Source organism: Capsicum annuum, chromosome 2, assembly GCF_002878395.1.
Source record: "Capsicum annuum cultivar UCD-10X-F1 chromosome 2, UCD10Xv1.1, whole genome shotgun sequence".
NCBI classification, from domain to species: Eukaryota; Viridiplantae; Streptophyta; class Magnoliopsida; order Solanales; family Solanaceae; genus Capsicum; species Capsicum annuum.
The window spans coordinates 93,290,854-93,362,942 of record NC_061112.1 but is presented as its reverse complement, the minus strand read 5'-3'; the positions used below and the strand labels follow the sequence as shown (position 1 = coordinate 93,362,942).

Here is a 72,089-nt window from a genome sequence, read left to right as displayed (position 1 = left end):
GAGAGATAAATAAATTCAAAGCCCAGCTCAGTAAGGAGTTTAATATGAAGGATCTAGGAGCAGCAAAGAAGATTCTTGACATGGAGATTCTGAGGAATAGAAAGAATTATAAGTTATACTTGAGTCAGAAAAGATATATTGAAAAAGTGTTTCATGGGTTCAATATGCAAAATGCCAAGCCTGTTAGTACTCCATTGGCAACTCACTTCAAACTCTCAGCCACTTTATCTCCAAAGACAAATGATGAGAATGACTATATGTCTCGAGTTCCATACTCTAGTGCCGTTGGGTCTCTTATGTATGGGATGGTGTGTTCCCGACCAGATTTATCTTATGCTGTTAGTACAGTTAGCAGATACATGGAAAATCCTGGCAAATTACATTGGAAAGCAGTTCAGTGGATTTTCAGATACTTGCATGGATCTGCTGATATTTGTTTACAGTTTGGGTGAAATAGAGATGGAGTAATAGGGTATGCTGATTCTGATTTTGTAGGAGATCATATGATAAAAGGAGATCCCTTACAGGCTATGTTTTCACCATTGGTGGTTGTGCTATTAGTTGGAAAGCTACCTTATAGACTATGGTTGCTTTGTCAACTACTGAGGCAGAGTATATGGCTATTGCAGAGGCTTTCAAGGAAGCAATTTGGTTGAAGGGTCTGTTCGGTGAACTTAGCAAAGAATTACAAATTACTAAAATTTTTTGCGACATTCAGAGTACTATCTTCCTTACGAAAGATCAGATTTTTCACGAGAGGACAAAGCACATCGATGTTGGATATTATTTTGTGTGTGAAATTATTGCTCGTGGTGATATTATGGTGAGCAAGATTAGTACTCATGAAAATCCTGCTGATATGATGACCAAGACACTATCAAGTGCCAATTTTAAGCATTGCTTGGACATGGTTAGTGTTAGCTGTTAAGATGTGCCCTTAGGGTCTTTTGTAGAAGAGGTAGAGAGTTTGTCTTAAAATGGATTTGAGTTATTAATTAGAATTCATGTCAAGGTGGAGATTGTTAGAGTTGAGACCCTAATTTTGTTGATCCAGCCCAGAAAGTTTCGCGGTGCGACCCATGTTGGTAATTTTCAATGGGGTATGTGGTGGTATGGTGTAATACCCCATACTTTTTCTTAGATAATTTTATCTCAAGAATGTCTAGTATTAGCTTCTAAATTGAATTATGGTTATTCCATGAGGAATTCTCAAGATTTCTTTTTTTCGTGTGGGAAATTCAATAAGATTTCCATCGATATAAGATTCGCCCAAATCCGATAACCGGGTCAGAAGTTACGACTATTTTAAGTTCCCGTCGTAAAATAGCGCCATATTAGTTAGTGGAACGCTGCGCCACGAGAGGAAATGGCATTTGGCAAATTCTAGTAGGGGTCCGCGATTATGGAGCGTCGCGCCAGGGCCCAAATTCAGAATTGTCCATTTTCCAGTGTCTTAGCGTGATTTCCCCTGTGTCGCGCCAAAGTTCAAGGTCACAAAGGAAGTGGCAACGCGATGGCTCCGCGTCGCGCCATCCCTCAGTTTCCCAATTGTCAAATTCCAGTGACACAGCGGGATAGTTCCGCGTCGAGCTAGGGGTTCAGTTCGGGAAAATTTTACTGAAATTAAATAACGCATTCAGGGTTAAAAGGGTCAACTTCCCACCCCTATTTAAGCCCTTTAACACGTGATTCAGCCATTTTTCACCCAAAATACACTCTTTTCTCTCAAAAACCTCTCAAGAACAAGCTAGGGTTTTCATAGAAAATCCAATTCCAAGAAAATTTCTCCGTCAATCTTCATGAAATCACGAACGAAGGTATGCATAGTGTTCATTCATGGACTCCTTTAGTTCATGAAGCCCAAGAATCCCTTTTCTAAATTCAAGTTTATGGATTTTCTTATGAATTTCATGATTGGGCTGCTCTTGTTCATGTGGATAATAAGAAATTAAATTCTACTCCATGTTGGGTGATAAATTCTTTGTGGGTTAAATTATTATAGATATAGATTCATGCAAACCTATGATTAAACCCTTGAATGATGAAATTAGAATTGAACCATGATGCTTAATTATTGTACAATGATGTTTACATGTACCATGCCTATAATATGTTTGATTAAATGCCTAGATGAAGGAGAAGTGCCTAACTAGCATGATACCATGAAATCCCCATGTATGTACAAGTTATGCCTATCACATGTTTTGATGAAATGCTTTTATAAATGTATTATGGATTATGATGTCAGTTATATGTTCAAGTAAGTTATGCTTGGTCAGTTTTCTTCCATCGAGTCTTGGGGGTACTCATACCCGAAACATTAGTTGTGTGCCTAGAGCCATGTCATGTTTTCACGGTACTCTCACTCAAGCTATGATCTTTAGACTTCAGACAGTCTTATGACTCAGAAAATCTCTATGGTCTCATGAACTCAGTCAGTTGTCAAATATCAGTAGTATTCCGTCAGTCAACGGAATTCAGTAACTCAGCCCATGTTCAGTTCAGTAAATCATGTTCAGAGTTTATTCAGATGGGAGTAGGAATTAACACCGAGTGAACCCAAGAATGGGAACACACACTATCAGTTGAGGGTGTGATTCTTAGAAGTCATCCTTGTGTTCCAGAACTATGTAGCCAGCATAGGTTGAGACATAAATACTGTTCGATGAGGGTTGATGAGGCGAATAAGCACTGTCAGATTAGGGCCCTACCGTTCTCATATAGGGGACACTATCAGATGAGGGTCGTCCATAGCTTGTCCTTACCGGTGGCGCAGTATTAACACCCTTCCAATTGGGGTTACATATTGGACCCCAACTCAGCCATAATAGCGTATCAAGGGCATGTCGGTTAGATAACTACTTCCCACAGTTTTATGTTACAGAATCAGGACTGTCAGATATAGTTAATCAGTTTTAATAATAGAATTCAGATAGTTCTTCAGATTTCAGAACTGTCAGATACAGTCAACTTAAATACAGTACAGAACTCAGATAGTTTCATCAGATTTAGGACTGTCAGATACAGTCACTCATGTTATCAGTTATATTCAGATTCAGAAATCATGTTATCATAGTATTAGTGTTAGTTGTTATGTCTCATGCATGTATTCTCACGCTCATGATAGTTAGCCATTTATTATTATTGTTTATGCATTGAACCCCATGCATTCAGCCTACCTCACATGCATACCAGTACATTCAAAGTACTGATGCATTTGCACTGTGGTGTCTTATACCATAGGTTTGGAGACACGAGCTCCAGAGCAACAGTAGTTTCCAGATATCTGTAGATAGAGTTAGAAGTGAGTCCTCATATTTTTAGGATATGATTATTTCACTATTATCTCATTAATCAGTTTATTAGTTGGAGTTAGTTAGGGACATGTCCCATCAACTCCTTACTCAGATAGTTCAGTCAGTTAGAGGCTTTCTAGACTATCATGTTTCGGACTTCCGTATGTTCAGTTTTGTTTTGGGTATTCTATTACCCCACACAGATGTTATATCATTCAGATCATATTCAGTATTGAACCTTATGGACTTTTAGTTTATGTATCCACATTATAAAGTATTTTATGCAGTATAGAGGTACAAATATCAGTCATGGGCTAGCTTGTGGTCCTTCAAGGTCATGAGCATCGTGTAGCACTTCGGGTATTAGATTTGGGGCATTAAGAACTTGGTATCAGAGCCTAAGGTTAATAGAGTCCTAGGAAGTCTGAAAGCCGCATCTAGTAGAGTCTTGTACATGGGTGTGTTGCGCGCCACATTTATGTGCAGGAGGCTATAACATATTTTAGGAAAAGTTCCCTTCTTTCAGTATTCATATTGTGACAGTGAGCATAATATCAAGTAAATCTCTCAGTCTAATCCGTTTTCTCTTTTCTTCTACAGAACATGCCTCCTAAAAGAAGAAACGAAAACCAGTCAGCCCCCCAACCCGAAGATTCTTTGGGTGATCATGTTTCTCATGCAGAGTTCAGGGCCGCATTCACTACTCTTGCTCAGTCAGTTGCCACTCAAAATGAGCGGCCAGCAGTTATTTCGACCAACCTAGTGGCCAACTCAGCCGCAGCTAGGATTTGGGACTTCACCCGAATGAATCTTTCGTCCTTCCTTGGGTCTAAGGTAGATGAGAACCCTTGGGAATTTATTGATCAGGTTCAGAAGGTGATTGATATCATGGGGGTAACTACTGTTGAGAGTGCTGAGCTAGATGCATATCAGTTGCAGGATGTGGCTCATACTTGGTTCAAACAGTAAAAGTCAGAGAGGTCAGATGATGCAGTTCTTATAAAGTAAGAGGAGTTTGTCACTGCATTCTTAGACAGATTTTTTTTCCAAAAGCTTAGAGAGGCTAAGGTGATAGAATTCATCAACCTCAGGCAGGGCAATATCTCAATTAGCCAGATATGCCCCTCATGTGGTTGCAGATAGCAGAGCCAAGATGAGTAAGTTCACTTCAGGGGTAAATAATAGCATTGTAAATGAGTGCAGATCTTCCATACTGAATAGTGACATGACTTTAGCCAGGCTTATAACTCATGCTCAGCAGATAGAGGAGTAGAAGATTAAGCAGAGGGAGAAGCAGAATAAGAGAGTGAAGACAGGTAGTTTCAACTTTGCTCAGCCTAAATCAGAAGGAGAAAATTATTCCCAGTTTCATCCTAAGTCATCAGTTCCATACCCTTCTTCAACCACTGCTCCAGTTCCTAAGTTCAGGGAGGGTAACAGAGATAGAGAGCCAGGCTCTAGATCTCAGGGTAGTGTTAAAAATGCTCGAACTATCCTCTTTGTCAGACTTGTGGTAAAATCCACAAGGGTGCTTACAGAGCTGGTAGCGATATCTGTTCCATGTTGGTAAGCCAGGCCACAGAGTCAGACACTGCCCTCAGTCAGGTTATCAGAGTTATCTCCGCTCCTCAGCTCAATCCGGTCGCCCGAATCAGCTGGGTGCCGCCATTAGTGCTACTAGTGGGCAGTGCCCAAATCGTCTCTATGCTCTTCAGTCCCGACAGGATCAGGAAAATTCTCCTGATGTAGTTACTGGTATGTTACAGATCTTTCATATGCATGTTTACGCTTTTCTAGATCCAGGAGCTTCTTTGTCTTTTGTACTCCCTATATAGCAGGCGATTTTGGAATCAGTCTCGAAATCCTAGCAGAGCCCTTTCCAGTCTCTACCCCAGTTGGTAAAACCATCATAGTCTGGTGGGTATACAGGAACTTTTTCGTTATGATATTTTACAAAGTCACTTCAGCAAACTTAGTTGAATTAAAGATGACTAATTTTGATGTCATTCTCGGCATGGATTGGCTTCATTCCTGCTATGCCACAGTCGACTGCAGAAACAAAATAGTCTAGTTTCAGTTTTCGAATGACCCCGTCCTTGAGTGGAAGGGTAGTACTCCAGCGTTCAGAGGTTAGCTTGTTTCCTACCTTCAGGCACGAAAAATGATATCTAAAGGATGTGTCTATCATCTTGTTCAAGTTAAGGACACTAGTTCTGAAACTCCCAGCCTTGAATCGATTCCAATTGTAGGTGAATATTCAGATGTCTTTCTCGAAGATCTTTCAGGAATTCCTCCCGAAAGGGAAATAGACTTCGGTATTAATCTTTTTTTAGATACTCAGCCTATATCTTTTCCGCCATACAGAATGGTACCAGCAAAACTCAGAGAACTAAAAGAACAATTGAAGGATCTCTTAGATAAGGGATTTATCAGGCCTAGCATTTCCCCGTGAGGTGCTTCAGTAATATTCGTACATAAGAAAGATAATTATCTTAGGATGTGTGTAGACTACCGTCAACTCAATAAGGTCATGATCAAGAACAAGTATCCTCTTTCCAGAATCAATGACTTGTCTGACCAACTTCAGGGTGCCAGTTATTTCTCTAAGATAGACCTCAGATCCGACTATCATCAGCTCAGAGTTAGAGAATGTGACATTCTGAAAATAGCTTTTCGTACTCGGTATGGTCACTTTGAATTCCTAGTCATGTCATTTGGTCTTACTAATGCCCCAGCCACTTTTATGGACTTGATGAACCATGTGTTTAAGCAATACTTGGACATATTCATCATAGTCTTCATAGATGATATCCTAGTCTATTCCCGCAGTGAGCGTGATCATGCAGACCATCTCAGAATAGTACTTCAGACTCTCAAAAATCATCAGTTGTTTGCCAAATTCAGTAAGTGCGAATTTTGGCTAAGGTCAGTAGCATTTCCTGGTCATATCATTTCCGGTGATGGCAGTAGAGTAGATCTTGAAAAGATTGAAGCAGTAAGAAACTGGCCTCGCCATGTCTTTCCATCAGATATTAGGAGTTTCTTGGATTTAGATAGCTATTGCAGACAGTTTTTTAAGGGATTTTCTTCTATTTCAACCCCTATGTCTAAATTAGCTCAGAAGAAAGTCAAGTTTCAGTGGTTAGATCCTTGCGAGAAGAGTTTTCAGGAGTTGAAAACTCAACTTATCTCAACTTCAGTCTTAGCTCTCCCAGATGGTTCAGATGGTTTCATAGTGTATTGTGATGCATCCAGAGTGGGTCTAGGTTGCGTCCTCATGCAACATAGTAAGGTCATAGTCTACGCCTCCAGATAGCTTAAACCCCATGAGAGGAATTATCCTACTCATGATCTTGAGTTAGCAGTCGTAGTCTTTGCCTTGAAGATTTGGAGGCATTATCTCTACGGAGTTCATGTAGATGTCTTCACAGATCATAAGAGTCTTCAGTATGTTTTTTCTCAGAAAGATCTCAATCTTCATCAGAGAAGGTGGATAGAGCTCTTGAAAAATTATGACATGAGTGTCCTTTATCATCCGGGCAAGGCCAACGTAGTGGGCAACGCTCTCAGTATACTATCCATGGGTAGTGTTTCTCATATTGAGGACAGTAAGAAGAAGTTAGCTCAGGAAGTACATCAGCTTGCTAGACTAGACGTTCGCTTAGTCGATATAGATGAAGGTGATATATAGGTTCAGAGTAGTTTAGAATCATCTCTAGTTTCTGAGGTAAAAGAAAAGAAAGATAGAGATCGCAACCTTGTCAAGTTGAAAGAGTCAGTCAAGGATCAGAAAATAGAGGTTTTCTCCCAAGGGAAGATAGTGTTCTTTATTGTCAGGGTCGTCTCTGTGTTCCAGGTGTAGGTGACATAAGGCAGCAAATTCTTGTAAAAATGCATGGTGTGCGCTACTTGTAGGAAATCTATTGGTAGAGTGGTATGAAGAGAGACATTGCAGATTTTGTGGCTAAGTACTCCACATATCAGCAGGTTAAGATAGAGCATCAGAAGCCTAGTGGGTCCATGCAGGAATTCAGTATTCCTACTTGAAAGTGAGAAGTTGTGAACATGGACTTCGTCATGGGTTTGCCTTGAACTCGTTATTAGCATGATTCAGTCTGGGTTATTGTAGACAGAATGACCAAATCAGGTCATTTTCTTCCAGTTAATACCTTTTATTTAGCCGAGGATTACGCTAAACTCTACATCAAAGAGTTGGTCAGATTGCACAGTATTCCCTTGTCCATTATCTCAGACAAAGGTACCTAGTTCACCTCTCATTTCTGGAAAGCATTCCAAAAGAGTCTTGGTACCTAATTTCATATTAGTACAACCTTTCATCCTCAGACAGATGGTCAAGCATAAAGGACCATTCAGACGTTAGAATATATGCTAAGGGAGTGTGCAATCAATTTCAAGGGAAGTTGGGATGACCACTTACCTTTGATTGAGTTTGCATACAACAACAACTATCATTCCAGTATTCAGATGGCTTCACTCGAAGCTCTCTATGGTAGGAGATGTAGATCTCAAATTGGTTGGTTTAAAGTTAGTGAGGCCTCAGTTATAGGTCCTGACTTTGTATTCGACACCTTAGAAAAAGTCCAGTAAATTAGAGAAAAGACTCTGGGCTGCTCAGAGCCGACAGAAGTCTTATGTAGATATTCGTAGAAAAACTCTCGAGTTTGAGATTGGTAACTATATCTATCTAATGATATCTCCCATGAAGGGAGTGAAGCAGTTTGGAAATAGAGGGAAACTCAGTCCCCGATATATCGGTCCCTTCAAGATTCTCAGTCGATTCGGCAAGGTAGCTTATGAGCTCGAATTGACTTCAGATCTAGCCTCAGTTCATCTAGTCTTTCATGTCTCTTTGCTCAAGAAGTGCATAGGTGATCCATCAGTTGTAGTCCCTATTCAGAGCATTGATGTTCAGAACACTCTATCTTATGAAGAGATTCCAGTTGAAATCTTAAACTATCAGACTCATAGATTGAGGAACAAAGAAGTCCCTCTAGTTAAGGTTCTTTGGAGAAATCAGTCAGACAAGGGAGCTACTTGGGAAACAGAGGCAGACATGCGTACCAAGTATCCTTATCTCTTTTTTGCCAACTCAGGTCAAGCTCAAGGAACAGTTCTCCTTAAGCTTTTTCAATTTCCTGTTCAGTGTTTATCACAAACTTTGTATGCAGTTTCATACTCATGTTCCCATTATAAACTTGGTATCAGTATCATTGCATATTCAGCCATGCACTCATGTATCAGTTCAGTTATGTAATTATACATCAGATATGCATTCTCACTGTGAGAAACTTAGTTCTTCAGAACACTCAGTCATGCATTCATGAATCAGTCACATATGCATCAGATATACATGTTCAGTATTACATCAGTCATGTCAGTTATGAGATCATGTTCCATTTATTCATGTTCAGTATGTACGTTAGTTGTTTTTTCTCCCCTCTTAGTCTGTCTCATTCAAGGATGAATGTTCTCAAGGGGGAGATATTGTAATATCCCGTACTTTTTCATAGCTAATTTTATCTCAAGAATATCTAGTATTAGCTTTTAAATTGAATGGTGGTTATTCCATGAGGAATTCTCAAGATTTCCCCTTTTTGTCGTGTGAAAAATTCAATAAGTTTTCCATTGATATAAGATTCGCCCTAATCTAATAACCGGGTCAGAAGTTATGACTATTTTAAGTTCCCATCGTAAAACAACACCATATTAGTCAGTGGCGCGCCGCGCCACAAGAGGAAATGACATTTGGCAAATTCCAGTAGGAGCCTGCGATTATGGCGGGTCGTGCTAGGGCCCAAATTCAGAATTGTCCATTTTCTAGTGTCTCAGTGCGATTTCTCCCACGTCGCGCCAAAGTTCCAAGTCACAAAGGAAGTGGCAACACGATGGCTCCATGTTGCACCATCCCTCAGTTTCCCAATTGTCAAATTTCAATGATATAACGCGATAGCACCGCGTCACGCCAGGGGTTCAGTTCGGAAAAATTTTACTGAAATTAAATGACGCGTCCAGGGTTAAAAGGGTCAATATTTCACCCCTATTTAAGCTCTTTAACACGTGATTTAGCCATTTTTCACCCTAAATACACTCTCTTCTCTCAAAAAACTCTCAAGAACAAGCCAGGGTTTTCATAGAAGATTCAATTCCAAGAAAGTTTCTTTGTCAATCTTCACGAAATCATGAACTAAGGTATGCATAGTGTTCATTCATGGATTCCTTTCGTCCATGAGAATCCCTTTTCTAAATTCAAGTCTATGGATTTTCTTATGAATTTCATGATTGGGCTACTCTTGTTCATGTGGATAGTGAGAAATTGAATTTTACTCCATGTTGGGTGATAAATTCTATGTGGATTAAATTATTATAGATATAGATTCATGCAAACCTATGATTAAACCCTTGAATGATGAAATTAGAATTGAAACATGATGTTTAATTATTGTACAATGATGTTTACATGCACCATGCTTATAATATGTTTGATTAAATGCCTAGATGAAGGAAAAATGACTAACTAGCATGATACCATAAAATCCCCATGTATGTACAAGTTATGCCTATCACATATTTTGATGAAATGCTTCTATAAATGTATTATGGATTATGATGTTAGTTATACGTTCAAGTAAGTTATGCTTGGTAAGTTTCCTTCTATAGAGTCTTGGGGATACTCGTACCCGAAACATTAGCTGTGGGCTAAGAGTTATGTCATGTTTTCATGATACTCTCAGTTAAGCTATGATTCTTAGACTTCAGATAGTTTTATGACTCAGGAAATCTCCATGATCTCATGAACTCAATCAGTTGTTAGATATCAGTAGTATTCCATTAGTTAACAGAATTCAGTAACTCAGCCCATGTTCAGTTCAGTAAATCATATTCAGAGTCTATTCAGATGGGAGTAGGAATTAGCATCGAGTGAATTCGAGGATGGGAACGCATACTATCAGATGAGGGTGTGATTCTTAGAAGTCATCCTTGCATTCTAGAACTATGTAGCCAACATAGATTGAGACATCAACACTGTCCGATGAAGGTTGATGAGGTGGATAAGCACTGTCAGATAAGGCCCCCACCATTCTCGTATATGGGACACTATAAGATGAGGGTCGCCCACGGTTTTTCCTTATTGATGGCATAGTATTGACACCCTTTCAGTTGGGGTTACAGATTGGACCCCAACTCAGTCATAATGGCGTATCAGGGACATGTCGGTTAGATAACTGCTTTTCATAGTTTTATGTTACAGAATCAGGACTGTCAGATATAGTCAATCAGTCTCAATAATAGAACTCAGATAGTTCTTCAGATTTCAGGACTGTCAGATACAGTCAACTCAGATACAGTACAAAACTCAGATAGTTCCATTAGATTCAGGGCGATCAAATACAGTCACTCATGTTATCAGTTATATTTAGATTCAGTAATCATGTTATCACAGTATTAATGTCAGTTGTTATGTCTCATGTATGTATTCTCAAGCTCATGATAGTTAGCCAGTTATTATTATTGTTCATGCATATGAACCCTATGTATTCAGCCTACCTCTCATGCATACCAGTATACTCAAAGTACTGACGTATTTGTGCTATAGTGTCTTATACCATAGGTTCAGAGACACGGGCGCCAGAGCAACAGTAGATTCCAGATATCCGCAGATAGAGTTAAAAGTGAGTCCTCATCTTTAGAGGACATGATTATTTCCCTATTATCTCATTAATCAGTTTATTAGTTGGAGTTAGTTGGGGACATGTCCCATCAAGTCCTTACTCAAACTGTTCAGTCAGTTAGAGGCTTTCTAGACTATCATGTTTCAGACTTCAGTATGTTCAGTTTTGTTTTGGGTATTCTATTATCCCACACAAATATTATACCATTCAAATCATGTTCAGTATTGAACCTTATGGTCTTTCAGTTCATGTTTCCGCATTATAAAGTGTTTTATGCAGTATAGAGGTACAGATATCAGTCATGGGTTAGCTTGTGGTCCTTCGAGGTCATGAGCACCGTGTAGCATTTTGGGTATCAGATTTGTGGCGTTACATAAGGACCTTTATGTTTTTGGGCCTAGGACTTATTTGCATGCACATATTATATAAGTGCATTTAGTGGGTTATTTTGGAGATGTAAGAAAATTCAGTCTTCTCCATATTTTACTCTCTCTCCATATAGTGAAACCTCCTTTGCCACTGCCCATGATTTTTTCCACAAGGATTTCCATATAAATCTATGTGTTTTTCTTTTTTTTCTTTTACTTGTGGTTTGCTTATTCTGTCCGAATCATAACAGTTTCCACTAAAAATGAGAAATTTCCCTTACATACCTATTTATATTAGATCCAAAAAAATACATCATCAATATAAATAAAAAAAAGTTTGGACCAAATAAGAAAATACAGATGAAACATTTTTATTTGATTTTTGAGCATGTTGTCAAAGGTACGATTGATCAAGCCACTCGTACCCTTGAATACGAGTTGTAACCACTTTCTCCTCCCCTCTTGTATCATAAGCAGCCTAGGAAGATGGCATTCTATCCTCTATATGAATGGACCTCCCCTCAATCATATCCTAAGTATATGAGTCGTACCAAATGAGTCGTATGGGCCTAGATTTGAACCATGGAGTGGACTATTTTGTATACGAGTGGTGCATACTGTTAGGGCATGAGTCGTATCCTTTGGATATGACTCAAGGGTGTCCACTCGTATCCTAACCAATGTAGAAGGCATAGGAGGAGCCTAGGGTGCGAGTTAGGGTACCACTCGTACTCTAGGGTACGATTGCTTAAGGAGTCTAATGGATATAAATAATTCATATAATTGAGTATATAAAAATTATATTTTTACATAAAATATGAATAATTATATTCTATCCTCGCATATTTTCTAACGAATTCTACAAGAAAAAGAGTACAAGAGAAGACTAAAAGAAGAAATAAATTATTTGAATAAATAAAAAAATTCTACGGGTGTCACCACAATTTCATAGCCACAACCGTGGAACTTTTTGAAAGAAGTAATAAAGTTCATGGATGATGATCTTCACTTCAAAGCTTACTTACACTCGTCAAGTGAAGGAGTGAAACAAGTGAAGGTTTGAAGAAGAGTTACAAGTTGACGGTTACAACCACCACTTCAAAGAATGCATTCGTTGGCTCAACATTATATTTTTCTATAAATAGAGGCATTTATTTGATTATTAATCATCCAACAATGAGCAAAAATAAAGTGTTGGTCTCTTGTAATAAAAATATTTCTTCAAGTCTTTTCTATATATCTAGTTTCTTAAATTTAAGTTTTTTTCTACTTACATAATGGAATGATCTCTTTGTGTTGGGAGCGTTAAAGAAACTTGGTATAATATTATAATATCAATCTTATTTTAGTTCTTTCAAGACTTGATTTTATTTAAAAGCTAAATACTTCATGTTGGAAGCTGGATTTTTCTGGTCAATAATTTTTAAGGATGCTCAAGCATATGTCGCAAAGTGTGATCAATGTCAGAAAGCAGCTAATATCACAAAGAGAGATGGGATGTCATTACAATCAATACAGGTATGTGAAATTTTTTATGTTTGGGGAATAGATTTTGTGGGTCCTTTTCTTTTTTCTCATTCTTATACATACATTCTCGTGGCAGTGGATTATGTATCAAGGTGGGTAGAAGCAATTCTCACACAAAAGAATGATGCTCGTATAGTGTGTGATTTTCTCAGAAAAATATTTTTACCAGATTTGGCGCACCACGAGTCGTCATTACCGATCAAGGGACTCATTTCATTAATAAACAATTTTCTTCTTTACTATCAAAATATGGTGTTTCTCACAAAATAGGAACATCGTATCATGCTCAAAATCAAGGACAAGTAGAAGTTATCAATCGTGAAATAAAAAGAATACTAGAAAAGACGATTGAAATTTTGAGAAAAGATTGGGTCTTAAAATTAGATGATGCTTTATGGGCATATCGAACGACCTTTAAAACACCAATTGACATATTTCCATATAAATTAGTCTTTGAAAAAGCTTGTCATTTACCTGTTGAATTAGAACGCAAAGCTTTTTGGGCGTTGAAAACGCTGAATTTGAATTAACCTCTGCTGGAAAAAATAGATTTCCTCTGCTGGAAAAAATAGATTTCTCCAAGTCTATGAATTAGAAGAATTGAGGTTAGAAGCCTATAAAAATACCCGAATATTTAAAGAAAAAAAATGGCATGACAATTTGATTCGACCAAAGAGTTTTAAGATTGGAGACTGGGTACTTAATTACAGTAGCAAGCTTAGATTATTTTCTGGAAAACTCAAATCCAGATGGACAGGTCCCTACAGTGTTACAAATATCACTTCTTATGGAGCTATTGAAATACAACATATCAAAAGTGGAGATAAGTTTAAGGTAAATGTTCATAGGCTAAAATTATATTTTGAAGGATGGTTTGATGAACAACCATCAGTGACACTTATTGAATAATGAATCAAACAATCAATAAGTCGAGCTGATGACATTAAACTCAAAACTACTATTTCTACCCGTAGCCATTGAGGGTGAAGCAATAGAGCCTAATAAGTCCAGTATAAATTCACGTCAATTAATTGCTCAATCAATTGACTTGGTTATATCCAGGTTATTGTACAACCAGAATATCTCATAAAGACGTCTACAAAAACAGAGTCACCTACATAGGAATTCCATGGTGATCGGTATGCCTAAGTAACTAGTTGATTAACCAATTAATTATGCATGATAACTATTGGATCAGATAACTTTTTGGTTTATATTAAATCAAGGAGAAATAATTATTTATTTCTAGTATTATTATTCATATAAACTTGTATCTGATATGTCAGTACAGAATCAAGGAATCAAAACTAAATTGAAAAGTTATTTTTCCTCGAGAGCAATATACATCCTTAAAATCACAACCTATTAAATCTTTATTTAGCATTACTTATTATTATTATTCTAATCATTTTTACTCATATAATCATATTTCCATTGTAGAAGGACACATTGAAGCTCCATAGAAGCAGCAATCACATCGACGCTGAGGAATATAATCTATATATACATATATATTTACTTATAATAAATATAAGGTGTATAACTGCAGTTTCTTTCAAGCTTTCTCCTGCAGTTGTAAATTTGAAAGCCAAAAATATTTTATATATTTCTCTTTAAACATGATTGCATTGTATGTTTTAAATTAGCAAAATAATTTTTTTACATTATAGTCAGGATTATTTCTTCTATTTTCACCATATGATTTTCATAAATTTTTATTTTTGATTTTGTGAACGAAAAAACAAACATCTTCAACTCAGAAATCTTGTGAATTGAGAAGAGTTATGATCACTAAATAGGAGGAATCAACAAATTTGGATAGAACTTGCTCTTAATGTTTCTCAAGGCGAAATAATAGATGATACTTATTTCTGAAAAATGATATTAGGACTTCTTTGATATCAGATTTTAACCTCTATTTCTATCCACACCCGCATATTTTCCTTCTTAGAACCCTTATTTGAGCCCTTATTTTTTTCCTAACACTCAAATTCTCAGAAAATATATGTAAGTTCAATATACACATATATTCTCTTCAACTATAAATGGACAGTATTCAATAGATGAAAAAAAAGAAAAAAAAATTAAAATGTAATTTTCTTTGAGAAATGGCAAAAGAAAGAGAAATAAAAATAAAAAAAATAGTTCATCTCTTTTTTAAAAAAAAGGGAAAAAAAGAAATAAAAAAAAGGAATAAAGAATCAAAGAAAGGAGTTGTTCCAAGCGGGAAAAAATAAGTCACTATTAAAATATCCTTATCCTACCAGCCTGAAGCCTAACATTACAAGCCTATAAAGTTCTAAAATAATTTCAGAAAATAGTGTTGAATCTATATTAGTGGAGACAAACATATGGATCAAGCCCATGGACAAAACTGTGATACTCACTAAATAAGTAATCATAAACCTATCAATTCTGAAGGATTGAAGAGAAGAAGAAAGCAAGTTCTTTCTAATCAGAGCAAAATTCAAAATAAGATAAACAATTGGTGAATTTAAAAAGATTAATTAAATTTAGCATTATGAAAGAAATTTATTCTGCATAAATTTTCTACCCTACAAAAATCATGAATTTTTAAAATATTTAAAAATCTTCTTTTTCCTCGAGGACGAGCAAAAGTTCAAGTAGGGGGGAATTTGATGGATATAAATTATTCATATAATTTAGTATATAAAAATTATATTTTAAAATAAAATATGAATAATTATATTCTATCCTCGCATATTTTCTGATGAATTCTACAGGAAAAAGAGGACAAGAGAAGCCTAAAAGAAATAAAAGAATTCCACGGGTGTAACTACAATTTCATAGCCACAAACGTGAAACTTTTTGGAAGAAGTAGGAAATCTCATGGGTGATGATCTTCACTTCAAAGCTTACTTACACCCGTCAAGTGAAGGAATGAAATAAATGAAGGTTTGAAGAATAAGTTACAAGTTGACGGTTACAATCACCACTTCAAAGAATGCATTCATTGGTTCAACATTATAATTTTCTATAAATAAAGGTATATTTTTTTATTATTAATCATTCAATAATTAGCAAAAACAAAGTGTTGGTCTCTTGTAATAAAAATATTTCTTCAAGTCTTTTCTATATATCTAGTTTCTTAAATTTAAATTTTTTTCTACTTACATAATGAAGTGATCTCTTTGCATTGGGAGTGTTGAAGAAACTTGGTATAATATTATAGTATCAATCTTATTTTAATTCTTTCAAAACTTGATTTTATTTAAAAGCTAAATACTTCGTGTTGAAATACTTTTATTAGAAATTAGCGTTACTTGATATTTTATATCATAGTTATAGTTATATTAAGTTGTACTTCCCACAAGGAAGAAAACTAAATATACTATAAGTATTTCATAAAATATAAGTAATAATAATTTTTAGTCACTTGTTATTTCAAATCTTTAAAATTGCTTCTTTTAATCCTTATCCTCACGGAAGGATTATTTTAAACTATTTCTTCGATTTAAATAATCTATGCCTTATTTGATTCAATTCGTATCTTCGCGGAGGGATTGACTAAGCTAAGATTGTTTATTTGAGGGGTCTTTATCTTATTTCTTTTAATTTGTATCCTCATGGAGAAATTGTCTCAAATAAGTTTATTGATTTAAAGATTACTCACAAGGGGTCTTTATTCCTCATAAACACATAAATCAAATCTAGAAAGTTATTCTATAATTTTGAAGAAATTACTAAAATAATGATTTTATTATAATAAACATACCAAGTGAATTCAACAACCCCCAACTTCCTCTCCATGATAATCTTTTAAACACTATTTCTTTACATAGTTTTTTAAAACTTTAGAAATTACTCTCATTTCATCAATTTGATCTCAAATAGTAGTCAAAATACCATAAGTTTGTAGCATAGATTTTTCAATCTCTGTGGGACAATATCTTAAACTATACTAGATTTGACAGAGCACGAGCAACAGAATCTTATATAATTTGGACTCGTCAGAGTCATATGGGGGAGTCGTACCCCTAAACAGGGTCACTTTTCATCTTTTAACTTAGGGCCTTGTGGTCATTTACATTGCCTAAAACTCTAATCTCCCTCATTATATAAGACATTGTAGCCTCTTAAGCCTCATTTTACATGACTCAAACATTACAAAACACTCTCAAAGTTCTTGGAGTAAGATTGGAGGTTAGGGTTTGGAGGATGTGCATCTAGAGGCAAAAAGAGTCAAGTTATCTTGGTGGATCATCTTGTTTAAGGCATGTAACTCTTCTCCTTATTAAAAAACTCTAAACTCATGTATTTCACACTTGAATTAGTAAGTGTACATGATAATTTTGGAATCAATTGAAAAGGGTTTTGTTTCTTAATGATGGATAATGATGATTCTTATCTAGACGTGTTTATACATGTTATTGATGATGAATTGTACTTGTGGATGCTTGTTGTATATGGTTCAACATGAGAGTCTTGATTAATCGAAATCTTGATAATTTCTACCATGAAAATGGCCTTGTTAAAGGTATGTACATAAGGTGTGTATGAAAATATCTAAATGAATTATCTAGTCTCATGTTTGTGATGTTTGAAACTAGGGCAATGGACCAATAAGCACGAACGATTGATGAATGATAGTGTAAAGGTATTGTGAACCATGTATAGTGAAATTGATGATATTTTTGGATTAATGACTAATAAGGAGTTGAAGCCCCTAAACATAAAAATAAACTTGACATGTGTGTTGAGCCTAAATGTGTGAGAATATGGAGTAAGATTGATAATGATATATGAATAATTGCGTGGATCTTGATGACCGTAAATGTACTTAATGATGAGCAAAACTAAGACATTTAGTTTATTGAAGTGATTAGTGGTTAAATGGTGTTATGAAGGTCAAATATTTGTCTGTGGAACCGGTCTAGTGAACATGAACGGGTCATAACAATGACTAGATGAATGTGAATACTTGTGGATGGTTGGTAAGGACCTTGTTAGCCATGTATTGAATCATAGTGATTGTAAATGCTTGGTAAATGGTTGATAAGAACCTTGTTAATCATGTAATTAATTAGCTTATGGTTTTAAATGGGGTGATGACCCTATAAGTGTAAATGATTGATAATTGGTAATGTGTAGATGTTGCTTTCCATGTAATTTGTTAAGCTAGGTCCATGTTGGTTTGATGGCCAGTAAAATAGGTTCAATTCCCTAAGCTTAAACTTGAAATTGTGTGAGGAACTAAAGTGTGGCATAGAAATGTTAATGAAGAATGAATGAGTTAGTAAGGGTCTTAATGATCGCCGATTGAATTGAATGATGACTTGGATTGTCGTGTTGGCCTAATAAAGTGTTTAATCGATAAATATTTCCATGAAGACCTTATGGTCCCGTGTGGATCTTGATGACCATGAATTAAATTGTATGATGAAATATGTTAAGGCATCGGCCTACTAAAATAGTTGAGCAATGAAGGCTCCCATAAGGATCATGTGGTCATGTATCGTGTTGAATTGGCTAAATGAGCTAGAGTCCTTAACTGTGAAATGAATTGGATGAGTGTATATGCATGAACTAATGGGTCAATAGTTCAAATGATGACTAATAATAACGGGCGATTCTAGTTCCTCATCTAATGATATGATTAGTGATTCGAGTTCTTAGTCCCATGAAATGACGGGTGATTCGAGTTCCTCGTTTAATGACATGGCTAGTGATTCGAGTTCCTAGACCGGTTATATGACATTTGAGTTTCTAGTTTGAAGAGATTTCTTGAGGTTAAAATACCTCGTCAAATATAATGGCTACTGATTCGAGTTCCTAGACCGGTGAAATGACTATCGATTCGAGTTCCTAGTCCAATGAAACAATGAGTGATTCGAGTTCCTCATCTAATAAAACAGCTAGTGATTCAAGTTCCTAGTCTGATGAGACGGCTAGTGATTTGTGTTCCTAGTCCGATGAGATGGCTAGTGATTCAAGCTCATAGTCTAAAGAGATGGCTTGTGTCCTGTGATTTCCCTGCCTAATGAAATTAGTTGAATTGGTTAACTTGGTTGACTCGGTCAAAAGTAGTGTGTTGGTTGAGTTGGTTTGGGGTTTGGATCCCCTTTGACTACTATAACGAAAGTTTAAGGTTATAAAGTTGGTAAGGTAGAAGATTAGAAGTTCTTCACTTCATGTCTCATGAATGAATGAATTGAGAATACATGCTAAGTCTTGATTTTCCTTTGGAAGCATAATATGAACATGTCGTGTGAGCATGTGTTTAAGAATATGATTAAAGTTCTATGCCTAGTAAGAACGGTTTGAACCTAAGTGTGGAATATTGGAGTCCTCTACTTTATGTCTCATTGTTGAAGAGTTCGAGAATGTTGTCAAGTATTGATATCTCATTGGCATGTGATATGTATCTATATGTAAGTATAAGTGTATGAATGTGATTGAATATGATATATCGACTTGTTGTTGAATGGTGGTGTTATTTTATCCTTATCCTTGAGTTACATGCTAGCGCTCCAACCCCTAACCATCTCAGGACGTTATATCCCTACGCGACATAGAGGTCGGAGCATCTTCTTCTTCTATGCAGTGAACAGGTGTTCTAGCGAATTCGTACATTAACCTTGAAATAGTGAACTTCCATACTCCAAAAGACCTACCTCTCATAGTTATGTTACTCTATGTCATAGACTTGTATATATTTGGTACTTGGCTATTGTCAGGGGCTTGTCCCGATATATTATTGATTTTGGTTCATTAGAGGTTCTGTGGATGATAGTGGACTTGGGTATTTTGGCTAGACCATTGGCATTAATGAAATGTTAGTTATTGTCTAAGTGTTGTATATTAGCCTTATATTTTTGCTATCTTATTATAAGGTCGGGATTCACTCGACCCTCGTGGTTGTTGTGATGATGATTAGGTTAGGTTAACGGGGCGACCTCCAATTTATGTGAGATTGAGGTGCCCATATGATATGTCCCAATTTCAAAGCGTGTCAACAGACTAGCCTACTCTACTAGTTGCTACATTGGGTCTAGGTATACGGTTATATTCAACAACCCCCAAGTTGGAGGGTAACAAAACACTTAACTTTCCAAGATGAAAATGATGTGTTGCCCCAGGTAACACCTTAGTAAATATATCATCCAACTGCGAAGCACTCAGAGTATGATGCAAGATAATCAAACCATCACCCAGTTTGGTGTGAACAAAATGACAATCTAATTCAATATGCTTAGTGCATTCATGGAAAACAGGGTTCTTCACAATATGAATTGTAGACTGATTATCACAAAAAATAGGGATAGGCAAAGTAGAAGAGAAACTAAATCAGAAAGTAACTGATGCAACCAAGTAATTTTACCCGTAGCTTTGCACAAGGAACGACATTTAGATTCAGCTGAAGATGGGGAGACAATAGGCTGCTTTTTAGACTTCCAACTAATCAAACTACCACCAAGCAAGATACAAAAGCCAGTGATAGAACGCCTACTGTCAGGGCATGATGCCCAATCACTATCATAGAAGACCTGCAGAGACATATTAGGTGAGTTATTAAAAAATAAGCCAAGGCTAGAAGTGACCTTCAAGTAGCGTAGGAGGTTCAATGCAACTTTCACATGGGAGGCACAAAAGTGTTGCATAAATTGGCTCAAGTACTGAACTGCAAACAAAAGATCAGGTCTAGTATGAGTGAGAAAATTCAGTTTGCCAATTAAACTCTTGTAGACCTCGGGTTGAGATAAAGGTTCGTCCATGTTAGCAAATAATTTTTCATGAAGCTCAAGGGAGCAGGTAAATGAGAAGAAATATCACAATTGTAATATTTAAGTAAATCATGGACGAACTTGCTTTGATGCTACAGAATGCAAGATGAGGAATATAACACTTCAATACTAAAAAATAATGCAGCAACCCTAAGTCCTTAATCTTAAACTGATCGTGAAAGATCATTTTAAGAGCAAAAATTTCATCAAGATCAGTCCAGTCAAAACTATGTCATCAACATAAACAACCAGGATAACCAGAGAAGAACCAGAACCCCATGTGAATAAAGAATAATCATTCAAGGAGTGATGATAACCCTTAGAATGAAGGGCTTAAGACTGCTTGGCATATCACTACCTGGAAGCCTATCTAAGACCATAAGGGAACTTGTACAACTTACAAACCATAGGAACAAAAGCAAAAACAGTAAGACCAAGAGGGAGCTTCATATACACCTCCTCATCCAAATCACCATGAATAAAGTCATTATTGACATCAAGCTGAAAAAGAAACCAATGATGCTTAACAACAACAACAATAAGGGTCTTAATAGTAGACATTTTAGCAATAGAGGAAAAGGTCTCATGAAAATCAGTGCCTGCAATCTGAGTGTCTCCCTGAACCACTAATCGAGTTTTATACTGTTTCAGGGAACCATCGGCTCTATAATTGATTTTGTAAATCCACTTGAAACTAATAGATTTCTTGCTAAAAGAAAGAGGAACAATAAACCAAGTATTATTAGTCTCCAAAGCAGTAAATTCCTGTCTCATAGCAGCTTGCCATTAAGGAAAGACAACATATTGAGAGTAAAAGTGAGGCTCAAATAGGGGTGGTGATTGTTGACCAAATATAGAAGTATAAGAAGGAACAGACCTGGAGCTGGAATTATGCAAGAAAGAAGTGTGACAAACCTAATCTTAAAGGTAAGGTGGAGGATTGAAGGTTCTAGAGGATTTCTGTGAAGGGAGAGGAGTGGTTCAGAAAGAAGCTAAAGAGAAAATCTAGAAGGAACCTGGATCTGATATCATATTAAATCCACAGAAATGTCATAAACGAGAGACATTCTTTAATGAAGAAAGAAGCTTCTAGAGAGAAAAATGAAAAATATTTGATGTTTCCACTAAAAATGAGAAGACTCCCTTACATAAAATGGGCCTGGGTCTATTTATATTAGACCCGAAAAATACATCGGCAATATAAATGAAAAAGAGTTTTAGCCAAATAAAAATATATAGACTAGCCCACTCCACCAGTTGCTACATTGGGTCCAGGTACAGGATTATACTCAACACAACTTCCACAACTTTTATCAAAATTTAGTTTTCCTAGTTTTATGTTAGATTAAGTGATTATCTCATACCACTCGTAGTTCTAAAGGAATATTGCATTCAGGGTGTAGGTTCAGAGAGCGACGGTGAAAGAGTATTTAATTTTTGTGTGCGGAGAGAAAAGAAAATTATATTGATGTGTTCTGTGGAAGAAGGTAGATGAAAATTGGGTGTTAATGGCACGGAGAGGCAAGTTTTGAAAATTATGTGGTGGTGTGTTTTTGTGAGTGGAAGGGTCATATAGTGTGATGGATTGTATAGTATGTAGGTTTTTTTTAGTAGGGGACAAGAAATAAATAAAAGTATAATAATATCCTAAATTATTTTTAATGAAACTATTTAATTCCAAAAAATAGGGTAAAAAAAGTTCAAATTACGTGTCTATAATAATGAAGTCATTAAATGTTAATAGACTTTCTTAATAAAATTGAAGTGTGCAAATGACTTTTCCTAACATTCCAAAGAAGAATTTATGTTTAGTTTAAATTCATACGTTTTTACTAGTCATGTCTATTCATGTGGATCTTATTATAGCTCATACAAGAGCATATTGAACTCATTGAATTACATGAAAATAACAAAAACTTAATTGTGTTATTGAAGTATGCAATGATTTCATATAGAAAAGTTTAAAAATCTATTTTATTATATATGTTTCAACATAATTAGTCTTTTACGTGTGAGTATTTTAGTTCTTTTTTCATGAGTCAAGCACGTGAATTTTTTTTATTTTTTTGACTGATTGCGATTTAAATATAGGACTTGAGCTTCTTGTTCTGATGTCATATTTAAGTGTATGACTATCTTATTTAAAAATTCTGACGAAATGGTCTAGTGAATCTTTATATTTGTCCGAATTTATAAAGTGAACACCTCTACTTAGCATTTTATCATCTGATTCCCTCAACTCATCAAAACACAATATTTTAAACTCTATTTTGGTGTGTATAATACAACCGTCTTCCATGTCATTCTCACGTTATTTTTAAATATTGTGTTAAATTTTATGTCATTTTTAAATGTCACATAATAAATTAATAATTAAAATAAATTTAATTAAATAAACAACTTTTATAATTTGTAGAAAAATTTCAATAATCACGTTCTTGATGTTTGCTCACAAATTGTACATCAAATTCATTCCAAATAGTTGAAATCCTCTCCAATTAATTTAAATTTTCACCTATAATTTCATATACACAAACACAATGAATTTTTAATTTTTAATATCTTTAACAAATCTGTAAAAATTATTTATTGCTCTTCAAACTTAAATGTCAAGCTTATCCATGGAGCTCATTAATTTTTGAACATTCACTTATCACTCACTTTCAATTCAAGTTCAAATTTTAATCCTAAAAAGCATGAAAAGTTTGAATTGAAAAGTGAATTAAAAAATAATAAAAAAGTGAATCTCGAACAAAGGGGAGGAGGTTGACAAGAAAAAGAAAAGAAAAAAAATTGGAGGGTGGGGAAGGGCGTTAGGGAGCTGTAATGATGTGAAAGTAAGAAGATAGGTTTGGGGGATGGGGGTGGGGCTGTAATAATGGTGCTTTAGAGGGGGGAGGGGGCACTATGATGGTGCAAAGGAAGGAAAAAAGAGAAGTTTTGGTGGTGGTGGTTTATTTTTTTAAAATTATTTTAACATAAAAAACAACGCACACTCGCACCCACACGCGGTTATTGTGTGTAACTCAGCCATTTTAATGCCATATAAGTTTGGTCAACGATTAAAAATATCTAAAATGTTGTGTTTTGACGAGTTGATGGGTTCAGATGATAAAATGTTAATTAGAGGTGTTCATCTTACAAAATCGAACAATACAGAGATCCACTAGACCATTTCGTCAAAAATCTAAGCTATAAGAGGTCATTTGGTAGAGTATATAAGAATAATGCAAAGTATGGTGCATTAATACTGCTTGTATTAGCATTGCTTGTGTTAGTTATGCTTGCATTAGTTATGTTTATATTTTTCTTATGCAGTGTTTGGTTCGATGTGTTAAAAATAAAATGAATTACATAATTTATATTTTTTTTTTACATAATACCCTCAATATATATGTTAAAAATGATGCAATTTTTTTATTGAGAGATAATAGTGTCTTTAAGCATGTTAATGCATGCATTTGATCAATTGACAACCAATGTCATGTATTTTGAGGTATTAGTAATACACACCTCACTACACAATAGAGTAAAAAGTTATACATAAGATATAAAGATATACCAAATAAGGTACTACTAATACACGCTAATGCATGCATTAACTTTTTAATACACTCTACCAATTGACCCAAAGATATAACACATTTAGCTAGTCAATGCAATAGGAGCGACTCAAGTACTTTAATTGCTTAAAGCCAAAAATAAATGGGAGGCGTTATATTTTTGAATAATAATAATGTTTTTTTTTTTAAACTTTAAAGTCTATTTTTTTCAAAAAAAATTTAAGATGTAAAGTGTGTTAATAAATTTCTTAAAAAATTTTGAGATGCAGGGTGTGTTTGGTATGATGGAAAATATTTTCCAGAAAATGTTTTTCGGTTTTCCCTTGTTTGGTTGCAACAAAAGTTTAGGAAAATATTTTTCAAGACAACTTATTTTCCACCATTTGATGAAAAATGACTTCACTCATGGGCCAAGGGAAGTCATTTTTCAGAAAATGACAAATGTGACTTATGACCTCACCCTCGCCCCTCTTCCCACCCCAACAACACTTATATTTACATGACTCAAAAAATTTACATTTCTCAAAAATTTATATTACTCGAAAATATTTTTCACTGTGCTTTGCTTCAATTTTTCATTGTTTGAAATAAAAAATAATGAAGCCCGAATTTTTTCTATTTTCAATTCGTTGAATATATTGTTATTTTCATATGCATAAAGTAAGACTTACTTATGTTACTTTTGTTAATTGCATATTTCATTTTATTATCGATGTAACTTTTTTCACGAGATTAAATAAGTTTGTCGTTCTGTTATATTTCTATTAATTGTAGTATCTTGAGATTGTCCTAACAAAATATTGAAAAGTGTCACCTATATTTGTTAATTAATAGTTGATTAAATTTAGTGATTGTAATATTTTAGTATTCGATATTGATATTATTTATTATACTTAAATTAGTTCTTACAAATTATTGAGTTGCTAGAGGCACTGATATACTAGTTAACAGATACTAGTATTTTCTAAAAAATATTTTTTCACTCATCAATCGAACACTAGAAAATATTTTTCTAAGAAATATTCTCTACTTACCAACCAAACACCATAAAATATTTTTCATTTACCAACCAAATATAAAAAAATAAGTAGAAAACTAACTTATTTTTTAGGAAAACATTTTTCATGAAAAACATTTTCCTCGTACCAAACACTCCCGCAAAGTGTTTTCTTTCTATGGAAAATTACTTTTTCCCCACAAACGACATCCCCTTCATTTTCATTTTAATAAAAATTAAAAGGGCCTGTACTATTTTCTATTTTTTATTATTTATTAATTTTAAAAAATACTTACAACAATCTTATTATTACTAAAAATAAAATAAAAAAAAATATGGGGCTTACGAGGTAAGTGCCTTATTTTGCACATGGACTTAGCTAAATTTGTGTCCCAGATCAGAAGAATATGAAATGGAGAGAAAGGGGGATTCATTATTCCTTTGCTTATAACAAAATCCCATTTCCAATTTTATTCAAATATTCCCTATTTGCTTTGATTTATTCATTATTCGTTATGAAATAGATATTTTTATATATATTTTTTGTTATTTACGTAGAAAGTTGTAGACGTTTCAATTTTTAGCTCAATTTTGGGGGTTTGGGTGGTGTTGAGAAAGAAAACCCATTTGCATTGGTCTTAAAAGAGACCATTAACGTTAAGATCCTAAAGAAATATTCTGTTTTGGTGGATCTGATTGTTGAAAATTGCAAATTTGGACTGTTTAAGCATTACCCAGGTTGCGAAAATCGTTAAATTGGTATTTGTGGTGGATCTGATGGTGAAAAAGAGCATTTCTTGATTGTTTAACAATTGCCCAGAAGAAGAATCAAGGGAGACATAGTGAGTATTGTTCTTGTTTATATTGTTGTTTCAATTATTAATTAAATGCTATTTGTGTTGAGTGTCTATTGGAAACACTCTCTCTAGCTTTGAGGTAGAGGTAAGGTCTCCAGACCCACTTTGTGGAACTACATTAGCTTGGGCCTACGGGTTTAGGCGAACCCCCTTTTGGAGGAAAATTATATACTATTTATACATAGTTAAAATTATCCTTTTTTATGTATATATTGTAGATGTTGAACCCCCTTTTGCTAGTTTGTGCGTTTACTTTTTCGTATTTTGAACCTTGTTAATGAAAATCCTGGCTCTGCCATTGTACACGGGGTATGTTGTTGTTGTTGTTGCTATTCATCGAGTTGAATTCAGAGTGCAACTTGCTTTCTTTTCAGGTGGTTTTTTGTTAGGGCTATTTAGCTTCTTTTGGAGTTGTGGTGAATTGGGATAGGGGTGGTGATTGGAGTAGAGAAATTAGTTGTGGTGGAGAAGGGAGGAAGATGCAGCTGCACTTCTCTCCTAGCATGAGAAGTATAACAATATCAAACAGCAATGGAGGGGTAGGTGATTTGATGAAGATCAAAGTTGCGTCTCGCCAATTCTCTTACCGAACACTCTTTCACACTATACTTATCCTAGCTTTCTTGCTGCCGTTTATCTTCATTCTCACTGCTCTTGTTACCCTTGAAGGTGTCAACAAGTGCTCCTCATTTGGTACTTCAATCTATTTCCCTACATTTTCCTTTGTTGTATTGATAGCTGGATCCTTTATATTTTTCTCTGTTTTGTGTTCCTTTATTGTAATGTCAATTAGATACTTTCACCTCTCTCTGAGTATTGTTTACTGTCCATGGTAATAGCTTCCTTGATCATGTTCTGCTTCTCCATTGTTGAAAATTGTTTCTTGAGCTGGAAACTTTCGTGTTTCTTTTCCCAAATTAGTCGTATTAGGTAGCTTTTTATGTGTAGACTTCTAAATGCACCAGTTGAGCAACACTATGGTCATAAAGGGACCAGAAGGGACAAGATAGACCTAAGATCACATGAAGGGTAGTTGCCCGAGAAAAGCTATAATCTCTAGTAACCAATGCAGAAGTAGCTAAAAGAATATAATGGAACTATGGAAGCAAATGATCCATATGGGTGATACCAATTAGTTGGGATTACAGTTTAGTTGCACTTACATTAGGTTACGGTAGGAATAAATGTGGGATTTAGAGAACCCATGATTTTCCTTAGACAAATTACTTCCCAATATTTGATTAAATGAGACACGGATATTCGCAATAGATAGAACCCCTCTTTTCCTTGATCCGAATTAGCTTGGGATTGAGGTATAGTTGAGTGGTCAGACCGATAAAAAAGAAAGGTGTAGTGGACTGATCAGTTGATTATTAGGTTGCCTGGATTTTTGTCACAACAGAGCTAGTAGCATAATGTTATTTCGTTCTTAGTTTTTTGAGTGTTGTCTGATTTGCTATAGTGGTGTTGATTATGCATATCATTACCCTATCCAAGTATTTCAGTTTGATAACAAATACTCCACCCGTTTAAAAAAGAATGACCTAGTTTGACTTCACACGGAGTTTAAGAAAGTAGAGAAGACTTTTGAATCTTTTGGTCCTAAATTAAAGTTATGTCAAATGTACCAAAATAGTCTTAAACATGCCATGTGGAAAGTTGAAATTAAAGTATTGCCAAAAAAAGGAAAGGGATCATTCTGTTTGAAACGGATTAAAAAGGAAAGTAAGTCATTCTTTTTGATACGGAGGGAGTAACCCTTATAAAAGAATTAGTCGAGGTGCACGCAAGCTGGCCCCAGGACACCACGTTATAAAAACAAAGTTAAACAATTTGAAATAAGTTTTTGCAATCCTTAATTCGTTTATTTTTTGTTCTAGTAATAATTACCATTTCAAATAGGAAATTATCTACTGTTCATATTTTTGTTAGCTATGTGGGTTGAAGTACTGAATATCTGTGTGCATTTGGGTGGGGGTTTAGGGCTTAGTGCTGTTTCAGATATTTTATTCTAATGCTATCAAGTAAGCGCGATTTTAGGTATTGCTTACTTGCACGTGTGACAAATTTTCCTCTGTATATATCTTCAGTAAATATTGTTTGTTATCTAAGTGTTTGCGCTATTTTGAACCACAAGTTTTGTTAACTCACAATTTCATATCACATCATTCAGTTGCTTTGGCATACTTTTAAATGCTGTTTCTCTGTTACAAAGAAATGATATAAGAAGCTTTTGCTGGACAGACTCTTTTGGGTTTTGGGACCCCAGTTGTGTGTCTACAAGTCCTTTTTGAATTTGGTCTCGTTGTTGGATCTAGTTATGATGCTTGTATTTGCTGCTCCTTTCTCATCCAGATATTGTCTGTTAAGGGTGCTAGTTTCCATTTTCCTTGTGATTGTCCTTGAGAAACCATAATTTCATTTCCTTCACATTGATCTTCAGATTGTTTAGGCAGAAGATTGGGACCAAAGCTCCTTGGGCGATCTGATGGTTCAGGGGTAAATAAACTTCCATCTACATTTTTACTTACTGGTTTCATGTCATCGTTTTCCAATTTTCTGTTGAGTGTTTAAGTTGAATGCCTTTCCCCCACTTTTTTTTTCGAGAAGTTTAAGTGGGATACCTTTCCTTAGCCCAAGCCTTTGACATTTTTTCTGTTTCAGCAGAAGCTTGTTAAGGATTTTGTTAAGATCCTCAATCAAGTGAACTCTGAGGAAGTGCCTGCTGGCTTGAAGCTCCCAGAGTCATATAGTCAACTGGTTTCTGAAATAAAAAACAATAAGCACAGCACAAAAGAATTTGCTTTTATGTTGAAGGGAATGGTATGTGCATGTAATCGATCTCTCTCTTTATTTGTGTACTATTTATTTCTAGCTGCATTGATTCTGCATTTCCATTTTGCTTTATTGTTACTCTTGCCTTTTGTGTTGGGTATCATGCACACTCATGGGGGTTGGTTGAGTTACTTCTTTTCCCCACTTTGCTTTGGGCAGGGAAAAATCTGCCCAAAAATACAGAAAGTTATGAATAGCAGAATGAAAGTGCATGAGATTGAGTCATTAATGGCAAAGAACCCTTCCTCCTGTCTACATAGCCTGTTTGTTTGAGGATATCAATACTTTTTCTTCTCTGAATGTTGTCCTACTGTTGTATATTTTGCTGCATGTTTTCATTGTGATGTTTGCTATGCAATGAACTAGATGTTGCTACCGTAATTTATCAAAGACCCAAGAAAAAGAAGTTTGGTATAAGTTCCTTGGACTCGGGTGAGTGTGTCCAATACAGATGGAGGTCTAGAGGTCGGATCCTATGTGATCTAAGATTTAAGATGCAGTGTACGGATACGGGTGCTGGGATTCAGCTGAAAATAATTCAAATATCTAAAAATAGAGTTATATGTTATGAGACATCGTGTGGAAAACTTACAAGGTATTTCAGGGAGAAAAGATTGATCAACAGGAGAATCCTAAAAGGAAATGGACTGACATAGAAATTTATATAAACAACAACAACAACAACAAACCTAGTGTATTCCCACAAAGTGGGGTCTGGGGAGGGTAAAATGTACGCAGTCCATACCGCTACCTCCAAAGAAGTGGAGAGGCTGTTTCCGATAGACCCCCGGCTCAAGTAGAAATTATATATACAAGATTTGTTATTTTCTTCAGGTTCACCTTAGCTTTTGTTTTGATTACAAAAATCATTATACCCGTCTCGAATTTCTCTTTTGATTTTGGTCAAAGTATCTAAGATTGGTTGACTAACCAGTATGGATCCCGCACTCACGTCGTGTGGACACGGTGCGGCACCGAAAATGAAGAGACTGAACAATTTAGTGATATATTATTTACCACATAGTTGTGGTTCCTTTGATGCCTATGCATGCATTCAGATTCTGTGATGATCTGTATATAGCCCTCATTAAACTTCCCTTTTACATTTTTCTTTTTCATATGAAGAATTCACTATTTTACAGATGGAGAGATCTGAAAGGGAGATCAGGGAGGCAAAATTTGCAGAGTTGACAAATAAACATTTTGCTGCAAGTGCAGTTCCAAAAGGCATTCACTGTCTTTCACTACGATTGACAGATGAATACTCGAGCAATGCTCATGCACGCAAACAGCTGCCTTCACCAGAACTACTCCCTTTGCTTTCCGACAACTCATTGCACCATTTTGTACTATCGACTGATAACATCCTAGCTGCATCAGTTGTCGTCAATTCTGCCGTGCAGTCATCTCTGAAGCCTGAAAAGATTGTTTTCCATGTCATCACTGATAAGAAAACATATGCAGGCATGCATTCATGGTTTGCACTGAATCCCGTCTCTCCTGCTATTGTGGAAGTTAAAGGTATTCATCAGTTTGACTGGTTGACAAGAGAAAATGTTCCAGTGCTTGAAGCAGTTGAGAGCCATTATGGGATTCGAAAATATTACCATGGAAATCATATTGCAGGTGCCAATCTCAGTGATATTACTCCACGCTCTTTTGCCTCAAAATTGCAGGCTAGAAGTCCAAAATACATATCCTTGCTAAATCATATCCGCATATATTTGCCAGAGGTAACACTTTCTCATATGGCATAAATTGTCTTCTGTTGCTCTAAGTTATAATTTGTAAGGATGACATTGTCTGGTCAAAAAGGCTTGACAAAAGAGGGATAACCTAGTATGGACAAGGTTGGGTATTCAAGTCAATAATGGAGCAAAAGTGGGAACGGCTGATGTTGAGCTCCTGCATAGGGGTACGGTACAGAGGGGAGGTTTTTCTTTTACCATATCAAAACAAAAAACAACAAAATAAAAAACAAAAATTAAACTGTCAAGTGTATAAGGCTTACCTTTTATCCCTCTCTCTGTGTCATATGCATCTATCCTGCAGCCTATTGGATGGATGCCACTGGTTTTAAATTCTTAATCATAACCCCTCAGGAATACAATTTCAGGATAAATATAGAGACAAATGATAGTTTTAATTATGCAAAATTATTGCTTAACCAAACTGCCTACTGTAGAATTGCTTCATCAATCTCAACCTAAATTTCAGTCAATTGTTGAGACTTCCTCTGTAGGATTTAGTATTTATACATTAGCAGTATGTAAACATTATCAACTTATTTAGTATATACACGTAAGTATATACACGTAAGCAGAGGCCATATGGTTTTCCACTCCTTACCCAAATTGTATGTTTGCATATTGCTAAAAGTAACAGATTATTCTGCTCCACAATCGTTTTCCATTTACTTGCCAATAGAATGGAATAGCAAAGTCTTATGTTGCACTTCTCATAGCATATCTGCTCACAATAACTTCCAGTCCGTATAAACAAAACCATTGCATCCCTTACTGTGCATCAGTGTTTGTTAAAATACTTAAATTAGACCATGAAGAGCATATGTTAGCATTTATTCGTTCCTCATTTTCTTTTTCTTGTTCCGTCAGTTAGAAAATGTCCCATAAAGACTGCAACTGTGTAGCCCCAAGCGCTTTTCAATCCCGCATTATACAGAATATTTCTTCTGTTTTATTTTCTTCTCCTTCTTGCTTTTGGTTAGCTTTCAAATTTAGATTTCCCTATTTTGGCTCTTTATTTTTTCACATTTTTGCATCTCAACTTTCACATGGTAGATGTGTATGCTCTCTTGCCAGTACAAGCTTGAGATTTTTGTGTTGTATTTTGCAGCTCTTTCCAAACCTTGATAAAATGGTTTTCTTAGACGACGATGTTGTCATTCAGCGTGACCTATCACCCTTGTGGGACATAGACCTGAATGGTAAGGTGAATGGAGCTGTTGAGACCTGCAAAGGTGAAGATAAGTGGGTGATGTCTAAGCGATTCAGAAATTACTTCAATTTTTCTCATCCTCTGATAGCAAAGAATTTGAACCCCGACGAGTGTGCATGGGCTTATGGGATGAATATCTTTGATTTGCGTGCATGGAGAAAGACAAATATAAGAGATAGTTATCATGCATGGCTTAAAGAGGTAATCAGATCTTCATGATTTCTTAACCTAATCTTTAAATATGTTAATTTTCTAAATTCCATGAGATTATTATTTTATCTTTCAAGAGCTGGAGATTACTTTTTGTTTGATCTTTCAAAAGCTGCAGTTATTCCTGGATTCCTGCCTATGTCTTCGTATAACTTGTCTTCTTTTGTGGCTCATTTAACTTTTTTTCTAATGACATGTTCATCTAGGAGACACAAGTACACCTTATTTCAGCATTTTCCCTTGTTATATGAGATAAGCTTTACTGTCTTGGTTTTAATGATTCGATACATCACAGATATTGTGATTAAGAAGTCTTTATTGTCTAATTTTTGTCCATTGTTATATCGACAAGGTATAGCGTGGCATGGAATCTTTGCTTTACCTATTTTTGATTAATGGGATTGGTGTAGATTAGATGTTGGGTGACTAAATTGTGTTTTATTATGCCACTCAAGGATTTATCTATTATTTCAATTCTGAAAACGTTTGAATAATTTGAACTACTTATAGTTGCAATTCAACTTGAAATCATGTAATCTAGTCCTCAGCGTTTCCTCAGTTTTATGGTGAACAGAAATAAATATGCTTTTGGTTTTAATTCTGAATCTTTTTGATCATTGTAGAATCTGAAGTCAAACTTGACAATGTGGAAACTTGGAACACTGCCTCCTGCTTTGATTGCATTCAAAGGTCATGTTCATCCTATTGACTCATCATGGCACATGCTTGGCTTGGGCTATCAGAATAAGACCAAAGTTGAGAATGTGAAGAAGGCTGCTGTAATTCATTACAATGGACAATCAAAGCCTTGGCTTGAAATAGGCTTTGAGCATCTCCGTCCTTTTTGGACCAAGTATGTTAACAACACCAATGATTTTGTTAGGAATTGCCACATATTGGAGTAGTTAATGTGTTATGCAGCAAGGAAAACAGAGAAATCCAAATGGTACAGGCTTTGCTGAATATTTGCGGGGGAACTTAAAATCAATTTGAGAAGGAGATTCTAATACTCAGCAGAATTGGTTGGATTCAGATATGGGATGTGCTGGTTTGACTCACTTCTATGAAGAGCACCTGCAACACTAGCATGGATATGAGATTCATTCTTCGCATCTGTAAAATAAAAATTCGTCTCCTAGTTTGTTGATGTCACCAAGTACATTATATTTGCACTTTAGCTGGATGTAGCATTGATTAGGAGGCAATATTGGGGCATGTCATAAAATGTGCACCGTACTATCATCAGTGATACAAATTGGGACATCTGAGAAGAAAAAAACTAGGTTGGTGGCGCTTTTGGCTACTCCTTTAGCCCCATTAGAGGTTGAGATGATTCTTTTAACTTATTTCATTTTTCCCTTGACAGTTTTATTGCCATCACCTTTTTTTTCTTGATTAAATCAATGTCTTGTCATTTTAGACTCTAGATTATAGAAGATTTTTAAGTCCCTAGTTGATGAACTGTGTAGGTTATACATAACGGTACTTTTTGTATGATTGAGACTTGAGAGAGATTATAGACAAGATCAGAAAATTCTTTTTATCAAGTTCTCCACTCACAGATGTTTGCTATATGTTCCATGTATTTACTGTAAACTGGGGATCTGATTTTCAGAGACATAAGTTGTTTCAACGTTTTCTGGTACTACAGCTTTTGCGCTCTCTACGCCATGTTCTTTTAGAGTCAGTTTTACTTTTCAAATTGTGGAATTTACTTTGGATTATTATTCTTTGGTTCTCATGTTCTCTCAAGTCCTAATCAATAGTTAGTGATGACATGGGAATATAGATTGATTGATTGGAATCAGTAGTTTCATATGATTGGTTTTGGTGTTTACCTGGGAGATTTCCCTTCATAAAAATCGAGAATTTTTGTTATAATATAATATAAGAAAAAGGCAAAATGGCTCAGGATCATTGTACTATGTCCGTTTTGGATACTCCTACTTACATGTTTGTTATCTGAACCCTTGAACCCATTAAAACTCAACATTTTAAACCCCTTGACCGTTGACCAAGCTTATGTGGCACAAAAGAGTTGGATGAAATGCGTTATTACACGCGCAGAGGTGGATCCAGGATTTTGAGGTATCGGGTGCCATGCCGTCCAAGTAGGATTTGCGGGTTGATTCTTTTAATTTTGGGTTACAATTTGAGTTATTTATCATTTTTTTATGTTATAAGCAAATCGATCAAAGACGTCTAGTGAGTTTTCTTTTTTTAGATATTCTGAGATAAAAAACTTCTAAGTAGTTTAATTTTTTTTTCGATATAAGAGGTCTTATTCTTCAAAACTTTGAGAGAGAAAAAGATATTGTTCATGTTAAAAATTTAAATTTATATAAACCATATGATACAGTTATCTTAATATATTCATATTTCATTACCTTTATATGTTGAGAGTGTTGTTGCAGATATATAATTTGAAAGAATTAAAAATTATAGCTTCAACTTAATCATCTTCACTTAGTTCAAACGATTGAAAATTTTAAATTTTAATATCTCTAACATAATAATATCCATAATTTTATAGACTTGAACTTTTTTAAAAAATTTAATATGTTCTTAATAATATTTATGTGACGTTTAAGATTTAATACTCATTAATTCACACAAATACACACAAAACACTAGTATCAAGAGAAAGTTTTAGAAAAACAGGAATTAATCAAAGAAAAATAACTCATTTAAATTAATAAAAAATAGCAAGTAAATGAAATTAATGAAAAAATCTAAAAAGGAAAATAAAAAGACAACTAAGCCCTTGACACACATCTAATAAAGATACAAAAATGAAGTGGAGTTGGCTGAAGTGCTGAGCAGCTTCCCTTTGTGCAAGTAAGGGAAGGAGGCAAAAATTACAATGCTTATATATATTGGCAGGGATTCGATCCCTGATCTACAGGGTGGTATTCTCTGTCTATTGTCAATGGCAATAACTTTCACTTTGTACATGGGGTGGCAAGTATATTATATATATTTAATTCTTCTACATTATATGCATATATATACAGTGTCTCAACAGAGATCAGTGGTTGTCGTGCCACCTCCACGAGTACACATAGATCCGTCCCTATACACGCGCATCCATGCGCGTGAGGGACATTTTTTGATCAATTCTGTATTAAAACAATTAAAAAAAGAAGAAGATTATAATAGATAAATTAATTATGAAAAAGGAACAACAAATTTAAAACAAAATTTTCAAAGCTCTCTCTTCTTCATCTACCCCTCCCTCTCTCCACATCATCCCTCCCCCACCTAGTACAAAACATCCTGCCATCCCCGTCCCCACCCCCTACGCTGCACAACCACCACCACATCCAGCCACCCCCTCCCCGTCCCCCCTCCCCACCCACCATCACCACCACCACAAACATTAACCAACCATTCCCACCTTTGTCCTCCACCCGCACCACCATTCCACATTATTTGTACCAAGTAAATCATCAAATGTACATAAATTTTTCAAGTATTCGAATTTGATGAACTTAATTTGAAGAGAAATTCATGCTCGTTGTAGGAATTCAAGATTTGAGTATAAGCAATTGAAGTGTAAGTTGGGTGATTCGAAGAGAAATTCATATTTTTTTTTTGTAGGAATTCAAGATTTAGGTATAAGCAATTGAAAGGTAAATTGGATTATTCAACTCAAGAAATGGGTAATTTTTTTTTGTTTTTTTTAAAATGAGTGTTAACATCAAGAAAATATTTTGGTGTGGTGGAGCTGATTTCGTTGGAACTTCACACAATGGTGCAATTGTAGTGGCGGTAATTAACTGATTGTTTTGCTTTGTTTTGCTTGTGACTTGCGAGGAGTAAAATGAAATGGTACCCTACAAGTTCACAAAATTATTCCTTGAATTTCATTGATAATTTTTTATTTTTTTCTTTTAAACTTTGTGAGTATTCTTTTGATCAAAGCAAAATCTTTTCTTGACAAAAATCGTGTGTATTAGAAGATCAAAAACCAAAGGGCAGAAGCAAAGTTAAAAATTATAGTCTAAGAAGCAGCAAAGGAAAGAGCCCCACCATTTTACTTTTACTTCTTTTTTTCAATTCTCAATTTAATTTTTTTTATTCTTTTAATATTTAATTTTTTATGTGACATTTTAAAAATGACATGAAATTTAATGTAATACTTAAAAATGACGTGACAGCTGTCGTGAGGCGAGTGTGTTACACACACTGAAATAGTGTTTAAAATATTGTATTTTAGTGGATTTAAGGGTTCAGATGACAAACATGTAAATAGGAGTATCCACATTACAAAACAGACATAGTGCAGGGTCCATCAAACCATTTTGCCTAAGAAAAAATGACTACAAAATAGAGACACTACTTGTGAAGAAGTTTGAGAACTTTATGGTATTTAGAAATTGAATACTACTTACTATGGTGAAGATTTGTGACACAAAGTCAAGAATGCATCCTCCATATTTTTTTATTTTACATGTAAATCTCTAAATCCTTCTTACTAAATTCTTTAGCATCATCGATAGAGATAGTTTATGAATGTTACAACAACGACATACTCAATAATATTAATATTGAACCCGTTAATTTTTTCGTGTCGATCTCTGTACATTAATGTTCAATAGTTTTAAAAATTCAAGTCATAGCTAACAAATGCATCACAGTAACCAATTTCATGAAAATCAGAGGAGATCAAACCTCAAAACATCAAAACGATATCCATTATTTTAAGAAAATTTAAAACTCACCAATAAAATTTGCAAAGAACGTCAATAGATTGACAAGAACAAATTAAAAACCAAAAAATAAGTACAAAAAAATGAAGAGGAAGAGAAGAGACCACAAAATCAGAAGATTGAAAAACACTGAGAAAAAGACTGACAGATGCAGTATTAAAAATTTGACTATAAAAGAAGACTGAACAATGCAAAAATCAGCTGAAAAAAGACACGTAAATTGTTGTACATGTTACACCTACACCTGAAAAGTCAATTTAAACATTAAGCTCAAATATTCAATGACAAGCTTATCATTCATCCTAAAAAAAGCTTCACTTATTATTAAGTGTAATGTATAATAAACTCTTCGTTTGTAAGGCACTATGTGCCAGTAGCTTCTAATAGGTTTGATATGTGCAATGCTAATATGTGCTCTAGATGTATTACTACTAGCCTAGACAATGACCCGCCAGGGTCCTATCGGCAGCTCTGTACTACTTATGATGCATATTAAGTAATGAATAAAATCTCCTTTTAATAAAAAAAAAAGTATAATGTATAATATAATATAATTTTTAATCTTAGGCTAATGTCTATGATATTCTCAAATATGGATGACAATGGGATGATGCGATGATGCGGTGCAATTATTTTCTTAACCCGCAAATTTTAATAATCGCTCGATGTCGTACAACATAACTTTTAAATTCACATAAACCTGCCCCACACACATATCAACACACATTTGCACTGCGAGCCAAAATTCTTTTCTCGTCTAGTTCACTAGGGGACAATTAATAAAGAAGTGTATAGTGTAACTGTGTACTCCACAACTTCAAAATTTACTTGTGTTATCTTATTATTTTCCAGGGGATTTTCTTGAATGTTTTCTTGATTTTCATTTTCTTAACAATTAGCTTGTGAACTTGAGCATATAAATTCTCAGCGCAAATGCCCTCTTCATAATGAAATGTCCAAAAGCTCATTAACATTAGACAAATTTGCCCATTATTTGATGGTACGTGGAAATGTAACAACAATTAGAGGAACAAAGAAAAATCATAGCTACTGCTCCCATGAGTCTTCCAATCTCTCTCTAAGGAGATATTGGAGGCTGCTAATGTGGCATCTCTCAATGACCTTCATTCCCTTTTTTTTTTTTTGATTTTATTCATCTATTTTAATTTCTTTTGTTGTAACAAAAAATCTAAATTGTTTTAATATTTGTATTAATATTGGTCTTTATTGTGTAATTAAAAAGGATAATTATAAGGTGAACATAAATGATAATTTTATTGTTGGAATAGAAAAAGACAATGAAAACTTGTAACAACAAATTAATTAAAAAGAGTATAAAATATGAGCTGACAAACTCACTTTTTCATTAGCCAAATCTGAACTTTGTACGAATTTTGGGAAAGCATCTAGCCCCAGAGAGGAGGAATCAATATGGTCATTGAGAAAAAAATTAAACAAGGAACATGTTGTTAAGGGTGTGAATCATAAAACTCCATCAACATACAATCTCTACAACAAGAAGCACAATTTCAAGAATAATTATTGATGGAGCAAGGGTATAGACGAGTCTGACTATTCTCCTCTAAAATAATCTAGCAATAGTGTTTACCTTGTCCATCCATCTCCGGTAAGGACCCTCACATTATTCAAGATCATGGTGTAATCAATGAACTTAAAATCCTCTTATCTCTTATATATGTTTTTCTTGGTTAATGTAGGGATCCATGATGGCACCTCATGTTAATCCAACAACAATAGAATATGGAGTAGTGTAAAGGAACCGACAATGTCCAGTCGGGTGCCGCTTGTAAACGGGTACGTAAACTGTTGGTTTTCTCCATTTTTGATGGCCGAATTTTGGGGTTTAACTTGTGAAGTTTAACATAGCTGATGGGAATTGGGCAGAAGAAAAAGAATTGAGATGATTTGATGAATACCTTTGCTCAATTTGTTTGCTTGCTGCTCCCCTGTTTGCACGCCTTTCCCGCTTCCTGACCTATGTCAAGTAAAATATTACTCCATATAGTACATTTGTATTGATTGTGTGTCAATTTCTTGCAAACTTTTAGTAATTACTTTTACTTGTAATCTGAAATTTATGTCAATAATATTACATCAATCTTTTTAATTATTGTTATTTTTAGTTTCTCAATCGGTATTCAATAACTGTATTGCAGCTCAATTAAATTTAAATTCACATTGAAAAGTTCGACATTAGAAATAAAACGCCCCCAACAAAGAGTTTCTACTGTTGTTACGTGATTTCGAGATAATTGGATATATTTTTCACTTCAAACTTATGTATGGATTAATTTTTCTTCATCAAATGTCTCTATCTTTTTTCACTAAAATACGTTAAATTAATATTAAAAAAAAAGTGACAATATTTTAGAAAAAAAAATCATTATTGGTGAATTGTTAAATAAAATTGGGAGAATTAAAAATGAAAAGTACATGAAATATATGAAGAATATTTTCAAAATTAAATTGTAATTTGTAAATAATGGTTCATTTATTTTATTTTATATATAGTCATTCTAAATATGTAGAGAATAAGAATTGACTTTTGATTTGAGAGGAAATTTAGGAACTAAAAAAAGAATAATGGTCATAAAAAGGAAATATGCTTGATCAACGTGTGAGAAAGAAGAAAAACTAAATAAAAATGAAAAAGAATGGAATAAAGAGAAAAAAGAGATGTGGAAGATTGAATTTAATTGTAATTTTTTTTTTCATTTTTAGTTTATTTCATATTAATATTTGTATTTATATAATAATAATAAAGTTAAAATTAAAAATATGAATTTATATCGGCAAAATGGAGGAATACTTTAGGTGTCATAAACTTATAAATTAAATTTTGGAGGTTATGACGATTGAAAGGTTGAATTTATTGATGTTATTAAGAGTATAATTGAAGAGGTGTGAGTTATAAATAATTACTTTTATTAAAGACATTAAATATAAAAAGAAGAAAAATATTCAAATAATAGAAAAAATAGCCCAAAAGCAACACAAAAAAGGTAAATAGTTTTGGAGGCCTTTAAGACATGCACTTCTCTTTAATCACATTAGTATTTATCAAGTCCTTAATTTTTCCTCTCATTTTTTTCAAAAAGTTTTTAAAATTTCGTTCAGTTTACCATTTAAAATAATTTTTATTAATTAATATAAGTAATGTACTAATTCAATTATAATTATTTTAATATAAATTAATTTTCAAAATGTTACAGCTTATATTTTGTTGATTATTCTCTCCGTTTTATTTTAGTTAGTCATCTTACTAAATCAAGATCAATTTAATTATTTTTTTATTTTATCCCTATAATTAATTGTATCATTAAATGTGAACAAATATAATTTTAATATTTATTCCTATGTTCAATGAATGTCTGATATTGTAAAGGGTAAAATAATAAAATTAATTTCTCAATTTATGATTTCTTAATCACCATGTAAAATTGAATATGTCCAACTAAAATAAGACAGAGAAAGTATATGTCTTAATGAGAAGTAAATTTTTTTTTTCTTTGCTTGTACTCCCTCCGTCCTATTTTATTCGTCCCAATTTTTCTAATTTAATGTCCCATTTTACTTATCCTTTTTTACTTATCAAGACAAGACAAAATCCCCCCCCCCCCCCCCCCCCCCTTTTTTACTTATCCGTCTAATTTACTCTTGTTATTAGTCATTCATCAATATTGGAACTAATAAGAAAACACAATTAAGAGGGGCAAAATGGTAAAGTTACATAACCAATCATTATTTTCTTAATAACTGTGTCATCCCAATTTGGGATAAGTAAAATAGGACGGAGGGAGTATAAAATAAAGGATAAATTTAAGCTTGCTTACGTGGCACTATCACAGAGCAGGATTGTCATTTATCTTTTTCCTTAGATTTTTGTGTTTTTTTTTTTTGTCTTTTTCATATTTTTATCTATTATATTTATTTACAAAAATTCAAATGTCACTTCTTACTATTTTTATGAAACGAGAACATTCTTCATAATATAATTATAACGGAATAATGATCGTAAAAAGAAAATGTGCTTAATTAACGTGTGAGGAAGAAGGAAAACTAAATAAAAATGTAAAAGAATGGCATAAAGAAAAAAAAAAGTGACATGGAAGATTTCAATTTTTGTAAATTTTCTTTTTGTTTTTTTCTTTTCATTTTTAGTTTATTCCATGATAATATTTGTATTTATATAATACTAATAATAATAATAATAATAATAATAATAATAATAATAATAATAATAATAAAGTTAAAATAAAAAAAATTGAATTTATATAGGCAAAATAGAGGACTGCCATAAGGTGTCATAAACTTATAAATTAAATTCTGGGGATTATAAAGATTAAAAGGTTGAATTTATTGATATTATTAAGAGTATAATTGAAGAGTTGTGAGTTATAAATAATTACTTTTATTAAAGAAATTAAATATAAAAAGAAGAAAAATATTCAAATAATATGAAAAAATGTCCAAAAAAATCATAAAAAAAAAAATAGTTTTGAAGCCCTATAAGACATGCTCCTCTCTTTAATCACATTAGTATTTATCGTCCTTAATTTTTCTCTCTTTTTTTCAAAAAGTTTTTAAAATTTTATTCAGTTTACCATTTAAAATAATTTTTATTACAACTAATTAATATAATTAATGTACTAATTCAATTATAATTATTTTAATATAAATTAGTTTTCAAAATGTTATAGCCTATATTTTGTTGATTATTTTCTCTGTTTTATTTTAGTTAGTCATCTTACTAAATCAGGATAAATTTAATTTTTTTTTTAACTCTAGAATTAATTGTTTCATTTAAATGTGAATGAATACAATTTTTATTTTTATTTCTATGTTCAATGAATATCTTATATTGTAAAGGGTAAAATAGTAAAATTTATTGCTCAATTTATGATTTCTTAATCACCATATAAAATGAAATATGCCGAACTAAAATAAAACAGAGAAAGTATATGTCTTAATGAGAAGTAAAACTTTTTTTCCTTGCTTGCATAAAATAAAGGAGAAAATTAAGCTTGGTTACGTGACACTATCATAGAGCATGATTGTCATTTATCTTTTTTACTCACTACATTTAAAAAAAATGATCTACTTTGACTTGGTATAAAGTTTAAGAAAATAAAAAAACTTTTAAATTTTGTGGTCTTAAATTAAAGTTGTGTTAAATGTACCACCTTTAATCTTGTGATCCTAAATATGTCATATGGAAAGTTGAAATTAAAGTATTGGCAAAAAAGAAAAGGAATCATTCTTTTTGAAACGGAATTAAAAAAAGTAGGTCATTCTTTTTTAAACGAAGGAATATTAAATTTTTGTGGTTATTTTGCCTTTTTTCCATGTAAGTCTGTGTTATATTTATTTATAAAAATTCAAAGGTCACATCCTACTTTTTTTATGAAATGAAAACATTCTTCAAAATATAATTATAATAATTTATAATTTTACGATTAGACAATAAATCTAAAGTAAATATAAAATTAATAAAAAAAATTTAATTTATTTTGACACCACGGGATGTGCGGTTAATTTTCCTAGTATTAACAGTAACTAAACTAAGAGGAGATGATATCTCTTCTTTTCTGGCCTCATTGAAACAGTAAACAGGTGCTTGCCAATTTGGATCCTCCAACACTTTTCCTACTTCAAGTATTATTACATGTGAAACTGCACCGGCACAAGCCCAAATTTCTTTCGTTAACTTCTCTTCAGAGAGACCAAAGGGCGCAAATTTCAGTAGAAAGACTTTCCCTAATTTTAATTTCTAAAGTCCTAACCCGCCCGCTTTTAAAAATTTAGTACTACTATTTTACTTTTGACCCGCACCACACTGCAATCGGGCTAATCTCAATCCGTCCCGCCCACACAGACTTACACCTGCACAGTTCCATTGCCATCACTACTCCCAAAACCCTACTTGCCATATGAAACTCCCAAGATCCAAAACCCTAAATTTTTTACAGCTATAAAATCCCCCTCAATTCCAAGCCCTTGTCATTCTTCATTCGATACTACCGCCTCGGCTGCAATCCAGTGCTACATACAGTTATGGTTGCTGTTGCTAGAGGTATAATGGTTCTATTTACACTTTTTAGATTTCATAATTCACAGCAAATTCATCTAACAAAAATACTTTTTCTTTTGTGTCGTATACATATGTTTAAAATGAATAAATTAACAACGGAAACACGTTATCCTGGGGTTTGTTATCCCATAATTGTTATTTCATCCGGGATAACAGTATCGGCTATTTATCCCTTATTCCTCGTACCAAACGAGCACTTTCTGTAAATTAATCTACTTTGTTTTCATTGACTCTAAATCTTGGATTTGCACTCGCAGGCCGTGGAGGAAGGGGTGGGTTTAGGCCTTTAGGGGTGGCCGAGGAGATGGAGGAAGAGGAGCAAGAGGAGGTTTTGGCGGTGGTAGAGGGAGAGGGAGTGGGGGTGGGGGAATTGCTATGCAGCGCCGAGGAGGCAGAGGAGGTGAAAGAGGAAGAGGCATGGGACGTGGAGGAATGAAGGGTGGTAATAGGGTTGCGTTGGTGCCTCACAGACATGAGGGAGTTTTTATTGCTAAGCTCAAAGAGGATGCTCTTTGTACAAAGAATCTGGTCCCGGCAGAGGCGAACCCACAGCTATTAGTGGGGGTGCACGTGCTCCCGTTAATGTCGAAAAAAATTATGCGCATATATGTGTATATACCTTCAGAAATTGAGATATATTTAATAGTGCACCCACAAATGAATGCTAGTGCACCTTGTCGCGCTGGCATAGGACATCACATTTGTCCATGCGACCAGGGATCAATCCCTGGATTGCGCAACATTTTCTCTTTTATTTTCAATCTTCAGATTAAAGGCTTACTATTTCATTAAGTTGAATGCTAGTGCACCTTGATGTGCTAGTTGAAGCCAATGCTTCCGTCCATGCGACTAGGGATCGATCCCTGGTAGCACAATATTTTTTCTATTACTAAATTTATAATATCAAAATGTTGGAATGGGGATTCGAACCTGCAACCATCCCATGAAGTGAATCCCCTTGACCATTGAGCTACTACAAATGATTATCCAAAGATCTTAAAAATAAACCTCATATTATAAGAAAATAAAGTTATTAGCTAAGAATTCATACTTGTTCTATAAATTTATTTTTTCAGTATTGTTTATGTCTTTGACGACCAATTGAATATGATAATATCTCTTAATCGACACTGAAAGTTTTTCTAATGTCTTAAGATAATATTGTGCACCACAGTATTATCAAAAGCAACAAGTGTAAACAAGCATCACGGTCTATTGTGTTTAAGCACAAAGTACAAATAAAGGAGTATAAAGAGAAAAAAATATAAATATATGTTAGTCCAAGACTAATAATATAAGCATGAGTGATAAATATATGATTTGTTTTTTTTTTTGATATAGTGAAATAGTCGTCTCTTAAGAAAGCCTCATGGACTGAAAAGGAAAAGTATGTATTAGAAATTAGAACCTAAGTTGCACATTAAGTGAGACGAGTGCTCAACATATTTTGAGTTTTGCTTTGAGGCTTATTTGCGCCATTGACAACACCGGTGCACCCATAGACTTCAATTCCTGGGTTCGCCGTTCAATATATTTTGAGTCTTGCTTCGAGGCGTATGCGCGTAATTGACAACACCGGTGCACCCATAGACTTCAAATCCTGGGTTCGCCTCTGGTCCCCGGGGAACCCGTCTACAATGAGAAGAGAATCTCCGTTAAGGTATGCCCAAACTTTTGTTACACAGTGCGTTCATTGTCTTTATAAATGTTTTAAACATTCAAATTATAATGTTTTTATCCCCTTTTTGCTTGGTTGAACTTGATCATGTGACTTACTGTGGCTGTTTAATTAGAATACCACTTCTAAATTGTTTCCTTAAAAAACCTTTGCGGCATTTAGACCCCTTGAAAATTAATTATAATCTCAACTGTAAGCCAAAAATACCTTCATCTAATTGCCTCAATATCCTGCTCTGAAAACATTTAAACTATGAGCCTGCTTTGTGGATTCTACTAGGGGATTGTTTGGTGACAAATGTTAACTGAAGTAAGATTTTCTTCTTGCGATAATGGATTCTACTTTCAAGTAGTAATGAATAATCCATTGTGTTCCAAGGTTTAATGTTTGTGTATACATAATTTAATTTTTTATAAATGGTATAATTTTTTTAGCTATATACACAGCACACTCTTCAACTGAATACCCTTCATGCTTTTGGGTTGGATTCTTTGTCAAGTGAAATATTTAACATAACAGGCTATAGCTATGTTTGTTAGGTGTTTGAGAAGTTGATAAACTTTTTAATAGTTCTAGAAAGTGCTGCTCATTAACTTGTGTCCGTTTATCCTTTGAATGAAGATGGACCAAAAGTTGAATACCGAGTGTGGAATCCTTTCCGTTCTAAGGTAGCAGCTTCCGTTCTTGGTGGAGTGGATGCCAACTGGATTGTAAGTTTGACCTTTTTCTAAGTAATAAATTGAGAGATTTTATCTGCTCTCATTCTGTCAAACTCTATTAAGCTTTCATTCTGTCAAACTCTATTACCTTCTTAATTATCTTCCAGAAACCTGGTACCCATGTACTTTATCTTGGAGCTGCTTTAGGAACAACAGTTTCCCACGTATCTGACATTGTTGGCCCTGTAAATATCCAATCCATATTACTTATCAGTTGATTCTTATGCTCTGTTGATGCCCCAGATGGTGTTTATTTAATCCTCTTTCTCTTTTGCTTTAGCAAGGAGTTGTTTATGCAGTGGAATTTTCTCATAGAAGCGGAAGGGACTTGGTTAACATGGCAAAGTTTATGCAGTGGAATTTTCTCATAGAAGCGGAAGGGACTTGGTTAACATGGCAAAGAAACGCACAAACATTATTCCCATCATTGAAGATGCTAGGCACCCAGCAAAATACAGAATGCTTGTTGGAATGTGGATGTGATATTCTCTGATGTTGCTCAGCCTGATCAGGTTCAATTTTTTTAGGGCTATAGTTTCTAACAATGCCTACTTTATTCAGTTATTGTCACTTGTTTGGTCTTGAGTTAAAACAGTCAAAATTTATTGCTTATATTTCTTTAGATTGATTATTTGTGCATTGTCTTTCAGAATAAGTTTCATTACCTTAGTTCAATAGTTATGTCTTTTCCGTTTCTTCTCTTTCCTCTTTTTTACATATTTTTTGATTCTTCAACTTAACTAACAGTTTTTTACATTTTACCATTCATATTGGCAAATTCAGTCCTTCTAGTGTTGCATTGTTTTAGCTGTCAGTTAATTTTAGTCTGCTGGTTTGTTTTAGTCCCCACAGTCTGATTGTTATCAAAGAGTTAACTAGTTTGTATAATTTTTCTACTGATTGTTGAATGTTTCTTTCTTAATATATTGTGTGTCTATATTTGTTCATTTCCAAATTAGTACTTGTATTGGTGGATGACTTTACTCCTGTACTGCTATTTCTTGGTTGAGGAGTTAACTGATATTTTAAATAGATTATCTATATGAAAATTTTGATATACTTTTCGTTGATATTGAGTGTTTACATTTCTTTCATTTCTATTACTTCTGAAGCAAATGATGAGTTACTCGGATTCCCCTTCTTAGACATCATGGGTGATGCAAAAACCGAGTTTCTGATACAATGTATGTTGATGGGATGTTTAAAATGTTTAATCTTTTCCTTTGCAATGTCCCTTTCTGATCCACTACTTATTGAGTCTTTATTTTCTTTTCGTATCCAAACTGGAAGTATATTTCTGTCACTGTTTCAGAATTTTCTTTTTCTAGACTTTGCTTAGAAAGCAGATGATGAATTACTCGGATTCCCCTTCTAGACATCATGGGTGATGCAAAACCGAGTTTCTGATGTACTAATTCATGGATGTTTGAAATCTTAATCTTTTTCCTTTGCATTTGACTTTCTGACTCAGTATATATTGAGTTTTCAGAGTCATTTCATTTTCAAACTGGTGTGCTGTATTTTCAAAATTGTTTTTAAGAGTTCTCTTATTCTTTGACTTCACTTAGAAAGCAGATGATGAGTACTCGGATTTCCCTTCAAGACATCTTGGGTGATGTAAAAACTGAGTTTGTGATGCACTATTTATTTATGGGTTGTTTGGAATTTTTATCTTTGCCTTCACATCATTTGCTATTTGTTTCTGCTCAAGAGGATATGTCCAGTTTATTCTTTTCAGTTTTACAGTAATAACTATTGGAGCAAGGATTTTTATGGCTATGTAAATACGCTTCTCTTTTAAATATTCGGACTGTATTTGGTTTTACATTTCCCGTATCAACTTTCTTTAGCCGGTTCAACCTGATGGTATTTTTTCTGTATATTCCTCAGCACACAACTACGCTTGCATCCAGATTTACAATATATCCAGTGAGTCCTAATTTTTCACCATAAATATAAAAACATAATAATGCAATCAAGCTTAATTTTCTCCATGGGGTTGGATTTTCCCCCAAAACACCTAGCGTTCCTTTCTCTCCAAACTGTCCATATTGCAGTTGGTATGACCTTCCACCATCCTTTGTTCCTTGTATTTCCAGCATAGTTCAACAACAAACAACTCAGAAATTCATTGATGTTTCCTGATATTACCCACTTCTTTCTCAAGGTCAAGATGATTTGCCACAGCTGTTCAGTGACTCCATAATGTAAAATTAAGTGGTTGTTTTCATGATCTTCTTTACATAAGGAACACCTGGAACTCAAATGCCGTCTCCTTCTTTGTGAATTCTCCTGAGCAAGACAAGCCCTGCTTGCTACCAGCCAAGCAAAACAGGACACTTTGAAAGGGGATCTAACTTTCCATATTTGCTTCCAAGTCCACCGACCTTGTTGATCCTCAGGGTTGCATAACCAGATAATAGGCCCTTTTTCACTGTGAATCTGAAGTTGCTCCTTCCTCTCCAGGTAAGCGAGTCAGGCTCCTGACATGTACCTTTGAAAGGTTCTACGACTTGGACCATGATCAACCAGTTGTCATCCCCAAAAAATTCTCTTTCTCCCATCACCAACCTTGCAGCTTAGTGTTTTATAAAACCCCCAAATAGATTCCTGATTGACCTCCGATTACTGACATCATAAGCAGATCTGACTGGTTGTGTGCACCAACTTCCTTGTCCATATTTCTGCAAAATAACATTTTCGTTATTGTATCTCCAAAGCCACTTCACCTGTAAGTAATTTTGTATATCTGTTTGTCTACTAGAACCAAAATTTTTGAAATGCTTAAGCAGAAACAAAATTTATTTTTGGCTCTTTTGGGATCTTCACAACGGATTCTCTTGAGTAAATCCATGAATAATATCTTGAGTGTATTTTGGATTAACCTTTTCACAGGCAAGGATTTTAGCTCTGAATGCATCACTCTACTTGAAAGTTGGAGGGCATTTTGTTATATCAATTAAGGTTTGTAGTGTAATTAGACTTTTGATACTACAGTTATTATATGATATAATGAAGATAACTGGTGATTCTAGAATGAGATCAATTCCCTTTTGTCTGGGAAACTTTGCTAGCCTGGTTCTTTCGTATGTTATATTTTCTTCTATATTGTAGGCAAACTGCATAGATTCAACTGCGCCTGCTGAGACTGTATTTAGAGAGGAGGCGAAGAAGCTGCAAGCAGAGCAGTTTAAACCTAGGGAGCAAGTCATCCTAGAACCTTATGAAAGAGACCATGCTTGTGTTATTGGTGCCTACCGGGTGCCCAAGAAACAAAAGACTGCTGCCTAATTGTTGCTGTTTTTTTTATTTACGTCAGACTTTTGGTAGATAAAGTAGTTCAACTTTATATTTGATGAAAGTATTTCCGTGTAGAGGCATGTTACTGAGATTCATCTGTGTCTCAGTGGTCGATGAAAGAATGGTAGTAATTTTCTAAAATGTTGGTTGGAATTGAAGTTGAGATATATATATATATGCTTCGTTCTCATTTTTGATCATTGCATGGCAGGGTTAACTGGCCAGTCTTGTTCAGTTCTTCGAGGTGAGGAACTCCTTGCACGATCTCCAATTCTTAATCCTGTGGCATAGGCTCGTAGCTTCTTGTTTTAACATAGTGTGTTAAAAGAGTAACCACACAAAGATGTAATGCCCCTAACGGTCATTTTCTGTGTTTTCACTCTTTTTTTTTTTTTTTTTTTTTTATAGTGTTTAGAGCTTTTCTATAATTGCCCCAAGTTATTATTGACTTGTTGGAACTGATAGTTCGATTCCCGAGTGGTTTGTTTCAGAATTTTAGTAATATCTAATATATTGTGGAATGTTTGATTTAAATTGTCATTTGATAAAAATATAATTTAGTACTCTTCTAAAATATTTTGATATAAGTAAAATTCTTTAAGTGATATATATTTATATTACTTTATAATAGCTTTTATAGTCTATTAATATTTTAAGCGGAGATAGTAAATTTAGAAATGTTAAAATATTGTTATTGTATAATAGAGGTTTTATTAGAAATAATTTTTTATTAATTATGGTATATTCAAAATATTATATTTATTTTACCATAAAATTATGTGATACCTGAATAAATATAAAATAGAGGAACACCTCTCCACGTGAAATTTATGTAGAATGATAACAAATGGAAAGGTGTAATCTTATTGGTACTATAGTGTCCGATCACTATAACATGAATGTTAATAGACACTTTCTTTTATATATATATATGTATATATCAAATTCATTCAATTTTTTGAAGTTTAAAGAAAAAAGAAACATTCTGCTTCTGTAACTTTTTCACAAAAGTTGTTATTGATGAAACTTTTATTCGATGCTTGATTTCCTCACGAAGTATAAATTTGAAGATACTGCTATATTTATTCAATTTGGATTCTAGTGAGATACTACTCGGAGGCTTCTTATAGGGGTTTTAGTTTTGGCTAGGGGTGTGCATCGGTCGGTTTGATTTTATATATTATCGGTTCGGTTTATCAGTTTTCGATTTTTAAATACGCTAAACCAATAACCAAATCAATAAGATATTTTTTATAGATTTTTGATTTTTAGTTTTGATTTTCGGTTTAACCGATAAAAAAATACTCATAAAATAGAAATAGTAGTAACTAACATGAAAAAAAAATTAAATTTTAGTTGAAATAAAAAATTCTAAATAATGTGTTTTAATTTACAAGAATATTCAAGTTTGAACTAAATGTTGTTAGGAGAATAAGAGTTTGTATAATTGAAATAATAGGTTTGTTAATTGCTAGAAATTAAAGAGAAATTAAGAGAAATATATAATAAGTCAATAACAACAACAACAAACAAAGTATATTCCCACCTAGTGGGGTTTGAGGAGGGTAGAATGTACGCAGTCCATACCACTACCTCTAAAGAAGTAGAGATGCTGTTTTCGATAGACCCCCGGCTCAAGACACAGGACAATATACAAAAATATTCAAAGCATGAAACATGATAAAACTAACATAGATACAACATCCACAAAAATAATGTACATTACCAAACAAAAGACACCAAAACCCTCCTAACTACGGACTACGATTCATCCCTCCACCTTATCCCTCTATCCTAGTATTTTTCCTCCAAACCTTCCTATCCAGGGTCATGTCTTCAGTGAGATGTAACTGCTCCATGTCACGTCTAATCACTTCTCTCCAGTAATTCTTCGATTTACCCCTACCCTGCTTGAAACCATCTAACGCTAGTCTCTCACACCTACGAACTGGGGCATCCGTGCCCCTCCTCATCACATGACCAAACCATCTCAACCTCACTTCCTGCATTTTTTCCTCCACCGATACCACTCCCACCTTCTCCCGAATAATCTCATTCCTAACCCTATCAGCCCTTGTAAGACCACACATCCAACTCAACATCCCCATTTCCGCCGCCTTCAACTTTTGGATATGGGAAGTCTTAACTGGCCAACACTTCTCTTCATACAACATAGCCCGCCGGACTGCAACTCTATAGAATTTGCCTTTAAGCTTGGGAGGCACCTTCTTATCGTATAAAATCCCCGAAACGAGCCTCAATTTCATCTAACCTGCCCCAATACAGTGCGAGACATCCTCATCAATCTCTCCATTTCCCTGGATCGTAGACCCAAGATACTTAAAACTATCCCTCTTGCAAACTCCCTAAGAGTCCAACTTCACCACCACCTCCTCCTCTTGCCTCGAGTCACTAAACTTGCACTCCAAATAATTCGCCTTGGTCCTACTCAATCTGAAACCTTTAGACTCCAGAGTTTGTCTCCAAACCTCCAGCTTATCATTAACACCTTGCCGCGACTCATCAATCAAAACTATATCATCCGCAAAAAGCATAAACCAAGGTACCTGGCCTTGTATACTCCGCGTCAACACGGCAAATAAGAACGGACTAAGAGCTGATCCCTGATGCAACCCTGTTAAGACCGGGGAGTGCTCAGAATCTCCTCCCACCGTCCTTACTCGATTCTTCACCCCCTCATACATATCCTTAATTGCTCTAATGTACGCCACAGGAACCCCCCCTTCCCCCCCGCTTCCAAGCATTTCCAAAAAACTTTCCTAGGGACCTTGTCATACGCCTTTTCCAAGTTAATAAACACCATGTGAAGATCCCTCTTCCTCTCTCTATACTGCTCTACCAGTCTTCGCAATAGGTGAATTGCCTCAGTCATCGAGTGACCAGGCATAAATCCAAATTGATTCTCCAAAATAGACACAATATTTCTCAACCTCCGCTCCGCCACCCTCTTCCAAATCTTCATCATGTGACTCAATAATTTAATACCCCGGTAGTTGTTGTAACTCTGAATGTCACCCTTATTCTTATATAATGGATCATCGTGCTCCATCTCCACGCCTCAGGCATCTTTACGGACTTAAAAATGTTGTTAAACAGGTTGGTCAGCCACATCAGCCCAGCTACGCTAGAAAACTTTTAAAAATCCACCGAAATCTCATCGGGCGCCGTCGCCCTGCCCCTTCGCATCTTGCGAATAGCCTCACTGACCTCCTCTACTTTAAAACGCCGACAATAGCAAAAATTGCGACACTCTCCGGTGTGCTCCAACTCCCCTAGCACAACACCTCTGTCCCCCTCGTCATTCAAGAGCTTATGAAAATACGATTGCCATCTTTTCTTAATGAGGGCGTCCTCCACCAATACTCTGCCATCTCCCCCTTAATGCACTTCACTTGATCCAGATCCCGACCCTTCTGCTCCCTAGCCTTAGCAAGCCTAAACAACCTCTTTTCCCCGTCTTTCTCCTCTAACCCCTTATACAAACTCTCAAAAGCTGCTGTGTTAGCATCTGTAACTGCTAACTTAGCCTTCTTCTTAGCTAACTTATACTCCTCCCTACTAACCCACTTTTCCTCTTCATCCCTACTCTCCACTAACTTAACACAAACCGTCTTCTTCGTCTCCACCTTCTTCTTAACATCTTCATTCCAACACCAATCCCCTCAATACCGGCCCGACCAGCCCCCCGAGACACCGAACACCTCTCTAGTCGACTCTTTGATGCATCCCGCAACCCTATCCATATACTATCCACGTCCCCGCTATCCTTCCAAACCCCCATCCCTTCTAACTTCACCCCTATCTCCAGGGCACTAGCTGAAGTCAGTCTACCCCACCTAACTCTAGGATGGCCCTCCCCACCCCATCTCTTCTTGCCCTTCTTTATACCTAAGTTCATCACGAGAAGTCTATGCTGGGTCGCAAGATTCTCACTCGGGTTAACCTTACAATCCTTACACATTGCTCTATCCCCCTTCCTAAGCAGCAAAAAGTCATTTTGAGAAATATATAATATATAATAAGTCATACATGTTATATATGTATATATATTCTTATTGGGTTATTGGGTAAAACCTAATAAGAAAAAATCAAACCGAACCAATAACCCAATAATTTTTTTTTATAAAACCATTAACAAACAGTTAACCCAATAACCCAATAGAAATAAACCAATGGAATTTTTATCGGTTCGATTTATCGATCGGTTCAGTTTTTGCCCTAGCTTTGGCGTCCAGGTAGGCTAGGCTTACCCTACTTTTAGATTGAGCTTATATACTGAAAATGTGAACTATTATGCTAGCTTTGGTTAAGTGCCTGTAGTTGCGTATCATTTGATATACATAACTTGCCTTATTTATTCGGATTAGGACTCTGTTCTAGTAGATTTTGGTATTTTTTCTTTTAATATAATATACCATATATCACTTTAGGACGTGGAATTAAATTGTAAAACCTTGAATTTTTCCCTTTTGAATTAAGACATGCGTATAGTAATTAGATGTATTTTAGCTTCGGTTCAGGTTCAATATATATTTTATTTCCGTCATTAATTGTGAGCTTTTATATCACGTTGACATTCTTATGATATGGTATGGATTTTAACATTACTGTTGGGTATGGGTACTATGAGTTCCGATTCGAGTCCGGCGTCTGATTATTATTGTTACTATGAGTTTCGGTTCAAGTCAGACATTTGATTATGGTTGTGGTTCCTCTGAATTTTGATTTGAGTCCGGCATCTGATTATGAGTTCTATATATGTGACCTATCGTTATTACCCACTATGTCTGGTTAGGTCCGGCATGTGTCCTCTTGTTATTATCCATCACTACCAATTCGAGTCCAGTGTCTGGCCTCTCGTTAGTGGTGCCGATTCAAGTACGATGCACATCTGGATGACTATCATGATTTCATGGGATTGTGCTCAGTTACAGATTATTTACGTTTATTTTCTTTAATTACTACTTGTGTGCCCTACCGGCTTATGGGGGTACAATTTGGTTAATTGTCTTCTTTAGTGTGCTTAGCAGGCTTATAGGGGCCCAGTTAGGTTATGTTGTGTTCCTAGCGGGCTTTTGGGGTCCCAGTTAGGTTATTCTTAATTTTTCTGTAATTACTGCATTATTTAGTTTCTATATCACTTACATTAATTTCCTTATCTCATTGGCGTAGCTTGGCTGTTGTTTACCTTTTTGTCCCTTTTTAATGTTGATTTAGATTAGACCCTCGCATTATAGTTATACCTTTTCTGTATTGAGCTCAGTCGGTCGATGATGCCTACTGAGTACCCGTGGTGTTGGTACTCATACTACACTTCTGCATCTTTTCCCTGATACAGATCCGAGCAGTAGCAACCGACATTGATGTGATTCCTACCTTCCAGTACTGATTCAGAACAGGGTGAGCTTACTGTCGTTCGAGGATGATCCTCCTCTATCTACTCCAGTTTAGTCTTTTATACTCGAGACTGCTTGTGTATATTGGGTATATATTTTGGGATTTTGTCTAGTACTCTAGGTATATTTTAGTAGTGGCTCTAATACGGACCTTACCAGGTCTTGGGGGGGATTCTTTTGTGTAGTTGATCATTTTTCTTTTCTCATTTTAGTATATGAGAAATGTTTACTTTCTGTTTGTTACTTTTTATTACTATTGCTATCATTATACGCGATCTTTTCTGATTTCTGCGTATTAGCCTGTTACTTATTATTCCGGGCTATGGCTTGGCTTGCCTACTAGGGGTATATGGTAGGCACCATCACGACTTGAGAAATCAGGTCGTGAGAGCTTGGTATCAGAGCCTAGGTTTTATCGATACTGTTGGTACTAGAGCCAATATTTAGTAGAGTCCCACGGATCGGTACGGGGACGTATGTATCCTATCTTCGGGAGGCTACAAAGTATTTTTAAGGAACAATCTCATTTTCTTGATCCATTTTTGTGCGTTGGGTCTGAGTTGGTTGTATTTTTTATTGCTTCACTCTCTACGCAGATAGCTAGGACGTGAGGTCCGAGAGTTGGGAATCGGGACCTCGGGTCTGCTTCTAGAGTTCCAGCTTAGGGTCGAGGTCGACCTAGAGATTGAGGGAAGGATAGAGCAGCAGCCCCTGTTCGAGATCAGGCCAGGGATCCATTACCTAATCCTGTCATAACTCCTGAGATTGAGAGAGCTCCAGGTATTCCGCTACATCAGCAAGTGGGACAAGGGAAAGCGCAGGTTCTACCTAGATTTATATCCTCTTTGGTTCTTCGAGATGTGTTGGTACAGTTATTGGGGTTAGTTGGCGGTCCACCAACCGAGGGATCTCAGCCAGCAGCATAGGGTGGTGTTGATTTAGGGGCACAACCTACAGTATCGACGCCTAGGGTAGACGTTCCACCACACCAGTAGTCCCACAACCGGCATTAGCCCCGCCAATTATGTCTTCAGAGGAGCAGAAGATGTTGAGCCAATTTTTGAGATTGACTCCACCCAGGTTTGCTGGGACCCAGGAGAGGATGCTAATGAGTTCTTATCCAGTCGCGAGGAGCGGTTGCGGAATTTTGGTTTAGTTGAGGCACGGTGAGTGGAATTTGTTGCTTATCAGTTTGACAGAACAGCGAAGATGTGGTGGAGAGGTTATCTTGATTCCAGGCCAGCTGGATCTTCACCAGTGACTTGGACTCAGTTCTCTGAGGTTTTCTTAGGGAGGTATATGCCTCGGAGCGTGTACGAGCGTCTTCGGGATGAGTTTACAACATTGAGACAGGGTTCTATGACTGTGGCTGTGTATGAGGCAAGATTTCATGAGTTAGCCAGGCACGCCACTATGATTCTGCCTATGGAGTATGTGAGTATTTGATGCTTCATCAGGGGATTGAGATTATCACTTCGTAGGGCTACACAGAGTTTTGACTTTAGGAAAGTTTTTTCCTGAGATAGTTGAGCATGTTTATTCTATAAAGATGATGAATCGTGAGGCCCAAGGGGGTAGCATAAGAGACCATGTTACCAGGGCAGGTACAACGATTCACAGTTCACAGGAGGATTCTACTGTAGGTACCCTCAGCAGTAGCCTTCTCGGTAATAGGGTCAGCTTGGTCAGCCAGTCCAGGCTTCGCTTCGGATATCAGATAGGGGTCAGTTTGGTTTTAGTAGTTTCAGTAGTCAGAGCAGCGGCCAGCTGCAGAGGGGCATTCAATCAGGATTGTTGAGTCAGGGTGGCCATTCCGGGTTCGCTGGATCTTCCAGACAGAGAAGGGTGCCCCGGGTATGTTATGACTGCGGCGTTGTTGGTCACTTCGCCAGTAGGTGTCCTCAGCGTAGTATGGTTGAGTCTTCAGTTTTGACTGCACAGCCAATTCGGTAAGTGCCACCGTTAGGTAGGGGTGATATGTAGAGTCATAGGGATGGTCTTCAAAGTTCTAAAGGTGGTCAGATAGGCACTCAGTTTAGTGGTGAACATGGTCATTTGTATGCTGTGTACTAGGTAGATCTGAGCCTGAGGCTGAGGCTTCGGATGCTTTGATCACAGGTAAGATTGTCGTATTCCATCAACAAGTTTCTGCTTTGTTTGATCCCGATTCCACATTCTCATATGCTTATGTTTATTTTGCATCGCGGTTAGGGTTCATGTTCGGAGTCATTATCTGTACGATTATATATAGCTATCCCTATGGGTGATTCTTTAGTAGTGGATCGGGTATATAGATTTGGTTTGGTGGTCGTTCAGGAGTTTGGTACTTAGGTTGATATATTGTCCTAGATATGGTAAATTTTGATATGATTCCATGAATGAATTGGTTATCTCCTTGTTATGTGGTCTTGAATTATTTTGCTAAGACGTTACTTTAGCCTTGTCTGGCATACCTCGATTGTGTGGTAAGGTTTAGTTAGTCGCATATCGATGGGGATTATTTTTACATTCTGACTATGAGACTGATACCGAGGGGTTGTGAGTCATTTCATGCTTATGTTCGGGATGCCCGTGTTGAGAGTCTATCGTGTGACTCCATCCCTGTGATTTGTGAGTTTCCTGATGTGTTTTCAACCGAACTACCTGGACTTTCTCCCGAGCATGATATGCGCGCCCAATATACCTATCTGTTTGACCCCTCAGGCATTTTCGTATGTTTTACTTTCGCGGATGGAAGTCCTTTTAGTAGTAGATGTTGTAATGACCCCCACGGTCATTTTCTGTGTTTTCACATTTTTTTGGTGTCTAGAGCTTTTCTATAACTGCCTCAAGTTATTATTGACTTGTTGGGACTGATAGTTCGGTTCCCAGGTGGTTTGTTTCAGAATTTTGGTACTATCTAATATATTGTGAAATGTTTGATTTAAATTGTCATTTGATAAAAATATAATTTAGTACTCTTCTAAAATATTTTGATATAGGTAAAATTCTTTAAGTGATAATATATTTATATTACTTTATAGTAGCTTTTATAGTCTATTAATATTTTAAGTAGATATAGTAAATCTCGAAATGTTAAAATATAGTTATTGTATAATAGAGGTTTTATTAGAAAGAATTTTCTATTAATTATGACATATTCAAAATATTATATTTATTTTACCATAAAATTATGCGATACCTGAATAAATATAAAATAGAGGAACATCTCTCCACGTGAAATTTATGTTGAATGACACCAAATGGAGAGGTGTAATCATATTGGTACTATAGTGTCCAATCACTATAACATGAATGTTAATAGACACTTTCTTATATATATATATATATATATATATCAAATTCATTCACATTTTTTGAAGTTTAAAGAAAAAAAAATATTCTGCTTCTCTGTAACTTTTTCACAAAAGTTGTTATTGATGAAATTTTTATTCCATTCTTGATTTCCTCACGAAGTATAAATTTTAAGATATTGCTATATTTATTCAATTTGGATTCTAACAAGACACTACTCGGAGGCTTCTTATAGGGGTTTTAACTTTGGCGTCCAGGTAGGCTAGTCTTACCCTTTGTTTAGATTAAGCTTATATACTGAAATAGTGAACTATTATGCTAGCTTTGTATAAGTGCCTGTAGTTGCATATCATTTGATATACATAGCATGCCTTATTTACTCGGATTAGGACTCCGTTCTTTTAGATTTTGATTTTTTTCTTTTAATATAATATATCATCTATCACTTTAGGACATGGAATTAAATTGCAAAACGTTGAATTTGCCCCTTTTGAATTAAGACATGCGTATGGTAATTAGATGTATTTTAGCTTCGATTCTGGTTTAATATATATTTTATTTCTGTCATTGATTTGAGCTTTTGTATCACGTTGACATTGTTATGATATGGTATGGATTTTAACATTACCGTTGGGTATGAGTACTATGAGTTTTGGTTCGAGTCCGGCATCTGATTATTATTGTTACTATGAGTTCTGGTTCAAGTCTGGCATTTGATTATGGTTGTGGTTTCTCTGAGTTCCGGTTCGAGTCCATCATTTGATTATGAGTTCTATATATGTGGCCTATCGTTATCACCAACTATGTTCTGTTCGAATCTGACACGTGTCCTCTTGTTATTATCCATCACTACTAGTTCGAGTCTGGTGTCTGGCCTTTCGTTACTACCCATTGGTGTCGGTTCAAGTTCGGTGCACATCTGGATGACTATCATGATTTCTTGTGATTGGGATCAGTTACATATTATTTACGTTTATTTTCTTTAATTGCTACTTGCATGTCCCACTGGTTTATGGGGGTACGGTTGAGTTAATTGTCTTTTTCAGTGTACTTAGCGGGCTTATGGGGCCCCAGTTAGGTTATGTTATTTGCCTAGCGGGCTTATGGTGTCCCAGTTAGGTTATGTTTGATTTTTCTGTAATTACCGCGTTATTTAGTTTCTATATCGCTTACATTTATTCCTTTATCTCATTGGCGTAGCTTGGCAGTTGTTTACCTTTCTGTCCCTTTTTAATGTTGATTTAGACTAGACCCTCACATTGTAGTTATACCTTTTCTGTATTGATCTCAGTCGGCCAATGATGCCTACTGAGTACCCGTGGCTTTGGTACTCATACTACACTTTTGCATCTTTTCCCTGATGCAGATCTGCGCAGTAGCAGCCGACATTGACGTGATTCCTACCTTCCAATACTGATTCGGAGCAGGGTGAGCTTACTTTCGTTCGAGGCTGATCCTCCTTTATCTACTCCAGTTTAGTCTTTTGTACTCGAGACTGCTTGTGTATATTGGGTATATATTTTGGTATTCTGTCTAGTACTATAGGTATATTTTAGTAGTGGCTCTAGTACCGACCTTACCAAGTCTTGGGTGAGATTCTTTTGTGTAGTTGGTCATTTTCCTTTCCTCGTTTTAGTATATGAGAAATGTTTACTTTCTATTTGTTACTTTTTATTACTATTGCTATTATTATACACAATCTTTTCCGATTTCTGCCTATTATCCTATTACCTATTATTCCGGACTATGGCTTGGCTTGCCTACTAGGGGATAAGGTAAGTGCCATCACGACTTGAGAAATTGGGTCGTGATAAAAGATGAATCTGAAAGCTCAAGTATCTTCAAAGTAAGATGGCATTTTCATACATAATACACTGGGTGCGAGTAAATATTTCTAGTCTACCAAATTTTGAAATACCAAACAGCAGACCAGTACTGGCACCCCTCGTCGCACCCAGCAACCGTAAGGTACACCATTATCAACAGATATTAATCAATTAGCCTAGGATTTCTCAAATTGAAAATCTTGGCCTCCCTACTTCTGTATACACTCATTCATCTCCTCAACTTGCATGTTTAACCTCTCTTTATGATATTTCAATGCAAACAATTTTATGTATTCTTGGGCAAAATTTTGGCTTATGTTCACATTGCAATTAAAATCAAACAATTCATTAAACGGTCTAAGACAATGGAATTGGCAAGACCACCTAGAGTAACTGAAGCCAACTACTCTTATGCAAACGCAGTTAATAGTAAATGGTAATCAAAGGCTCTAAGGAAGGCAGAGACTATGAAAAATGCTAGCAATATTGAAGTCCTCACATAGGCAGATGACAATGACATTAGGCTTTTGAAAAGATGCTTAGTAGGTCATCTGGAAGGAGGAAAGAAGGAAACACCAACATTATCGGAGATAAGAATATGGTCGTCAACGCTCTGGAAGAAGGCATTTAGAGTTAACATCTATGAAATGTATGGAGGAATATTTCTATTCAAATTTCCCAACATAAACATGGCTGAACAAACTCTCCAAGGGCAGTGGAACTGACGAAATTAAAGATCCAATCTGGAATGGTGGAATCTGACGGTGGGCTGTCTCCCTCACAATTCTCTGAAGAAGGAAACTTGGATCAGAATTATCGAAATTCCTCTTCATCTCTGGTCGGGAAGAGTATTTCAATAAATTGGGAGCCTATGTGGAGGCTGGGTGGCCACGGAGGTGGAGACGGAACTAAGAAATCACATGATGTGGGCAAAAATTCTGGTTGCAAATAACGGATGAAACATTCCTAAAGAAGTTTTGATCTCTAGTAATGGAGTAGTATACCACTTTCCGATATGGTCGGAGTGTCAAGTGAGAGTAGAGGTATAATCGAAATCTTCATGAACTGGAAACAGAGTCGCTGAAGAAAATAGAGCACAGAAATGCCCAGTTCATTCTTTTACACTGCGATATGAAGATGGAAAAGTCTATCAATCCCACAAATTTAGGGATTTTCCTTCAGTGAAACACGTGGGTACAGTTGTAGAAGGAAGAGAGAGGGGGTCACATGCAAGCCACATGTCTTATTTAATTATGGGTACATCTGTAAAAGAAAGAGAGAGGGGATCACATTTAGGTCACGTCTTATTTAATTGATGAAGAAGCTTTGGGCCTTCAGCAACCCAATACTAAGAGGAAACTCCTAATTAAGAATGGGACGAACCTTTCCATCAAGTCATTTTTATTGACATCACATGTAAAATTCCAATATCAACTAACACTGGAAAATTTCCAGAACTACCAGAGCTGCAATACGATCAAGAAACAGAAAAAACAACCACATAGAACTCGAGCCAAATTGTCTACTCGGAGGAGATGGAAAACATGGTCGGAGATTCAATTATCGAATCGCTACACCAATTAATCGAGATAGATGATAGTGCATTAAAGGGGAAGATTTTAGAAAAGAATGACAATGAAATACCAAAAACAAGAGAGAAAAAGTTGATCAAACCTCTGCAAATTCAGCAACAAGGAGTAATAAGGAATAAGAAGAAAGAGACATCAAACTGGGTACAACAGAACTTGATCAAATTGGGCAACGTCTTTGGTGCTGACTTTCAGGGCCACTAAGAGGAGGCCTTGGAATTATTACTTCAAGTGGACAGTTCGAGACAAGCCAGGAGAATGGAAACAGAGGTTGTAAGCAAGAAAACATGACTCAGAGGCGCTCAAGAGCTAAAAAGTTTAGTAAGCTTTGATGTTAAATTCAAAAATAGTGGAAATAGGGGTCAGGGGATAAAATTTCTCATCAGTGATAGATGAAATTTAAATTGGTTTCATGGAATGTAAGGGGATTAAATAACAGGGGTAAGAGAAGATTAATAAAAAATGTTATGGGAGGATGGAATACAGACATCATCTGTTTGCAAGAAACTAAGTTAGAGGGAGATATGATAGAGTAGGTTAGGTAGATTTGGGGAGGGATATGGGTTAAATATGCATGTCTGGAAATGAGTGGGATTAGAGGGGGAATTCTACTATTGTGGGATAGCAGGGTGTGGAAGGGGTACATTCTGGAGACTGGAATCTATTCTGTAACTTGTAAATTTAAAAGCCAACTTCAAAACTTCACTTGTCATATCTCAAGGGTTTATGCCCTCAATTGTTATCTGTAAAGAAGGCTTGTATGGGAGAAAATAGGGGCAATAAAGGGATTAATAGAAGAGGCTTGGGCTGTGTGTGGGGACTTTAATGTGGTAAGGTTTATATCAGAGAAGAGTAATTGTTTGAGAAGAACAAAAGGCATGAGAGAATTTTCAGATTTCATAGAAGAGTTGAAGTTGATTGACATACAATTAGTACTTGGTTCAGAAGAGATAATCAAGACATAACCTCCAAAATTAATAGGATTTTGATATTAGAAGAATGGGATGATAGATTTAACAACATTAAGCAGGTGTCTTTACAGAGGCTTAGATCAGACCACACTCCTATTATATTGCTGGGCGGAGTATGGAACCAAAACAAAAATTACTTCAAGTTTGAAAATTGGTGGATAGGCACAAAAGGATTAACAGATAGAATCAAGGATTGGTGGGACAGTTTCAGCTTCTCTAGAAGACCTGATTTCATACTTGCTTCAAATCTTAAAGCATTAAAAGAAAAACTTTAGAGCAGATACGATTAGGGGAACTTGGAATCCAAAAAAAGGAACATACTGAAAGAACTGGCTGTCTTTAATGAGGTTAGTAAGGGTAGAACCTTAAAAGAGTAGGAGGTAACAAGGAAGAACTTTGGTTTATTGGAGTATGAAGAGTTGCTCAGATACGAAGAAATTTCATGGAGACTAAATTCGAGATCATTGTGGTTAAAAGAGGGGGACAGGAACACTAAGTTCTTCCATAAAATGGCCAATGTGCACAAGAGGTTTAACAACATTGATCAACTAGTAATCCAAAGAGAACTAACCCAAGATTCGTCCAGAATATAAGGGGAGATAGTAGATTTCTACAAGAAGCTTTATACTGAGACTACTGACTGGAGACCTGCTTATATTGATACTAACTACCCTAGTTTAATAGAAGAGGAAAATGTAAGCTTGCAGAGGAACTTTGAGGAGAGTGAAGTCCTAAATTGTTTGAAAATATGCACAATTGATAAAGCACTTGGGCCTGATAGATTCACGATGGGATTTTTCCTAAGGTGTTGGGAGATGGTGAAGGAGAACATCATGAAAGCTTTTCAAAACTTCTATGATCACAAAGTATTTGAAAGAAGTTTGAATCCAACATTCATTACTCTCATCCCAAAGAAGAAAGGTGCTCAGCTTAATAGGCAACATCTACAAGCTTTATACTAAAGTTTTAATAGAGAGATTGAAAGGCGTAATGGCTAAATTTGTGGACCCCTAGCAAGTGTCTTTTATTCAAGGAAAGAAAATCATGGATGCAGTGTTGAAAGATAATGAGGCGGTGGATTCTAGATAAAAGCAAAAGAAAACTGGAATTCTTTGTAAGCTAGACATGGAAAAAACCTATGACCATGTAAATTGGAAATATCTTTTGACTACAATGGAGAGAATGGGATTCAGGATAAAGTGGATTCAGTGGATCAAAACACTGTATCACTATTGTGAGATTCTTTGTACTTATAAATGGATCTCCTATTGGTTTCTTTAGTACACAGAGAGGATTGAGAAAAGGGCACCCCTTATCTTCTTTCCTTTTTCTACTTGCTATGGAAGGTCTGAGCAATTTGATCAAATCAGCTAAAGTATGGGGATGGATCAGAGGTTTTGAGGTCAACAAACCTGGAGGAGATAGTGTTGAAATCACTCATCTATAATATGCCAATGATATCTTGATACTATGTGATGCTGATGAAGGCTAACTAAAGTTGTTAAGGGTGATCCTAGTATTGTTTGAAGGATTCTCTGGTCTACACATTAATTGGAGGAAAAGCTACCTCTATCCTATTAATGATGTACACAACATGGAAGTTTTAAATGCTATTTTAGGAGGGGAAATTGGAGCATTGCCTACATCATATCTTGGGATGCTTCTAGGGGCTAAATCACAGTCATATGAAATCTGAAATAAAGTAGTGGAGAAATGTGAAATGAAGCTAGCAAGATGGAAATCACAATATCTCTTTAGGGGTGGCAGGTTGACCTTGATTAACTCGGTTCTTGATTCACTAACAACCTACATGATGTCAATATTTCCAATTCCCAAGAGGGTCAGCAACAGGTTGGATAAAATTAGAAGAAAATTTCTCTGGCAAGGAAATAGTGAGAGAAAAAGATACAATTTGGTTAAATGGGATGGTGTGACAGTGGGAAAGAAATATGGATGACTGGGAATAAAGAATTTGATAATACAGAGAAAATCCCTTAGAATGAAATGGTTATGAAAATTCACTAATGAAGAATTGACATACTGGAAAGAAGTCATTAAGGCAAAATATGTGGAGGAAGATAATTGGATGACCAAAGAGGTGACTACGCCATATGGGGTCAGTGTATGGAGATCCATCAGATCTTTGTGGCCTGAATTTAAGGCCAATACAATGATCATGGTGGGGAATAGAGAGAATAAATTTTTGGAAGGATGTTTGGCATGAAAAGGGTAGGCTAGATGTTTTGTTTCCTGATATACACTCTCTAGTATCCCACCAACAGAAGTCCATAGCTGACCACTGGAATCATCAAGGGTGGAGCTTCAACTTTAGAAGACAAATGAATGACTGAGAGATTCAGAGGATAACAGATTTCTTCAACACCATTGAAAATTTAATGGATTAGAAGTGGGTCAAGACATTTTGTGGTGGAAAGGCAATCGGAAGGGTATATTTAAGGTGAGTAGTGCATATTCCTGGTTGAACCATCCCAACCAACCACGACGGAACTGGCCATGGAAAGAAATTTGGAAAACAAAAATCCTACTAAAAGTGGCTTGTTTTTTCTGGTTGCTAGCCAAAGAAGCTGTATTGACTCAAGACAACTTAATGAGAAGGGGGATACCATTATATTCTAGATGTTTCTTTTGTGGAGAAGATGCGGAGACATTTAATCATATTTTTCTACATTACAAGATCACTGGACAACTATCGAGATTATTCCTGAATCTTAAGATTTTATCATGGACCATGCCTGCTAAGATCACAAAAGCAATCCAAAGATGGGAGGAAGCAGGGAGGAAGTCAACGAATAAAGACAGATGGAGAATTGTCCCTGCGAGCATATGATGGGCATTATGGAAGGAGAGGAATTCTAGGGTTTTTGATAGCATAGAGAATAATATACAGAAAATTAAATTAAATTGTCTTATGCTACTATGTTTTTGGTGTAATCAGATATATTCAAATGATACTATCTCCAAAATTGATGTACTAGTCTCAATTTAGTAAGAGATAGTAGGATTTGAAGTACATGTTGTAAATACTCACCAGTACAGTTTCAGTACTGTTTTGAGGAATATACAAAGTTACCAGTTTCAAAAATTTTTTTTGGTTTATGATCATGACTAGTCATTGTGCTTAATATGTTGTATGTCTCAAGTTAGTTATTAACTTACCACTTCTGTAATCAAATTAGTAGTTGACTTTAAGACCAATAATCAATCAGTTCAAATTAAACTACTATAGCTTACAACACAAAACATACTAGTTACTATCTTGATTAAGGCTGGCAACGGAATCGAAAAATTCTGGTTTTGCTAGGTTTTTGGTTCCGGTAAGCAACGGTTCCGGTTGGGTCCGGTATACTGATACCCAATGGTCCGGATAACGTTATCAGTGTGAAACGTCGAAAAAATCTGGTATTTCTGGTTCCGGTACCGATTGACCGGATTCCGGTCCGGCGAACCTGTTAATTTCTATTTTTTTTAAATTGGGATTTGGTTGGCAACGGTCTTTTGTCCGTTGATTTCTAGCTGTTGCCCCCCCTTCCCAATTACCCCACCCCCTCTCAATTACCCCACACCACCCCTTAAAATTTTTATTATAAATATCCTTCTTTTCAATTTTTTTTTCACACAAATATTATCAATCCTCACACTCTCTTAATATCACATTCGCTCTAAATATTTATAATTGTTATATTAGTTGGAGTTGAAGATTCAATTATTATATTAGTTGGAGTTGAAGATTTTTTGAAGATATTATAACCTTCAATTATCATCTTTTAATTCCGACATTTGGTATACGTCTGCTTTTACGCAGACGTTCGGTATAATCGTTCCAACTTTAAGCTCTTTTTATTTTCATTAATATCTATATTTTTATTTTTATTTTTTAGTATTTACATTTGTTTGCTTACATTAATTTTGTAATTTATAATATTTGTATTGCTTGTGTTAATATTTTAATTTAAATTATGAATTTAAAAAAAATAGTAGTGGTAAAAAACCAAGCTTTGGTAAGGTTTTTCGTAGAAATAAAAAAAGTAACGCTAGTACTAGTTCATTAGCGCCTACATTTAATGAAACTTATTTATCATAATCTAATGGTTTTGATGTTGGTATCAGTATGGAATTAGATAATGAAACCCTAAGTAGGCGTTATAATAATTTTGAGGAAGATTTACCGGAGGAATATGATATAGAAGAACAAGAGTTAGGTGATACCCCTACCTCTACTAGTCCGATTACGGAATTACCAAAATACGGTGAAGAACTTCCCCCTTTACCGGAATTTACTAGGACCAAAGGTACCGAACGTACTAAAAGGTCTTTAATTTGGAAATTTATGGAGCATGATTGGGTAAAAGGTATTGCTACTTGCAATAAATGCAAGAGTATTTTTAAACATTTGACCGGCGGAAAAAATGGTAGGACAAGGTTGCTAACTAGGCATTTGATGAGATGTAATAAAGAATTTATTCGTCTAAAAAATCAGGCTAAGTCAAAAAAAGATGGTACAATATTTCTACATGAATCTGTAGGAGGTAATATGGTTCAAACACGTTTAGACATGTTTAACCCGGCTGAAGCAAGTTCATCATCCCCATATAGTGAAGATGTAGATAGAGATGAACTAGAAAAAATGGTTGCTGTTATGGGTTTGTCTTTTAATTTTCCTTCGCATTCCAGTTTTATTCATTATATTGAATGAGTATATAATCCCTCTTTTAAAGGTTTTTCATGAAATACAATTAAAAATAATATTTTTAAATTTCAAGCTAAACATTGTCATTTTCTTCGTTGCTTATTTGATAAATTTGATGGTAGAATATCTGTTACTCCTAATATGGGTACTAGTGTTGTCGGTAATGATTATTTTACTCTCACGGCTCATTGGATTGATCATAATTGGATCATGCAAAAAAGAATTATTGCTTATAAATATGTTGACGAGTCAAAAACTGGTATGTATATAGCTAGTACAATAGCGGAGAGAATAAAATATTTTAGATTTATTGGTAAACCTATGAAATTCACATTAGATAATGCTTCTAATAATTTGAAAGTTATTGACGAGTTAAAAGCTAGATTATGTTTAATGAATGAAGATCATTTTCATGTTAGATGTTCTGCACATATTTTAAATTTGATAGTACGTGATGGTATTCATTTGTTTGGAAATGGTTGACTTAAAGTGCGAATTGCTTGTAGTTATATGTTTAAAAATAAAAGAAAGGGTGTAATGGATGATTTTAAACGTAAATGTAAACAATGTGACCTTCCATATAGAAAAGTTCCAAAAGAAATTCCTACTAGATGGAATTCTTTATTTCAAATGTTTGAAGTTGATGTTATATATCGTAAACCTATACAATTAGTTTATAATTCTTATAATGAGGATGTTAATTTAATGCTAGATGAAGATGATTGGACTGAAGTAGAAGAACTTTGTAAATTTTTAAAAACTTTTTATCAAGCTGCGAACACAGTATCTTCTCAATATACTACAACTATTTCTTCTGTTTTAGTAACTATTACTATTATTTCTAAAGTACTTGCTGAATATAAAAAATATGTCCTAACAAAGAGGCAATTGAAGCTATGATTGAAAAATTTAAAACTATTATTTTCCTATTCCACAAATTCTTTTAACAACTAATTTATTAAACCCATTTTATAAAGAACATGGTACAGTGATATTGGTTAGAAAATTATACAACAATTTAAGAATTGGACGTCATGAAAAGTCATCAGTTGAAACTTGTTGTGCTAGCATAGTATCTACAGCTAGGAGTTTATATAACTTGTATCAAGTTATGGAACAAAATATTGGGCCGATCGAACCTCCTATTTCTAGACGTAGATATGATGATTTAGATGACGAGGTGGGCAAAAAACTTGGTCGTCAATGTTGTAGGAGTAGTGATTTTGATTCGTATCTTTCGCAGGATCGGGAAAATATTAGAGATGAAACTGGAAAACAACAACTTTTATCGTGGTGGAAGACCCGTATTAGACAATTTCCAAAATTTTCAAGGATAGTTTGAGATTTGCTATCAACTCAAGCTTCTTCAGTTGCTTTGGAGCAAGCTTTCAGCACAGGAAGATTTATAATAGGAGATCATCGGTATTCATTAGCAAGAGATAGTTTAGAGATTTCGATATTATTTAGAGATTGGATCAATGCCGAACGAAGAAATTTTGGGCTTCCCAAATTACCACCCCATATTGAAGATGAAATAGATGAAATTTTTGAGGAAAATAGTGATGATGAAATGGAAGCAATGGAGGAACAAGGAAATAGACCAATTCCGGAAGATTTATCTGCCCAAGAAATATAAAAGTTACGCCAAAAAATTATAGACAAATTAGATATTAACAAGATTCTGCAATAGAGATCTAATTCAAACAGAACCCTTCCTAGAAGGTGGCTGCGTAGATTAGATTTTCATTTAATATCATTGTAATAAATGTACAACGTACGAAATTTAAATAAATATGATGGCTATTCGCCTAATTTTGTTTTAAAATCTGTCTTTTGTCTGTTGTAATAATTTTGTTTGTTAGCAAATTTTTTAAGTTCTTAAACTTATTAAAAATATTATATTAACTTAAACTTATATTTTTTATGTTAAAATTTTAAACTTTTTAAGATATATTAATAAATTATATAAATTATAAGTTATTATATATATAAAACTTATATATTAATACCATTAGGTTAAGCTATAGATAATTTAAATTTAAATTATAAAATAAAAACTGTATTACTGTACACTATGTCATCTCTTCCGGTATCACTCCGGTCCATACCGGTAGCAAGCGAACCGGTCCAAACAACGAAAAAATTTTGGTAAGACCGGTTCCGGTAACACCAGTTTTGACAGCAAAAACGATAAGGAAGTTTTGGTACCGGTTCCGGTATTGATTATATCGGTCCAAAATTTTGGTCCCGGTCCGTTGCCAGCCCTAATCTTGATAAGACAAACTGATAAGATTGTTAAACAAGTGGCAGACTAGCATGATGTTTACAATACAGCAAGAGAGAAGGGTCACACTCGTTTGGGCCATAGATAAAATCCCTAAATTATACTATTTATACATGGTTAAAATTATCTTTTTTATGTACATATTGTAGATGTTGAATCCCGTTTGGCTAGTTCATGCATTTACTTTTTCATATTTTGAACCCTATTAATGAAAATCCTGGCTCTGCCCATGTACACTGGGTATGTTGTTGCTGTTGTTGTTGTTGCTATTCGTCGAGTTGAATTTGGAGTGCGACTTGCTTTATTTTTAGGTGTTTTTCGTTAGGTCTATTTAGCTTCTTTTTGAGTTATGATTAATTGAGATAGGGGTGATGATTGGAGTAGAGAAATTAGTTGTGGTGGAGAAGAGAGGAAGATGCAGCTGCACTTCTTTCCTAGCATGAGAAGTATAATAATATCAAACATCAATGGAAGGGTAGGTGATTTGAGGAAGATCAAGGTTGCGACTCGCCAATTCTCTTACCGAACGCTCTTGCACACTATATTTATTCTAACTTTCTTCCTGCCATTTATCTTTATTCTCACTGCTCTTGTTACCCTTGAAGGTGTCAACAAGTGCTCCTCACTTGGTACTTCGATCTATTTCCTTATATTTTCCTTTATTGTATTGATAGATGGATCCTTTATATTTTCTCTATTTTGTGTTGCTTTATTGTAATGTCAATTAGATCCTTTCACCTCTCACTTAGTATTGTTTGCTGTCTATGGTAATTTTTTCCTTGATTATGTTCTGCTTTTCCATTATTGAAAATTATTTCTTGAGCCTGAAAGTTTCATGTTTCTTTTACCAAATTAGTAGTATTAGGTAGCTTTTTATGTGTAGACTTCTAAATGCACCAGTTGAGCAACACTATGGTGATAAAGGGACCAGAAGGGATAAGATAGACCTAAGATCACATGGAGGGTAGCTGTCCGAGAAAAGCTATAATCTCTAGTAACCAATGCAGAAGTAGCTAAAATAATATAATGGAACTATAGAGGCAAATGATCCATATGGGTGATACCAATTAGTTGGAATTACGGTTTAGTTGCACTTATATTAGGTTACGGTAGGAATAAATGTGGGATTTAGTGAACCCATCATTTTCCTTAGACAAATATCTTCCCAAGTATTTCGGTTGGATAACAAATAAGTACCCCTTATAAAGAAATTAGTCGAGGTGCGCTCAAGTTAGCCCCGGACACCACAGTCATAAAAAAAAAGGTTAAACAATTCTCAATACTTAATTCATGTATTTTTTGTTCTAGTAATCAGTACCATTTCTAATAGGAAATTATCTACTGTTTATATTTTTTTTAGCTATTGCTTTAAAGCACTGAATATCTGTGTGTATTTGGGTGGGGGTTGAGGGCTTTGTGCTATTTCAGGTATTTTATTCTAACGCTATCTGGTAAGTGCGTTTTAGGTACTGCTTACTATTGAACAATAAAATTCTAGAGGCCAAAAATAAATAATTCGAGATGAGAAAATATTGCAACAGTCAATTTTATTGATTTCAATGCGAGTATTGCAATCTCTATGAATCCTCTGATTCGCCTTTTCAAATTTAAATTCAAGGGCTTGAAGCTTGACCTTGAATTTGAACTTTATTTGTTGATTTGAGGGATTTGATCTTGACTTGTTCTTGAATTCAAGGGCTTTTGAGCTTGTTCTTGAATATTGCGGTCTTGATCTTGAATCTTGATGAACTTGATTAGAATTCTTGAGATTTTTAGAGAAATTGCGGCGTTTGATCGACGGGATTTCTCTTGCTACTTGTTAGAGATCTGGGGGTCTTTTTTCTGAATTATGAGGCCCCTATTTATAGTTGTAGGAAAGGAAGAGTCATGATGAATATAGACTTCCTTTGACCAATCAGATTTAAGTGATGTGACACCTTTTATGGGCTTTTATTCCATGGGCCTGCTGCATCAGTTTGACATGCGGCATGGTTTTATTGGCTGCTTCAATTGACTTGGCATGCCACGTTATTTGATACCTGACGCTTATTTGGGCCTCTAGAATATGACAATATCTTGGGTTTAGTAAGATGAACTCATTATTTGTAGCCCAAATTAATGGACTAGCCCAATAAAGATTGAACTTTATTTAAATCAATACATGTTTGGAGTTAAATAATTAATCCAATTATATTAATCCGCAATATTTATTTGGGACTAATATATATTTGAATTTAATATAATCTGAATTTCGTACGAATTTAATTAAATAAAATTTTATTTCTCACAGAATGCCCCCTACTTCATGACTTGTCGGAACATTTAATTTTTTTACAGACTAGGCTTGAAGTATTGACCATATTATGTCATATTTAAAAGGAATAAATATATGACACTTAAATGGTGACTTACGTGTCACATCACAGAAGTAATTAAATTCAACATTATGTGCTCATATATTTTTTATTTATTTATTTGTCTATCAATGGAATTACCATTATAAAATAACCACCATCCAGGCAAATCATTATTAGGCTCTTTCCTAATTTAGGTAGTACTAAGTATCATGCGCCCCCTCTTTTCTTTTATTTCCAAATTTTAATTGGTTTGTGATGCTACCACCGTCGTACTACCCCTATAAATACATGCCATGAGTTATTGAATTTCTCAATTCATAGCATTAATTTTGCATTAGATCTTGCTGCAGACCCTATTCTGTACGAGGCAGATTGTCGTACTTTGCCGGAGTATTATTAGTGAGCTGCTTTTCCTTAGTTTATTTATTACTATTTTGTTTTATTTTTCTTCCTCTTTTTTATAGGATTAAAATAAATAGCAATACATAAAAATCGGCTTAGGGTGCGAGAGTTTAATTTCGCCTCCGTACACTCTAAGACTGACCAATTGAACTTCAAGATGGTGGCTTTCCAACAATCGGCTTAGGGTACGATAGTTTAACTTTGCCTCCATATACTCTAAGACCAACCAATTTGTATTCAAGATGGTGGCTTTGCAACAATCGGCTTAGGGTGCGAGAGTTTAACTTAGCCTCTGTACACTCTAAAATTGACCAATTTGACTTCAAGATGGTGACTTTACAACAATCGGCTTAGGGTACGAGAGTTTAACTTTGCCTCCATACACTTTAAGACCGACCAATTTGACTTCAAGATGGTGGCTTTGCAACAATCGGCTTAGCGTACGAGAGTTTAACTTCGCCTCTGTACGCTCTAAGACCGACCAATTTGACTTCAAGATGGTGGCTTTGCAACAACCGGCTTAGGGTACGAGAGTTTAACTTCACCTCCGTACACTCTAAGACCGACCAATTTGACTTCAATATGGTGGATTTGTAATAATCATCTTAGGGTATGAGAGTTTAACTTTGCCTCCATACACTCTAATACCAACCAATTTGACTTCAACATGGTG

General features: G+C 35.1%; 1 protein-coding gene, 1 long non-coding RNA gene, 3 other non-coding genes and 1 pseudogene across 7 annotated transcripts; all 6 read left to right on the top strand.

The window, feature by feature from the left end:
• Positions 1-25,441: 25,441 nt before the first annotated feature.
• On the top strand, positions 25,442-33,603 carry LOC107858766 (probable galacturonosyltransferase 13). 3 transcript variants are annotated; one of them, XM_016703550.2, is made up of 7 exons: positions 25,442-26,029; positions 26,419-26,737; positions 28,488-28,543; positions 28,712-28,867; positions 30,022-30,612; positions 31,736-32,038; positions 32,671-33,603. In XM_016703550.2, the coding sequence occupies exons 2-7, from the start codon at positions 26,524-26,526 to the stop codon at positions 32,950-32,952; spliced, it is 1,602 nt and encodes a 533-aa protein (XP_016559036.1). In that variant the 5' UTR covers positions 25,442-26,029; positions 26,419-26,523; the 3' UTR covers positions 32,953-33,603. The 3 variants fall into 3 exon arrangements, with proteins under 3 accessions (XP_016559036.1, XP_016559035.1, XP_047262372.1); XM_016703549.2 differs by having other exon boundaries at positions 25,528-26,029; positions 28,709-28,867; XM_047406416.1 differs by lacking the exon at positions 28,712-28,867 and having other exon boundaries at positions 25,528-26,029.
• Positions 33,604-42,305: 8,702 nt separating this feature from the next.
• Positions 42,306-43,780, top strand: LOC124895904. Its single transcript, XR_007052068.1, has 2 exons — positions 42,306-42,853; positions 43,129-43,780. It is a non-coding gene; the product is annotated as an uncharacterized LOC124895904 (long non-coding RNA).
• Positions 43,781-44,427: 647 nt separating this feature from the next.
• On the top strand, positions 44,428-48,760 carry LOC107857894 (annotated as a pseudogene).
• LOC124896442 lies at positions 46,378-46,450 on the top strand. The gene has a single exon (XR_007052805.1). It is a non-coding gene; the product is annotated as a small nucleolar RNA snoR60 (small nucleolar RNA).
• LOC124896439 lies at positions 46,609-46,679 on the top strand. Its single transcript, XR_007052802.1, has one exon. It is a non-coding gene; the product is annotated as a small nucleolar RNA snoR60 (small nucleolar RNA).
• LOC124896441 lies at positions 46,838-46,908 on the top strand. The gene has a single exon (XR_007052804.1). It is a non-coding gene; the product is annotated as a small nucleolar RNA snoR60 (small nucleolar RNA).
• Positions 48,761-72,089: the final 23,329 nt, after the last annotated feature.

Bases quoted from the DNA above. Each gene is read 5' to 3' on its own strand.
- LOC107858766 (XM_016703549.2), top strand. From the start codon at position 26,524: ATGCAGCTGCACTTCTCTCCTAGCATGAGAAGTATAACAATATCAAAC. The intron at 28,868-30,021 runs GTATGTGCATGT...ACTATTTTACAG, and splicing joins CTTTTATGTTGAAGGGAATG to ATGGAGAGATCTGAAAGGGA. The intron at 30,613-31,735 runs GTAACACTTTCT...TGTATTTTGCAG, and splicing joins TCCGCATATATTTGCCAGAG to CTCTTTCCAAACCTTGATAA.